At 44.8% G+C, this 68,341-nt stretch overlaps 9 protein-coding genes, 1 long non-coding RNA gene, 1 other non-coding gene and 2 pseudogenes across 15 annotated transcripts; 3 read left to right on the forward strand and 10 right to left on the reverse strand.

Moving 5' to 3' along the window:
• Positions 1-830: 830 nt before the first annotated feature.
• On the reverse strand, positions 831-1,920 carry LOC103645858 (Sterile alpha motif (SAM) domain-containing protein). Its single transcript, XM_008670567.4, has one exon. The coding sequence runs from the start codon at positions 1,785-1,787 to the stop codon at positions 1,170-1,172; it is 618 nt and encodes a 205-aa protein (XP_008668789.1). The 5' UTR covers positions 1,788-1,920; the 3' UTR covers positions 831-1,169.
• Positions 1,921-7,533: 5,613 nt separating this feature from the next.
• Positions 7,534-9,813, reverse strand: LOC103648355 (uncharacterized). Of its 2 annotated transcripts, none has more exons than XM_020549250.2 (5): positions 9,465-9,813; positions 9,269-9,315; positions 8,987-9,095; positions 8,045-8,103; positions 7,534-7,847 (listed from the first exon to the last, which is right to left on the reverse strand). In XM_020549250.2, the coding sequence occupies exons 1-5, from the start codon at positions 9,538-9,540 to the stop codon at positions 7,614-7,616; spliced, it is 525 nt and encodes a 174-aa protein (XP_020404839.1). In that variant the 5' UTR covers positions 9,541-9,813; the 3' UTR covers positions 7,534-7,613. The 2 variants fall into 2 exon arrangements, with proteins under 2 accessions (XP_020404839.1, XP_020404838.1); XM_020549249.2 differs by having other exon boundaries at positions 8,987-9,098; positions 9,465-9,806.
• A 6,575-nt stretch (positions 9,814-16,388) lies between these two features.
• Positions 16,389-19,266, reverse strand: LOC100274078 (uncharacterized). The gene has a single exon (NM_001148457.2). It carries the CDS (start codon positions 19,250-19,252, stop codon positions 17,924-17,926), a length of 1,329 nt encoding a protein of 442 aa, NP_001141929.1. The 5' UTR covers positions 19,253-19,266; the 3' UTR covers positions 16,389-17,923.
• A 938-nt stretch (positions 19,267-20,204) lies between these two features.
• On the reverse strand, positions 20,205-22,640 carry LOC100193353 (uncharacterized; annotated as a pseudogene). Its single transcript, NR_156484.1, has 2 exons — positions 22,132-22,640; positions 20,205-20,472 (listed from the first exon to the last, which is right to left on the reverse strand). The product of NR_156484.1 is annotated as an uncharacterized protein (transcript).
• On the forward strand, positions 22,258-34,842 carry LOC103645859 (flavanone 3-dioxygenase 2). Its single transcript, XM_008670568.3, has 4 exons — positions 22,258-22,364; positions 33,271-33,677; positions 33,920-34,247; positions 34,357-34,842. Exons 2-4 carry the CDS (start codon positions 33,313-33,315, stop codon positions 34,615-34,617), a joined length of 954 nt encoding a protein of 317 aa, XP_008668790.1. The 5' UTR covers positions 22,258-22,364; positions 33,271-33,312; the 3' UTR covers positions 34,618-34,842.
• Positions 22,861-32,620, reverse strand: LOC100281197 (uncharacterized). Its single transcript, NM_001154116.2, has 9 exons — positions 32,490-32,620; positions 31,714-31,892; positions 30,972-31,062; positions 29,891-30,455; positions 28,628-28,840; positions 27,577-27,887; positions 24,079-24,190; positions 23,761-23,997; positions 22,861-23,670 (listed from the first exon to the last, which is right to left on the reverse strand). Exons 3-9 carry the CDS (start codon positions 31,028-31,030, stop codon positions 22,996-22,998), a joined length of 2,172 nt encoding a protein of 723 aa, NP_001147588.2. The 5' UTR covers positions 31,031-31,062; positions 31,714-31,892; positions 32,490-32,620; the 3' UTR covers positions 22,861-22,995.
• TRNAE-UUC (transfer RNA glutamic acid (anticodon UUC)) lies at positions 34,843-34,916 on the forward strand. Its single transcript has one exon. It is a non-coding gene; the product is annotated as a tRNA-Glu (tRNA).
• A 704-nt stretch (positions 34,917-35,620) lies between these two features.
• LOC100280714 (uncharacterized) lies at positions 35,621-42,926 on the reverse strand. Its single transcript, NM_001153633.2, has 8 exons — positions 42,561-42,926; positions 41,744-41,892; positions 37,749-37,885; positions 37,055-37,157; positions 36,844-36,962; positions 36,576-36,640; positions 36,271-36,487; positions 35,621-36,201 (listed from the first exon to the last, which is right to left on the reverse strand). The coding sequence occupies exons 1-8, from the start codon at positions 42,752-42,754 to the stop codon at positions 35,980-35,982; spliced, it is 1,206 nt and encodes a 401-aa protein (NP_001147105.1). The 5' UTR covers positions 42,755-42,926; the 3' UTR covers positions 35,621-35,979.
• Positions 42,927-47,398: 4,472 nt separating this feature from the next.
• Positions 47,399-51,919, forward strand: LOC100280064 (Glutamyl-tRNA(Gln) amidotransferase subunit A, chloroplastic/mitochondrial). Its single transcript, NM_001153004.1, has 10 exons — positions 47,399-47,999; positions 48,303-48,614; positions 49,274-49,453; positions 49,559-49,653; positions 49,746-49,821; positions 50,618-50,695; positions 50,932-51,025; positions 51,103-51,152; positions 51,320-51,433; positions 51,558-51,919. Exons 1-10 carry the CDS (start codon positions 47,457-47,459, stop codon positions 51,645-51,647), a joined length of 1,632 nt encoding a protein of 543 aa, NP_001146476.1. The 5' UTR covers positions 47,399-47,456; the 3' UTR covers positions 51,648-51,919.
• A 577-nt stretch (positions 51,920-52,496) lies between these two features.
• LOC100283330 (uncharacterized) lies at positions 52,497-56,923 on the reverse strand. 2 transcript variants are annotated; one of them, XR_561745.2, is made up of 3 exons: positions 55,660-56,923; positions 54,262-54,309; positions 52,497-52,797 (listed from the first exon to the last, which is right to left on the reverse strand). XR_561745.2 is itself a non-coding variant. In NM_001156231.2 (2 exon segments), a coding segment is annotated over 1 exon segment (810 nt). In that variant the 5' UTR covers positions 56,504-56,564; the 3' UTR covers positions 52,545-52,797; positions 55,660-55,693.
• A 2,574-nt stretch (positions 56,924-59,497) lies between these two features.
• Positions 59,498-60,620, reverse strand: LOC103648356 (casein kinase 1-like protein HD16). Its single transcript, XM_020549251.1, has 5 exons — positions 60,534-60,620; positions 60,347-60,437; positions 59,983-60,140; positions 59,654-59,842; positions 59,498-59,530 (listed from the first exon to the last, which is right to left on the reverse strand). The coding sequence occupies exons 1-5, from the start codon at positions 60,594-60,596 to the stop codon at positions 59,498-59,500; spliced, it is 534 nt and encodes a 177-aa protein (XP_020404840.1). The 5' UTR covers positions 60,597-60,620.
• Positions 60,621-61,856: 1,236 nt separating this feature from the next.
• Positions 61,857-63,939, reverse strand: LOC118476221 (rop guanine nucleotide exchange factor 7-like; annotated as a pseudogene).
• Positions 63,940-67,689: 3,750 nt separating this feature from the next.
• On the reverse strand, positions 67,690-68,105 carry LOC118476276 (uncharacterized). 2 transcript variants are annotated; one of them, XR_004856066.1, is made up of 3 exons: positions 67,991-68,105; positions 67,822-67,897; positions 67,690-67,738 (listed from the first exon to the last, which is right to left on the reverse strand). It is a non-coding gene; the product is annotated as an uncharacterized lncRNA (long non-coding RNA). The 2 variants fall into 2 exon arrangements; XR_004856065.1 differs by having other exon boundaries at positions 67,690-67,758.
• Between the last annotated feature and the right edge of the window lie 236 nt (positions 68,106-68,341).

Genomic DNA, 68,341 nt, shown 5'->3' on the forward strand with positions numbered 1-68,341 from the left:
ACGAACTTCCGAAGCACGTGCCGCTGTCTCAACCAAGGCACTCCTGTCCTGAGTTGACTGGGTACATCGGTAAACTGCTGTATCAACACTATATCCGTAAACTGCTGTTACATTGGACTCTGTATCCGTAAACTGCTGTATCAGTGTCAGCTTGCAGTCTGCCTGGGAAATGGAAACAATCAACACTAGTAAACTGAATTGGCGTCCGATGATTTCTTTGTTGGAGGTTCTTCAAGAACCCATTGGTTCAAAGCTGCACAGACAGAGACAGACCAGCAGTAAGTACATCTCGGGGAGACGCTGAGACTTTTAACCACGTTTACATCTATCTCTTTGCTAGCTAGTAGGTGGTGCCACATCTATCTGTTTGTCCATATCGTCTGAAAGACAATCACTGCGACGGTGGTGGCGGTACGGTTGTTTGTTGGGTGCAGTAGTTTCTGGCAGTACAGCACAGTACTTGGAAGTACTGGGTGCTTGCTGGCCTGCAGGGTAACGTTCTGTGGAAGTTATTATATATATACCGTGGACAGCGAAGGCTGTCGTTCGTGATAATGTGCAGCAGATCCCATCACTGAAAACCTTTGCAATGTCGTCGTGCGATCGAACCGAGCGGGTGTATATGGTAGTACTATGTTTCTGCCATATAAACTGGTTGTTCAATCTGCACCGATCACGATCAGGCAAGCAAGGTAGCACGTCGTACTGGCTCGCTGTCGTTGGCGCACGGTACCAGATATGCCCGCACCAAACCCGGCCAACTACGTTACCTACGTACATGGGAAGCTATAGTGACCAACGCCCCAAATTCAGAGATGGAATCATTGTCATGTAGTGAACTCCTGCCATACGAACAGCAGGGTATAAACTCGTTCAAACGAAGAACATACACAATTACACATCCACAACTTGATGAAGCCGCCTCTGCTGATCATACCGGCGGCAAAACCAGACGTCGTCCGGCCGATCGCCAGTTCCAGCCATAGACTCACTCACTAACGTAGACTGCATGTACATGCAAACAACATCGACAGGAAACAAAAGTAAAGCAACGACGACACTCACCACTCATATGAAACATATATAAGCACAAACCGTTACTAAACATAGCACTCCGAACGCTGATGCTTCCTCCGTCGTCCCAGCGTCATGCACTCGATGGCGGCGTGTCAGTTGGGCTTGAGGTCCTGGAACAGGCGGTCCCACCTGACCATCTCGCTGCCGCTCCCGCCCTCCACGTCGTCGCCAACCGCGTGCACGGCCGCGGCGGCCCTCCCACCGACGACGGAGGCTCTGGGCGGGGTGCCCTTGGGCTCCGACCTGGCCCGCCGCAGCGCCTTGTTGCCGCCGCGGCGCTGCTGGCTGTGCTTCGAGACACAGACGCCGCCGACGCCGACGCATGGTGGGCTGCGGCCGTCGCCGGGGCGCTGCTGCTGCTGCTGCGGCTGGGTCGTCGGGGGCACCAGCACGAGCGCCGTGGACGAGCAGTCGCCCTCGCGGCGCACGAGCGAGCGCACGTACCTGGCGACGCGGCCGAGGAGGAGGCGGGCCAGCGCCGCCGCGGGGCGGCCGGCTCCCGCGCGGCCGCGGCTCCGGCGGTCGCGCCAGGCGAGCTTCAGGATCTCCAGGCGGTGCTTGGCGACCGAGATGCCCATGCTGTGCAGGAACTCGTGGTCCAAGAAGGCCACGTCGTCGGCCTCCAGCTCGTTGCGCGCGAACACCAGCGCGTACTCGTACACCAGCGCCGGCTCCAGCCGCGCCCCCGACAGCCACGCGTGCCAGTCCATGCCCGCCCGCCGACCGCTTCGCTTCGCTTGGCTCTGCCTCTGCCTCTGCCGCGCGCGCTCGATCTGCAGTGCGCTGCGCTGCGCTGGCCGTCGTGCTACTAGGAGCTGGAGTTTATACCCAAAGTCTTGGTTTCCTGGGGGTGATGTGGTGTAATAATTAAATTGTACGTTTTGCGTGCCGCGTCTGATTGATGGACATCATGGGGGCAATCCGGACCGTCCGTTTCTCCGACCCGAGGAGGAGTGGCACCGGACGGGCACAGTTGGTGCCTGTGACTTTTGTCTCGTACTCCACTTTGCGTTACCTCCACGGCCACGAGCTAGTGCTGCATCCTACTCCTGTCACGTTATGCATATCGCCAGCGCTCCGATCCACAGTTAGTGCCTGTGAGGCTGTGAGCAGATCCTGCACACACTCTGAAGAATAAAAGAACTCTAAAGGGTTGTTTTAATCCGTTATTGCAGAGAAGTTGGAATCTACTTAATAGATAAAGCTATTTGACTTTGAATTTAGCGTTCCACCACTTTTCTAAACTTCAGATATAAATCTATCCTCAAATTTAAAAGGTGAGAGATGGAATTTGATTTTACGTATTACTAGACTATGTTTATAATTTGTAGCTTATAGCACGTTTTTTTGGCTCGCTATCATTAATATCTCCTCATATAGCGAACTTTAGTATACAAATATACTTCACATGAAACTACACTAGATTAGTTGATTTGTGTCTAAATTATAATTATTAAAATGAAATTCAATTCAATGGGTCTAAACGGGTTCCCCAGTATTCGAGTTCACTCTACTCGAATTTGGCTGGACGATTTATTATTAGTTAACAAAGAAACAAATAGCTCCACTTAGATTGATCTTGTCGTTTACTCTCCCATTTTCAAATTAAAGTTCATTATACGTATATGCTAAGTCAAACTTCTCTTAATTTGATCTAAGTTATTAGAAACAAATATAACAACAATTATCTTACCAAATTAGTTATGGTTTACATGAATTATGTCTTGACGGTGCATTTATTTGAAAATATAAATGTGATATGTTATTTATTAAAACAGAATTAAAACTTAAAAGGTACTTAGAACAGAATTAAAGTGCATTAATAGAGCATCTCCAACGATGTACCTTAAAATAGTGTCTCAAAAAATTTAAATACCATATCATTTAAAGTGTTTAGGACACTAAAAATATATTGAGCTTGGTTAAAAACTAAATCATATATTTTAGGAAACTAAAGTATGTTATTAGGAAAAGAAAAGGTTGAGAATGACGTAGAAAAAGGATATAGCATTAATATGAAGTGTAGTATATTTGAGTCACTTCATGACTTGCTTTATATTTTTTTAATAAAAAGTTATAAAATAGATTATTATTGGATCTATTTTTATGAGTTGAATTCTATATTTTTTAAAATATAGCGTTTAACACATTGTTAAACATGCCCTTGTAGTATGGAATATATATGATACTCACTTTGTCTCAACTTATAGTTCTTTTGATTTTTTTTACCTACTCATTTTATTCAAAAAAAAATGGAAAAAACAAAATTTTAAAGTCATAATTAAAGTATATTATATACTGAACAACATCATGGTTATAAATAATAATAATAATAATGATTTTTTAGTAAAACAAGCTAATCAAATTTGGAGTAAAAAAGTTAAATATATTATAAATTGGAATTGGAACGGGGGAGTATATAATTGGGGACTTTGGTACATGGTACTCCCCCGTCTCAAAATATAAGTCATTCCACGGACTGCATGCAGAGGAAGCGCGCGGGGGTGATGAGTGAGAAAGAAAGAAGACGAGTACGAGACGAACGAGCACGCAGGGGATGTGTTGTGATGTGCCGTAAAGCCCAGTAGTGCTCGTCGCTAATGTTCCAGCCGCCGCTGTACGCGGTGAGGTTGGCAAAGGGGTCGCTCCGGTGAGTCCTCGCCGCAGCCAGCACGAGGGAGTTGTTCGTCGGAGGCGCAGCGTCGGCGAGCAACCTCCTCCATCGCGCCACTATCCCCCTCCCTTGGCCATCTGCCCAATTTCATGGCGCAAAGTTATACAACAAATATCGTGGGAACAATTTTACACGAGTCGATCGAGAGGGGAACCAAGGGGAAAGCATGAGCACGTGGAGCACATGGTGGCGCGCCTAGCCTGGAAACGGAGACGGAGCATGGTCATGACCTGCTGCCGCGCCTGGCGCCTCCAATCCAAAACAACCATGCCAAAAGTAGCAACAGGAAACACGATTCAGCGATCGGGGATTCGGGAATCGGGGGTGCACGTGCACGGTGCACCTCCAAAAATAGCACCGGCCTATTCGGTTGCGCATTTGCATTTGCATTTGCATCTCGAGGCTTGCTCGGCCCAGTCCTTCGAACCATTGGGCCCAATCTAGAGTCACAGGGAAAACGGCCCTTGTTTGTCTCAGCTACCGGCCCTTGTTTGCAGGTGCCTTTGGTTTGGCATGAAATGGAAATATGCATGGGTCTCCCATCTAAAGTCTAAACTGCTCCCTCCGTTCTCGTTTTTCTTTATAAAAAAAAAGCTAAAATACTTTGAAGTATAAATAACTAAATATATAAAAATAGAACACCTATTATATCGAATAAATCCATAGTAAACTTGTTTAAAAGCACAAAATATCTATAAGTCTGGCTTCGTTAAATATAGATTTATTAATTTGAGACGATGGAGTATTTAGTATTTACTGAAAAAAACGAAACATAGAACAGACTCAGTCAACTGATCTGGTCTGTTTTTTTGCCCATCCGGCTCTGAGGCTCTCTGTGCTGTGCCTCCCCCGTTGCAGTCAGGCAAGGCAACATATAATAATGTCACGTATTCAGTGAGACAGTTTGATTTTCCAGTTTGTCCCGAGTATTTTAAACCTTGAAAAAAAAAAGCAACAGCAGGTTCTCAAGCCTTCTCTGCTCGAGAAGGATATGTGTGTGTACTCGAGCAGCATATATGCAGGATGGGCGCGCGCTGAAGGAAACCCTTTCCATCCTTCTTGTTCCGCGATGCCCGGGCCGCCGCTGCCACTGCCAGCCTGCGACTTGTTTTTATATAATACATTGCTCGCTTCCGATCCGTCAGAACGGCGCAGTCAGGGGCAGCTAGCTGGGCAATCAAATCATCAACATCGTCAGGTGGTTGTCAGCGTTGAGCCATACAAAAAACGCGAGCACGGACTAGTGGACTACAGTAAAGCACTAAACAAAGCCCCCTCGTGACTGGCCCTGGTCTGGTGACTGTACTACTGTAGATACGCGTCCCAAAGCAACGCATCATGCATGATGCATACATGACGAGTCAAGATCGACTCAAGACCCGGTCGAAAAGCTGTAGCGGTACGTCACGTCAGTAACAATCTCTTTCCGTTACAGTGGCAGTGGAAACGCAGCTGCATGCATCCCATTCCACCGGCATCTCACCGTCGTCATGCACTCATGCTCCCGTATGGGTATGGCGCAGTATTTTTCTACGGGGCCGCCGGCCTTGCGCGGTGGCGTAGCGTACGCGCGGATGGCGGTCGACAGGCAGGTCAGCAGACGGCACGGTACGCCCGCCCGCCCGGACTGCCGCCCCCCGCGCGGACCGCGTCGCCATCGCCGGGGTGGCGCGCGCGTACCTCCTGCCCGTGCGCTGTGCCCCCCTCCCGTCCACCAGCTGGCCTTGCCCTAAAGATGGCCATTTATGACATGGCACGGACGTCCGTCCGTCCGTCCGTGGTAGGGTAGACACGATTTGAGGGTGGTCGATAGGTCTGGTATGATCTGTGGAGGAAACATACATCTATCAACGACCCAGGCACGGTCCTAAAGATTCCCGTGCTAGCTAGACCTAAGGCTCAACACTCCTTAGGCTCAAAACATGTTCGATTTTAGTTTTTAAGAATATATTACAACACATCACACTTGTTTATTACATCAGAGCCCAATACATTCGCACATCCATATTTCAGTCTCACGATATCACAAGGTGATCAGTGGCGGCTGACGAGAGAAGCTTATTTGTGATGGTCGAAGGTGGGTGGCGGTGTCAGTTGGCATCGCTCTCCCTGAGGATCGCCGGCCGAACGGCCGCGCCTCACCAACCCGTCCGCTGATCTGATTGGAACTTTAGCTACTGAGAAATGATTAGTACGTAGTGTGCATGTGCACATTACAAAGTCGATGGATGAAGACGAGTAAGTAACTAGATCGAGCGGGGGCGGATCGGAGTTATCACGAATAAAGAAATAATAATCATAATAAAGGCATCATGCATGCATGCATGCATGCAGTGAGAGGCAGTCGTCGGCCCCCGTCGTCCGCGGGGGACTCGAGATGAGAAACGCCAAGGAAGGCTTTTGTAATAGTATCTCGTCGTCACAAAAGGCGCAGCATTTCCTGCGATGCTGTCCAGTATCGATGGGTCACTAGACTGTACGCGCGGCTATTCTATGTATTCAGGATCAGCTTGACTGACCGGACCGGGTCGAGAGCTGAGCTCGAGCACTCGCTAGCTAGCTATACTACGGCTAGCAACCACTAGTACAGAGAAGTTCTATAGTGGCGGTTGTAAACCTATTTATAGTGGCGTTTTTCGTAACCGCCAGTGCTAGGGGCCAGTAGAAATCATCATTTTCACAGGCGGGTAACTGAGGACCGCCAGTGAAAATCGATTTTCACTGGCGGTCGGCGTAACAAAACCGCCAGTGAAAATCGATTTTCACTGGCGGTCGACGTAATAAAACCGCCAGTGCAAATCGTTTCCAGGAAACATAAAACATATTTTAAAAATAGTTAAAAAAAATTTAGTTTTATTAGGCCCACCCCACCCCACTCGCCCGTCTCCGTCGAAGTCGCAAGTCGCGGCATTTTTCGCGCGCTACGCGGTTGTTAGTATTCGAACCGTCGACCTCACCCTCGCGCGTACCCTCCCCTACCACTCCGTCTATGACATGTCTTGTGTCTAGTTTGTAGTTGTTTTCTCCACATATTACAACCATTTGAGTGTAAATTGCTTATTTGAGACCCTAAACGAATTCAAATAAAACAGTTGTCAACTACAAAGATAAATAACTTTTGAAGTTCTACAACTTTTATTTTGACACTTTTTTCATCCGAGGTACTTTGCAAAATTTGAATTTTAAATTTGACATACTTAGATTCAATTTTTGAGAACCGAAATGAGTTCAAACAAAAAAGTTGTCAACTACAAAGTTTCATAACTTTTAGAGATCTACAACTTTTATTTTGGTGGTTTTGTCATACGAGGCCGTTTGAAAAACTCGAAAAATTAAGGATAAAAATGATTTCTAGTGGCGGTTCCTTAAGAAAACCGCCACTAGAAATCGTATTTCTAGTGGCGGTTCCTTAAGAAAACCGCCACTACAAATCATGGATTTCTACTGGCGGTTTTCTTAAGGAACCGCCAGTAGAAATACGATTTCTAGTGGCGGTTTTCTTAAGGAACCGCCACTAGAAATAACACAGTCGGTGGATAACCGAAACCGCCTGTAAAAATATATCGTCCCCGCAGGCTTTGAGCCTTTTTGTACTAGTGAACTACCACTAATCTAACAAACAAACGGACAGAGCTAACAGGCCGGCCAGTCGAAAGCACCACCAGGCATGTGCGTAGAGCTAGAGGTAGCTATATATATATATATATATATATATATATATATATATATATATATATATATATATATATATATATATATATATATATATATATATACTTGAGCTGCGCGCACCAACTCACGTGCTGCGCTGGTGGTGGTCTTCCATTCGTATAGCCAAGCCCACCACCAACAACGACACCATTCAGTTGTGGATGGGAGGCTTTCGCGTGGCGGGCGAGTAGTCCATCCCGGCGATGTCCATGATGTCCGGGTAGTACGCCACGCCCGGGGCCGGGGAAGAAGAAGAAGAAGAAGCCGCGGACGTCGTCGCCGCCTCCGCCGCCTCGTTTTGGTGGCGCCCATGCTGCGCCTGCGCCGCGGCGGCCTCGCCGTCCACCGTTGTGCTGCTCTGGACGTTACCCGTCGAGACATTGCTCTGTACACATAATAATAAGTAGATCGATATCCAAGAACGTGAGAGTTGTTGCTAGCATGGAACGAGAAAACAGAACATCTGTGCATGGATGCATGCATGTCGACACCGTGCGAATGTTCAGAAGGTGGCGGCTGAAAGTTAGCTATATAGCCTGAAAACGAACGAACGCATGCATGCATGCATGCATGCACACTGACCTGCTGCTGCTTGGCTCCCGCTGCTGCATCAGCGTGCGCCGCTGCCTTTTTCACCTTTCCTGCATCATCGTCAAAGAGAGGTTACAAACAAACCACCTGCTGTTAGTTTAAAAAGTTGCAGGTGCGGAAGGTAAAATTAAAGCTAGCTATACTAGGTGCCAAATTAACTGCCAAAAGCTTTCGCTAGCGCATATGTATTCTATTATATCTTCCAACTTTATCGATGCTGTTGACTAGCTAGCAGCGCACGGGACCAAGGCTTGTGCAAAGAATGTTACTGTACTAATGCCTCTAGCTAGGCGCGTAGCCGCCGACTGACATATACTGGATTTGCTGCCAAATGCATGAGTATTTCTTTCAGTGCCGGTACCCGTTAATTTTACATAATGCATGCTAATAATGTGCAGAGAGTGGAACCTTGGGTTGACCTTGCACGTGAATAAATGCATATGCGTGTCCAGATAGAGAGAGAGAATATGAAGAAAAAGAAATTGGAGCAGGAAAAATACAAGCTTATTATTGTGTGCAGAGCTAAAATGTGCTTTAATCAACTAGATTACAGGTACTCATACATAACAGAGATATTATATATATTGTGGCCTCGTGCGGAACATAATATGAATAACAGTGCTACAAACTAGCTAACTAGCTTAGCTTCTCCCTTTACATTATTCTCCAAGCCAAGAGATGACGAAGAAGAAGCATGAAGAGAAGAAGAAAAACTACGGGCCGGGTAGTCAGCTAGTAGTACGCTAGGGGATGAAGAAAAATGTGCAAATGGGTTTGCTCGCGGACAGCTTGGTCAGTGGTGATTCGGCTCATGGCCACTTGGCCCATAGTAATCCTCATGGAACCTCGGCGCCGCATGCGCGCTGATGATCATCGCCACTTCGCTATACCTGCTGCCAACAACAGTAGTAGGGGTCATCTGCTTCGTTGTACCTGAGCAACGCCGCCGCCCATCGGGAGCGCAGTGCTTCCTCACCGAGTCGCCGGCGGCAGCAATGGATGCTGCTTCCCCACCGCCGCCGCTCTTGGGATCGGCCATCATCTTCTGGTTATTGGCACGGGATCGAGACAAAGACAGCAAAATAAGCCAAGCACAGCAAATCTGGTCTGATTAATTTCTTTTCATACGGTAGGAACTGATCGAACAAGTGCTTCGATCACGCACGTACGGTAGCTCGTTTATATATACTCGTATATATATATATATGTACTGACCTTTTTGCTGTTGATTGCTTCGTGTAACTGCCTGTCCATCCTGATTCCTGCTTGGAGAGAAATAGAGAGAGAGGGATTATATTACGCATGGCCAGATCAGTATGTAGTCCGGGGCGGATACACACACACCTCACAGGCCAGCACTAATGAAGGGAGACACGGCCATGCATACATATATGAGTTGAAGCAAGCATACCATGTGCTCTTGTCGTAATCTGAAGCAGCAGCAGCAGAAGAGCAGCGAAGGCCACAGCAGGAGTCCTCATCTTCATCTCGTCCTGTGTGGCTCTGTGCTGATCCAACAAACAACTCGGTCGTCGGTCGAAGAACCAGATGCGGTGGTCTGTCCTGCTAGTGCTAGCTGCTGAATGCGAAGTACAGTAGTAGTAGCTGGATCGAGCGGTGGGATGGAATGGAATGGGAGCAATCGGCAAGAGGCTTGAGAGGCGAAGTGTGACCTCGGTCGTCGCCTACTCGCCTGTATATATATACTCACTCACTCACACACCGTCAGTGCCTCAGTGGTCTCCCCCGGCCTTGGCCACTGCAGTGTGATCGATGGAGCAGTACTAGCTGACATGTCTCACGCACACTCTCCCTAACTAAGGGCAGCAGCTTAAGAATCGAAACAATTAGGAGCGCGCTGGGTCGAAGCCAATTCTTTAATCCAGCCATGTACCGTGGCTGTATCTGGAGTTTTGGTTGGGCGACCGGCCGCTTTTTAAGGAAGGATGAAGATGTTCCCTCCAAAACTCGGCGCATGCTTGTTTTTTTTTCCATAATGATTTAATCTATATAAACTACTTTGCTTGCCGTACGTGACGCAGTTATAAAACTACTATAGTCCAAACAACTCCCCTGGGTTTTTCTGGTCTCTGAATCTTAGCAGACGACGATCGAGGAGGGCTGGATTCAGATTTGTCAATTATCGTGACTGATCAGGTGACCGCAACTCTTTGTTTTTTTTTTAATAAACCGGCCGGAGGAGTAACATTACATAGGCCAAAAAGTAAGCCAAGTTTAGGGTCGGAACGTGACTGTTAGGTAGTGTTTGGTTGAAGTGCAAGTAGAACGGAGTTGTTCTGTTCCAGTTTTGTTGCTGTTTGGTTACAAAGGACCTAGAACGGAATGACTTTAATTAGGGAATATTCTCCTCAGATCCGGAACCATTCCGCTCCAAAAAATCAATCGGACGGAGCCGCTCCGTTCCCATCCCGCTCTCACAGTCACGCTCCGTTCGGTTCACTCTGCAACCAAACAAAAAACAAAGCCGCTCTATTCCAGATTACCAAACACAGAACAGAGCGGCTCCGTTCATAGAATCAGAGATGGAACGACTCCGTTCTACTTGGCTCTTCGACCAAACACTACCGTAATTATAAGTAAAAAATTTTCTCGATCACTGAAAACGAACGGAAGGAGTACCATACGTACCCTCTCTCTCTTCGTCGTCTTCTTTTTTGATGTATAGCACATTAGCACCACATTGTTGTTGCGGTGGTATACTGGTATGGTATCCGCACGATGGGGCTAGAGCAAAAAGAGAAAGTGGAGGGAGCGTACGTGAGTTTGAACAAATTCCGTTCCCAAGGCAAAGGTCCCGGCCGAGCAGCGAGCTCCAACCGAGTCAATGTCAATGCATGCCGCTCATACAGCAAGCAAGCATGCCATGTCGTACCACATGATATCGCGGCTCTCCTTCATACCGGCCGGCACATCGCCCTGTCTCTTGGACATGCATGGACAGTTCGAGATTATATTAGTACTCCTACTAGGTTTGTAGTACACACTAAACCCATTATTATATCAGGTTTGTAGTACGATGAGCTAGGGGTTGAGGACTACTCGCTCCATAGAGTAGCGTAGACAAAGCATGCATGTTGTGGTAAAAAAAAAAAGATGTTGGAAGGGGGAGTGGAGTGTGGATCGGAGGCCCAGCCCAGGTCATTGGGAGGAGTACGTATTACAGTGCCACCTTGGCCTGCCGTGTGGGAGTTTGGGCACGTTGGGACTTGGACACCGTACAGTAACAGGTGTTAGGCGTACCGTAGGCTCATCAATTCGAAGCTGAAAGCTCTTGGGCAGAGGCCCCTTCCTCCTCCTGTGTCTGTGTGGATCAGGAGGGTCTAGCCGTTCAGGAGGTGCGTGGTGTAGTCACTGCTCTCAGTCGTCGTCTGAGTGAGTGAGCCTATGACTGACTGATGCGTCCAAGTGGGAGATCCGATCCATTATCAACCGTCATCCATCCCGATCGACGGCGCCTTTGACCAGATGCGCGCTGTTCAAAGCCCGGCCACGGGGCACGCACGCCGCGCGTTGCATATGCATGCATGCACGGGCCTGCGCTGCGCATGCACAGGCACGGCTGCGTGCATAGTAGCCGTACGTGTACGTACGCCCTTGTTTGGGGGCATTGCCGGTTGGCATTCACGCAACACTAACAACTAGCAACGGGGGTGTGTCAATTTCCATCTAGTACTGCTACCACTGATCGGCTCTGAAGCATGAAGAATCTGGCGGTCAGGTCAAAAAGAGGCCCCCTGTACGTCCTGCCGTCTGGAGCACGACGGAGAGAACGCGGCGCCGGCGCACAAAAGCAAAACGGAAAGCCTCCCCCGGCGGCCCCTTTTCTCCTGTCATCATTCCCATGTGCGAGCGACCGAGGGCGCGCTTAGCACTGTGCCACTTGGTGGCTCTAGGCGAGACCGGCCCCGGCACGTACGACGCGGCCGGCGATCGTGCCAGTCGTCCTCGCCCCCCGGTCTCTGATGCGCGCCGGAACGATTGGACGTCTGACACGGATACATGATCGGCTCGTGGGGCAGACCTACAAGCTGCAGCAGGTATAAAGCTAGCCAAAATACATCTAAATCCCGGCCAATCCACCTAAGCCACGTGGAATGAGAATAACCGAACAAGTCCTTAGTCGGATGGATGGATACATGAAATGTTTGATCCAATAATCAGGTTGTTTTCTTTGTACCGGGCCTGGAAGAGGAGTACATTCATAGCTTGAATTTGCACTCGATGCTTTGAGGAGTACATTCGAAGTTGCTGAGTTTGAAGCAGGTATAGTATAAAGGAGTTGCCTTGCAAGAAGTTTGGTATCAAGGTCTATGAAGGAGTTGTACCGTTTGAGTTAGGATTTGGTTACTACTGCGACTGCGACTATTCTTATGGAGATCTTTGACAAAGGAGACCCATGAACGTGTACTGTACTTTGCAGAGTTACGCTGACAAATCCAAAAGCTCAGTGAACGAGCGTCACCACTTTGCAATGAACCGTGCATGCATGGGCAAAACTTGCCACGAGATGGTACTCCAACAATGCAACAAGCAGAAGCAGAGCCGGCCGCCGTGGGGTCAATACAGCGGTTAGCCCGTCGATTCGGGGAACGCAGCTGATGCTGTATCCAGCCGGTACGCACGTACAATACGTCGTCGTGTACGTCTTCATCAACCGCCATGTCCATCAGATCAACCAAAGCTGCTCACCGCCGATGGATAGATCCGTGACCGGCCGGACCTTATTGCCCGCTGCCACTGCCGTGTCGCAGGCGTAGGGAGCCACAAGCTGCTGCTGTCACGAACACGATGTGACGCAAACTAGCTAGGAAGCCACCGCGGCGATCGACGCCCGGATGATCTCGATGGATCGATAGACGATAGATAGGTGCGAGGTCATGGAGATCAGAGATCACCGTCGGCGTCGTCTATGTCGACGGCGCGCGGCCAGGAAAGCAATCGGCCATATGGGTCCTGCTGGCGGTTACCTACCTACTAGCCGTACGGCGCGGCACGATACTTACGCAGCTGTCGATCGCGGCGCCCTGGCGGCTTGCTCTGTCGACGCACGGCACGGTCAATTTAAAGCAACCTGTCCGGCGTGGGCCGTGTCCCGGACGAGCATCGTGCGCGCCGCGCCGTGTCGGGGACGACGACGTCGCACGCATATATGCGCGCACCTTGGCCATGCGTCGGAGGATCCGATTCGAGCATGGCATGGCATGAGATCCGACGGTCCAACACGCGTGCAATCAGTCACCGTAAGTGTAACCACACCACGGAGATTGATCGATCGAGCGGATTGCTCCACAGTCTATTCATCGTCGATCCTTTCATGTCGTGCATCTTGGCGGCCGGGGGAGAGCTAGGCACTCTCAGTCTTAGGTGGCGAGCCGGCCGGTCGACGACGACCTTTCCGTGCGTGGCCGCACGCAACAGTGACACCAGCATGCGCGTTCGTTGTCCACGGCGCCGCGCGCTGACGCCGACTCGCTGGTACCGCCCCCTACCGACGGGTCGCTGCGCTGGCCATGGCCCGTCGCCCATTGGGGCATGGGCGTGGGCGTGGCCGTGGCGCTGTCGCCCCGCGAGCACGCCGCCCTGTAAGGGGACAACGTCGTTAGCGCACGTCCGCGCGAGCGCCATCCAGCGGATCGGAGGAGGCGCCCGTCGCGGCCCCGCGGGGCATGGCGTGTCGTCGAGATGTCCCAGGCCGTCGGCACGGCGCCATTACTGCGTTGCTCTCCCGATCCAGGCATGCTCCGGCGGTCCCGGCCGATACGGACGGCTCCAGCCACGCCGCCCGGCCCCGCGCGGCCGACGGCCAGCGGATCCGACGCGCTGGCTGCAGCTAGGTCGATCACGTACGCGCGTGCGTACACGGTACAATAAGATGTACGTGCAGGACCTGTCTGGCCGTCTCGATCTCAGGCAAGTCGTCGTTGGGCCAGGGAGGAAGACAGTGCGGCAGCTGCCGGTACGCGCGCCTGCAGACATGGGGCTGGGGGGGGGGGGGGGGGGGGGCATGATATGAACGCCCCGTAGCGTACAGGGAGCAGGTCGTGCCTACGTGCCCGTCGCCGAACAAGGCAGCAGGAACAGCACGCTGCCGTTCTGGTGAGGCTGTCGACAGTTTGGTGCATACGTTGATACAAGCATTGAGCGGCGCAGCGGAATGCATGGACCAACAAATGTACGACTGGAGAGTGGAGACACATGGTCGATCGTCTGGTTGCCATCAAGATTATGCATGTCACTGTCACATACAGATTCATTACGCTCCTACTATCTGAACGATTTGACAACGATTTCATACATGATTGCCTATGATCAGCTATTCGTATGTCAGAGTACAGTACAATACTACATAGAGATAAAAAAAAGAACATGTACTGAACCTAGAAAACAAAGAAACAGATTTAGGGCGTCGCCTGACTCATTCTGTCGAACACGTTGCGCACGCTATGCATGGCACTAGCTTGATCTAATACCAAGGCAGTTTGGAGAAAGCTATTTGTCGGTATAATATCAGGTGCTAGGAGAAAGATGTTGCATTTTTTCTACACTCCAAAAGATGATTGCATTCATTGTGTATTGATGCACTCTGGAGTACTCTGTATCCTTCCTCGGATTCTCATAAAGCAACGACACAATGACTTCCTAGCATCAAACTCATTCAAGGCAAGGCATCTAACATTTTACATATTTCCAATTTAAATCTTCCTCCTAAGTGCACAGAAACTCCAAATCATTCGCACTGCCGGGCTGATCTCGTCCAAAATCGGCCAAAGGATCGAACCGGACTTCTTGCACCTTAATTGGGTTACAATAACCATATTAGTTGCAACTCCCTTCACACCGTGCTATAAAAAAAATAAGGGAAGCCAGCATATAAACCAACGTTAGTCATACCTTATCATCTTAATAACTACATGCATTCGATCTGCATTAATGCAGTTTGTGAGGGGAAGGCTGCCACAATTATTTCACCGATGCTACACCGAATGTTGGAGCTTCCTCGACACAGCTGTGATTGCATCTATGGTGACTTCCTCTTCGAATCTCAAAGGTATTCTCGGTTCATAAATATATGACACCATTATATTTAAAAAAAAACTTTGATCACTCGTCTTATTCAAAATAATAATAAGTTATCATTTATTTTGTTTTGATTTATTTTATCATTTAAGATAGTTTATGCTTGCTTAAACTTTTACATTTTTTGAATAAATATTTTAAATAAGACGAGTGATCAAAATTTTCTATTAGTGGATAAGGCTATAGACTAAGGTCCTATATAAGCTAATAGTGGCAACAGAGCCGAGATTTCACACATAAATCGTAACCCTAGAACCCAAACCTTTTAGATTTTGGGACCTACCCAAGACAAATCCCAAATAAGCACATATCTAGTCAAGATTTGCCCAATACAACGAGTAGAAGAAGAGGAAATTGAAGAGAGCCACCAAAAAAACTTAGCAGATAAATTAAAGGGGTTCATCTACCTCTTGGACACATTCAAATAGTGCATATGTTGTAACTGATTTTGCTTGAAAGCCTTAGAAAGCTGTAATCAACTAGTTCTTGAGTTGTTCCCATATGATGATCGATGTTAGATGAAGGGACGAGGACCAAGTTTAATCTACCTCTTGCCGCCATAAAGAATGATTTGGTCAATACCATTGTGCTTTCGCCGAATGATGCAACAATTGCCTTCTGACTCATGAGAAATTACTTCAGGTCAGACTGCCCATCGTACGAAGAAAAGCATAGAAAACTTGTAAATAACATGTCAAGGGACTGCTTTCAAATTCCTTGAGAGTGGAGATGCACCAGTCGCAAATAAAACTGACATAGCCTTACTCTTTTTGGATGAAGGTGTTCATGTTGAGATATCTGTTATACTCTTGCCTTTGTTCTAGATATTCTTCTCTTATCATGCGCTAAAGCTCTTCTGAGGCTTCATCTATTTATCTTTGAAGATGAGTAGCCTGAAGCAACTTTTGTTTTTCTATCTCCGTATGTATTTGGATGGTTTCTATCCCCTCAATCTCCGCATCGATATCATCTTGCTCAATCACTCTTAGTTTTTCTCTCTTAGTATCTTTGATTATTAGCTTGGATCTAGTTGACATCTTTAGTGTAGCCTTGCTCTTCAGCATTGTTAACGCAATATGTTAGGCTATCAATCATTTTCCTTCGGGAAGGCATATTTGTGATCATTGATGAGTTCACAAATTTGGGCACCAAATATTAAGGACCCATCAAAATTCTAAAAAACAACAACGGGTCAACACAGTTAAATTCTCGAAGAGACCGTCTCTACAAGATTTTCCATACGTATTGTATTTTAACTTCATTTATGATTCAGAAGCTTATGATTGTATCATGCAGTTTCTTTGATAGGGCATGTACAACCCACAAAAATTGATAAATATAGAGTATCCAGAGCTGTATCTACAAGATTTTCCGACGACGCTAAAGCTTTGGCTTCCGTACCTTCGGCTTCATTCATCTTTAGCTTGGTTCATATGTTTCGAGGCTTTTCAAAAAGGGGCCTTCCTTGATTGGCATTATTAACCTGAAAATCATTTGAACGTTCATTTCATCAATTTAGGCTTTCTGTCAGAAAGCCTCTCCCCCAAGACTAAGCGAAGCCATAGATTCAGACTTCCTACGAGAAGTCCTGTTGCGCTTTTGACAACACAGTATGTGGCATGCCAATTGTCAATGTCCTCCAAGCTGCTCAGTACGTGGCATTCAAACATATCTATTCTGAATTTTCTCCTCATGGGCCTGCATGGTACTTCCATCAACGTGCTTGTGTCACCAGTTTCTCATATTTTGTGAAGCATCTTGATTTGATTCCTACTGGGTTTGGACTCAAGAGAATCTATGCCTGACCAAGTTGCCACTGCATGCCAAATCTGTTACGAACAGAAGCCAGTTGATAATCAAAGGAGAACCCAGTTCATGCTGCTCACAGGAGAGCTAACAAGTTGAGTTTGAATGCCATGATTGCCATCTATCCCCTGCCAAGTAGTTTGTCTGATGTGATGGCTTCACTTAAGGAGCAACCACATGAAGATCAGAAGATCTGCATTCCATCTAAAAGTTTTGCATTTCGACTTTCATCCCAATTTAATTCAGTAATAAATGAGCCAAAAAATGAGTCTGATATGACATGATAAGTACTTGAAGTATTCATGCTCCAAGTCTCGCCATGAAACTGTTTAGCAAGCTGAAGCTGACTTACCAGTATTCCTGCTCCAGGTCTCGTCATGAGCTGTTTAGCAAGTTGAAGCTGACTTACTAGGGACCTTACAAACTACATGGCCTTTGCTTCATTGCTGATTCGTCTTGGTTCTTTCATCCACTTCTTATGTCAACTGGGGTGGACGCCCATGAGCGTATAAAAAAGGGCGGATCTAGTGCCGGAGGCTCACACAGGAGCGAGGTCTGGGGAAGGAATAAACCGAGGCAAGTCTTCCCCGCAAATACGAAGAGGCTGCTTCGAATGTGCGACCTGGTGACTCAGTGAGAGTTCTCACCGCTGCACCAGACCCATGAGCATATGATAATTCTTTTTCCTACACATGTGACCATGTCCACCTATGATTCCAGGAACACATAATGCTCTGGAGGCCCACCTCTTCCACAGATTTATCAGATAATAACCTAATGATAACTGATGGCAATGCAATATGATTGTCTGCTTTGAATTCCATATAAAATCCATGAAATCATATTAGATCTCCTTGAATGAAAACAGCCTATATTTGGGAACATGAGCATATTCAAACAATTGTTTCGATGATAACAATGGGTAGTAGAACATGATAATGTACATCCCTGTCTAGCTCACAGAAATCAAAGCACACCATCTAATGTGTTATCACTATCAGATTCTGCTTCTGGCAACTTAGTCCCCAGCTCTTTCCTGGGCTTAGGTGAGAGTCCCTTCGCAAGCATTTTCTCATCATACTTCCTAGCCAAATCCACCATACCCTTTTGCAGTAATGCATCAATAAGTGCATTGTATGCAAATGCATCCGGGCTAAGACCCTGCTCTTCCATTGCCTTCCACACAATGAACACCGGCCGAAGGAACCCCCAGCGTCCAAACCTCTTAATAAGCATGACATATGTGTCCATCCTTGGCTGGCAACCCCTCTCAAGCATTTTCTCAAACAGTCCGAGGACCTCTTGTGGACGGCTCAAATACTGGAAAAAGCAATGGTATGTGAGCACGTCGGGCTTGCAGCCAGTCTTGCGCATCTGCTGAACAAACGCATACCCTTCCTTGAACCTACCCTCCTTGCAGAATAACTTGATAATCGCATTGTAAGTGGCAATATTTGGTTTGCAACCGGCATCAACCATCTGTCTGTACAACCTTACAGCAGAGTCGACGCCCTGTGCCATCCCAACAGCATGGATCGCAGTGTTGTAAGCAACAGTATCGATTCGAATGCCTCTCTGCTTCATCTCCTTGAAAACTTTGAAAGCCTTCCACGGCTTGCCTGACTTAGCAAGGGCATCCATGTATATCGAGTAGGAATGGAGGTCCTTGGCAACGCCGCGGCGGTCCATGTCGAACCACAGCTGGCGGAGACGCGCCCAGGCGTGGGCCTTAGCCCACCCACGGAGGAGCAGGTTGTGGGTCTTCGTGCCCGGTGGGAACGGCGGCGGGTCCTTGCCGAAGCATAGGTGGTCGGCCTCGTCGACGCGGCGGTGGTCGCAGAGCGCGTCGACGAGGATGTGGAAGGAGACCTCATCGCAGAGTCCGATGGAGGCAGCGGTGGATTCGAACGCGTGGAGGGCGTCGTCGATGAGGTTGGCGGCGGCGAGGCGGTTGAGGAGGGCGCGGAGCGCGGGGCGGAGGAAGGTGGGGTCCCCAGGATCGTGGTGGGAAAGGAGGAGGGAGGTGGCGAGCGGGAACTCGAAGTGTTTGCCGAGTATGTCGACCGCTCGGGCGAGGGTGGCGGCGGTCGGGGGCAAGTTGGCGCCGGCGGGGGAGGCGGACCAGTGGAAGAAGTCGAGCGCCCGGCGCCAATCGTTGGCGTAGAGGGACAGCGTCTTGAGCACCGCCGAGGCGTCGAGAGAGGAGGGCAGTGTGGGAGCGGGCGCGGGCGCGGGTGCGTGCAGACTGGAGAAGGGGAGAGCGAGGCGGCGGTGCCGCCGGACGAGGAAGAGCATCTCACAAAGCAGAGCAGCCGGAGGTAGCCGATTCCTACAGTGCCGCGTGTTAGAGATGGCAACGGCGCTTGCGACTCGGCCTGCCTCTGGCCGGCCCAAGCCCAAACCGGCTGCTGGTGATAATTGGGGAAAAAAACTTTTTTGACTTCATAAACTGAAGTACTAAACTATCGTAATCTAGGTTTCAAAATCTTTTTGAAAGTCTAATTTTTTCCTCTAGCTCTAAAACCGAACAGACTGCCTCCTTCAACACCCAACCATTTAAATTATCTCAATGTCCTTGTTAGAAGTGATTATCAAAGTGGTTTTTATCAATTTTATTAAAATTTGTGTGTAAAGAATTAATAAGGTTTTAGAAATCACGGGAAAAACCTATACCCAAACAGTAAAAACTTATGAAAAGATTTAGAAGCTTTAGATTTGGCAAAAGAAAAATGGAAAAAAAGTATCCAAGAAGCTGTGAAAATTCCGAAAAAAATATTCTAATAAATGTCAACCCACGTTTTTAAAACTTCTCACAATACAAAAAAAATAGATGCAACCAACATAAATACATTTAGCCTTCATGCACGTTACACTCATGCTGGCCTCTCATATTTTTATTGTGAACTTCTAAAATATGTATAGACATTCAACATAATGTTTTGAAAATTTTCCAGTTTTTACTAGATACTTTTTTATTTTTCAAAAGATAAATCTAATTTCTAGAAGCTTATAAATGTCCTCGTGAATTATAAATATTTTATTTATGTTTCTTATGTTCCAATCTATCTTTAGGATTTTTATTTTTCAAATTTTTATAGTTCTATAATTTAGGTTTCCCATGTCCCAATCTGTATCTAAGGTTTAGCGGAAGGAAACAAAAGACCACTGAACACAACACACAAGATACGGGCTCCCGCTGTAAAACTTGGGCTCGTATAATCAGGCAAAAATTTAATACACTAGAATAGAAAGCGCCCTATCGGGCGCTCAACCATTCAAATATATATCAAGATCGATAAAATCATATTATACAACGAACATGTCAAACTCTCTAATACAACGAATATGTCAAATACTCTACATGTCAGATGAGAGGGGAGTAATTACAAATAGGTAAATAGAGCATTCTGAAGAAAAGGCAATGACCATTATTTGGATGAAGTGACTTTCCCCTATTGCTTGCAATCTATGAATGACGATCAGCTGTCGCCTTCAGTGAATACCCCTAAAGAAACCTGGAGATAGTTTAAACAACTTCAAAAAAATAATATCACCACATAAAATGAATAAATCTTTATGAGCTTATGTTTCAGTACATATGAACTCCTGCACATTCTTAGCACTATAATCTTCCTTGAAGAACACATAATATATAGTAAACAATCCCCAACTACTAATGAACAGCCAGAAGAATATTGAACAATGCAAGGAATCAATCTATTAGTTCCAAACACAAGCTTATGGTTTCCCAATCTATGATAATCATAGGAGGCAGCTGAAGCTTATGGTTTAGGGTTTAGGAATCAATCTATAGTAAACAATCCCCAATCTATTAGGAATCAACCTAAAGGCAATTATGGTACTATGGTAAAAACTAATGGTTTGATTTGAAATCAACACCGAAAATAGGCCTTTGAATTCTTGTCTTACATTCTTTTAAAGACCTGATGCTCCTCAATTAGTTATGCAAATTGAGAATCATAGGAGGCAGCTGAAGCAGTCAGTAACAAAATACAAAACCAAAAAAAATCCAGAACACAATGATTCATCCAAGACATCATAATCATCGTTCTCACATGCATAAGTATAATTGTATGATCAATGCCTTCAACGGTCTCGAGAAGAGGGTCACTTTTTTGTTGCTGGATGGCCAGGTTCAACACATGCCCATTTTCGGGGTTCTGGGACGGGGATGGAGGCGGCGGCTAGGTTTTTGGGACGAGTGGGATCCTAGGAGGAGACAGGAGCAGTGGCGGAGGACAGGCCAAAATTTAGCTGTTGATAACGCAACAATGAAAAAAATTTACAACACAGTCTAAACATAGCTACAAAACAAGTGAAGGAAATTAAAAAAAATCTTATTCATAATAGCGAATAAAATCTAAGAAAGAGAAAATGAGTTAATAATCACAAAATAAAGTAAAAAGTTTGTTAAACAAGTGAAATAAAAAAGAGTCTAGTGAAATAAAGACTTGCTCAAAATCCAGACACACACGCATCAATTAGATTTTTATTCAGCTTTTCCCTCCCCCTCTCTATCTCTGTGTATGTGTGTGTCTCAGACAATTTTTTGCTTGGCTTTTGTATATTACAGAAGCAGCACTCACGCTCATCTCTCTCGGGTATGACTCAGCAGTAAGCACCACATCCCTTAATGCGATGTGAAGCCGCATCCCCTATCTCTCTCTCCTCCGTCGGACACAGAGCCATAACCTCCAATTCACCATACGAGTTAGCCATTGCCTCATCTGTTTCGGTACTCGGTAGGGGCGGAACGTGGCAGGGCTTGGGCGCTCGACCTAGGCAGGGGACAGGGCACATCTCAGCGTGGCAGAGCCGGCCGCTCGGCAGACCTCGGGACGTGGCGTCGGGGAGGAGCTCAATGGTGTTGTGCGGCGCGAAAGCAGAACAGACGGAGCTCAGCTAACTTGGGCAGCGCTGGTGACTCGGGAGGCTAGAGATGGATGTGACGACACCACAACGGTGCTGAGTCTTGGCGTCTCAACGGAGGCATTTTAACAATTAAACATGATAGAAAAAACTTGTTCTAGCTCACAATCACGGCACCACATAGAGACCATCATCACCAAATGTAACTCATGAATTCACTCCCCACTAACAGACAAATGGGAAGAGGAGGTGTGCGAAAAGGGATCAGCAGGAGGAGGCCTTACCACGTGGCAGTTGGTCTCAAACTTGTCGAGGAGATCTGACGCCTGCGCGGGAGAGACAACACAAGGCCAGTCCCGTCCGCGAGCAGGAAGGCAGATCGAGATCAAAAGGGAGGCGAAGAGGGGAGGATTGGGGGAACTGATTTCCTGGTAGAAGAGGTGGCGGTGGAAGTTGAGCGCCGTGTGGTAAAGCAGGTGCACCCACTTCTTCTGCGCCGCCCGCCGAGCCAGGCCAGGTACGCTGCCATCGATGCCATAGACCTCGTCGCCACTGCTCCTTTCTCTCTCTCCTCTCGCTACAGCGGTCGAGCTGGAGAATAGGAATCAGATTCGGACGGGATCCCTCCACCAAGTTGGTCTACGCGGCGGTGGCGTGGCAGATCTGCTCCAAGCCGTGAAAACCGGCGGAGCTGCGTGCTGCGGCGACGGGAGGAGGGAGGGGGAGGCAGAGGGAGCTGGCGAGGTAGTTTGGGCTGGTGTCTGGTGGTGGAGGAGGCGAGCGAAGCAATCACAAAGAAGAAAGCGCAGTGCAGCACGGGACGGAGGGAGAGGGCACCAGACACGACATCTCCCACAACTCCAGTGGATAAATTTTTTAGATCCGATCCCGCCACTCGTCCGCAGGTGACACTGATGCCGTACGCCCGTACCCCGGAAGCGCGGAGGTGGCTCCAAAACACTTCAGGTTTTAAGGAAGTAGATTTGCATTTCCATAGACGTCAAGCAGGATATACCTCCGTTATGGTCTGTCTGTGCGTGGTTACAAACCTTTACAGACACTATCTTCTTCAGCTGTCGTTGAATCTTGTACAGAATCTACAGATGAGGTAAAGTACAATTACAAGCGAGTACAGTGTGATTGTCTCGTTAGTCAGCATCATCGACACCAAAATCTGGTTCTGGGGGTTTCGGTAGCCTGACAATGGTAGGGACAGCCTTGCTTCTTAGCCTGTGAACCCCTCGCATGGCGTTGGCAGCGAAACGAGATGCATAGATAGTCGCCCCAAGGCTAGGGTGGCTACTACTTGGCCGGCTTGCCGCCTCTTCTTCTTTGCGCCGCTGCTCTGCCATCTTCCTCTTGTAGTAGCGGCGCCATGCTGCTTGGATGAAGCAGGCTGCCCAAGTCCTCCACTGCTGGGAATAGAATCGGAATGTGTGTTGCACTTGCCTGCTGTGCAGCCTCCTGAACTGACTGGCCACGAATTTCAGCTCTTCTGCACATAGGGCAAACGCCTCAACCTCGGTGAGTGCCTGGACAGTCCTGCTCGAAACTGGAAAATTAGCAGCTGACTTGGGATCCAATGCCCAAGTGAGCAACTCATCGCCACAGAACGACCCTTCCTTTAGCTGAACCTTGTTAAAGAACCCACTCCGTCCACCATCAGTGGTTACACTCTCCAAACAACCATGAAGAATAAAGTGCATCTCATCCACCGGGTCACCTTCCCTCAAAATGAACTCATTTTCTGTGTAGAGTGCAGGTCTTAACCGCTCACATATTGCATCCAACAATCGTTCATCCATATTTTCAAACAAAGGCACCTATCAGTAGCAAAAACAAAATGAGGATATTAAATAACTGGAAATCACTAAACAAAGCACAAAACAATAGTTTGAGCAACCAGAACGTACCCTTTTCACTAAGCCCAAACAAAGATGCCGCTTGATATCCCTCCTAAGATCTTTTGGAAGAGTTTGAACCAAAGTTTCTTCGTCTACTCCCCTGGTTTCCAACCACCGATAACGTTCATACTTCCTCACCCTATGTCTGATGTCCAGTGGCAGTGAACGGTGATGCATCCACTGCTCAGCATCGCGTTTCTTAACTCTCATCTCTTCAAGGCGTATAGCAACAGATTGTAGGTAGCTCTATATAAATCCAACTTGGAATCAAGCAAAGAAAGAGGAAAAGGCTTAAAAGAACAAAAGGGAAACAATATATCACTCTACCTGCATGTTACCAATGAGGAGAGCAAAAAGAATTAGTCCAAGGACACATATTGCTATAGAGAACAGGACTTCTCCAGGGTATGTGCTTGTCAAAAGCCCTTGACCAAGTGTACTGTCGAATGGAAATGGAAATTAAGATGGCAGGCATAACACGCTCTGAAGTAGAACATATAATGATGACAGCCAATCTTGTGAACCTACAACAGCTAGAATGCATATTTCAACAGCCAAGTGCAGGAACCCAATTCACAGAACAACCTAAATGTGAAGTCCTGAACCTAAGAAGTGGAGCTGCAAACCCATCAGTTTCTGGTTCTAACCCAGATTGACCACTCATCTGTGGTTCACTCTTGTGTCAGCATTGATGATACCATTCTGTTAGACATAAACAACATATAACCACCACTTTCCAGCTGTTACTATAGCTCCACCACTAGTTTGGAAAACATGGAACCCTGTAGACTTGTAGAGGGTTTAGGGCTAAAGATTTAGTTTTCGTGAACCCTGCAAAGGGTTAGCCTATTAAAAGAAAGGGCAGCCTCATGATGTAAGTTACCACATCGATGTAGTATTTTGCAGCTTTATTATTAATTTTAACTCAAAAAAGATAATGCTGAAAAAATAGATATATGGTTATATACATTGAACATATTTTAACTATAAAAACATATTTTACTCGCAGTTACCAATCCTACAGCACGTGTTCTTCAGTATATCTACAGATATCATCAGCAATTTGGCTGCAACCCATGTGGTTCTCGATATCTTCCTAAATAGAACCACATGACCTTTTTATGCACCTTGAAGATACAAAATTGATCTATATTGGAATGTTGGTTTTATATGTGCAACTTCATCTACTACAATGCACGTGAAATACAATGTATTGTGAACACCATAACCTCCTTCATAGGGCCTTAAGATTCCCAATTACTTCCACATATTTACTACAGTTGTATCTCAATTGACCATTGTGGTGAAAGGGCCTCTAGCTGACTTGGTTAGGTGGTCTGAGTAGCACTCCTTGTTAGACTGTGTGTGTGAGTGTGTGGGTCGGCACCACTGTTGGGTTGCCGGCCCATTAGGGTTAGGTTGAGTCTATATATTGTACCCATTCTCTATGCAATACAGCACTTCAATTATTCTACATGGTATCAAAGGATTAGGTTTAGGGTTTTTTCTCCCACCTCCCACTGCAGCCGCCGTCGGCTTCCTCCCACCCCACAGCCGCCACCTGCCATCGCTGCCCCCGGGAGGCCCTGCCTTCCCTCCCGGGGGCGGCCTCCCACCTCCATCCAGCCACCGTACACCATCTCTCCCATGGCACCTCCCCTGCGAGCAGCTCCTCCAGGGAGCACGGTCTCCCTCCAGCCGCTCCTCTCCTCCCCTCGACGCAGCAGGCAGAGCAGCTCCTCCGTTCGTCCCAGCCATGGTCGTCGGTCTCCCTCAAGCTCCCTTGGCCGACTACCTGGAGGCCCCGGCCCCGGCGGCGGCGCAGGACGAGGCGTCGCGGAGGCCGTTCGTGGGGGTGATGACGGAGGAGAAGGCTCGGGAGCTGCGGGCGTGGCTGCCCAGCCTCGGCGCGGCAGCCCCCGGCTCCGACGGCGCGCGGCGCGGGTGCGCGTGTCCCTTGCGCGGGCGTGCCCACCCCGGCCCCGACGCGGGCAACAGCCCGGCGGAAGCTCCGCGCGTTGCCCGGTGCTGCGGCTTCTTCCTGCGGCGGGAGGAGGCCAGGAAGCCCGGCGTGCGGTCGTGCCCGCCGAAGACCGCCACGCTCTCCTCCACCCGTCCGGCTCCCTTGCGGCCAGCCCTCTTCCCCCCTCTCCGGCGTCCGCGCCCCCTGCGCAGCCCCTCCCCAGCGGTTGCGGCCTCTCCCGGCGGCGCGGTTCCCCATGGCGCGCCGGAGCAGCCCCTCTGCTCGCGCGCTCTCTCCTACTCTCCCTCGCTCGGCGCCCGAGCTCCTCCACTCCAGCTCCTGCTCGTCCGGCTCCCCCTGCTGCGCGGCCCCTGCCGGCGACCCTCCCTGGCGCGGCGCCCCCAAGCCGCCGCAGTCGGTCCGCTGCCCTCCCCTTTTCCCTCATGTCGGCCAGCCCCTCCCCTTCCCTGGTTGCACGCATGCCGCCTCACTGGCCGTGGGCGCGGCCCTCCCCTTCCCGGCCTCCCAAGCCGTCGCCACCGGATCCGCGCGCCCTTGTGTCTGCGTCGCTAGATTCGCGAGCCTAGTGTCGATCACCTCGACCAGCAGCACCCAGTAGCACCACCCTTCGAACTTCTCCCGTCGCCGGTGCTGCCAACACCCCTTGCCAGGTCCGGCGCAGGCCCCTGCTCGGCTGGACCCGCCCCGTCGCCCTCCCCCTTCATCGTCGTCATCGTTGGTTCTGTCGCTGCCGCGGCCTCCCCGGCCGGATCCACGTTGCTGCGGCCTTCTCGGCTAGATCCGCCATCCCTTTGGCCGGATCGCCGTCTTCATGGCTGGATTCGTCGCTGCCGTGGCCTTCCCGGCCGGATCCACCGATACCCCTTCTACTCTGCAGCGGGCGCGGACACCCTGACCGGCGCAGACGCGTGCGCTGCCGTCGGCCTCCCTGGCGAGTCTCCTTGACGCCTGGACGATCGAAGAAGCAGGAAGGTCGGCCTGCTGGTGCCCTTTTGTTGTGTCGCCCTGCCGATCGTTGACGCTCGAACGTCGACCCCTCCCGAAGATCAGGCTTTTGCTGCGCGTCTTCCGACCGCGACCACCTCGACTTCGGCTACCTCGACATCTAGGGGCTATCCAGCTGCAACGGTCTCTACTCTAGCCGCAACATTCGCACCATCACGACGCTGCGACTGCGGGGGGATTTCAACCCGTCGGCTCCTACCTTCGGCCTCTACTCCAGTCTCATCGTGTGTGGTGCCCCCGTTGCGACTGCGGGGGGATGTTAGACTGTGTGTGTGAGTGTGTGGGTCGGCACCACTGTTGGGTTGCCGGCCCATTATGGTTAGGGCCCATTAGGGTTAGGTTGAGTCTATATATTGTACCCATTCTCTATGCAATACAGCACTTCAATTATTCTACACTCCTCAAGTCCTAGGTTCACTTCCCGTGGAAGCGAATTTCAGGTTATGGTTAAAAAAATCCTCTCGTCTGTTCGCGGTCGTTCACATGGGCTACGATGTAGCTGTGCATGGGTGGGGCAAGGGTTCGAAGGTTTTCACGACTGAGAAAGTCTTCTTCTTATAATAATGCTCGGGGGTTGTCTTACCCCCACAGGTCGAGATATTTTTTTTCCAATTGACCATTGTGTACACAACAATAGCTGCATTAGCTACACAGAATATTTTTTTCTTAGAAAGGTGACAGATTGAATTTAATATCGTATTAAAACAGGATGAAAAGCAAGCTTGTATTCCTAGCAAGCCATGCTCATTTTATGGACATCGTTCAGCTTCAGGATTATCCAAACACATTAAAATTCTGTGTTATGAAAAATATCATAAACAACAGCAATAAAGTACCTTAGATTTTGCAATCCCCACCAGAAGCAATAACATAATTTTGAGATGAAATTTCCTGGACTAAGTATTTTAGAGACCAGTGCTTGCTCATAAATGCCAAAGTTGAAAGGATTGTCTTGACCGCCATTGCACATGTTGAATACTTGGGCACTATTATTCGTAAGCCAACTATCATAGCTGCCATGATGATGATTATTGCAATACAAGTAGCTGCTATTACATCCCAAGCCAAAGTTGGGATCGTCACAGTATAGATGCCAGCAATCATCTTCACGTTCTATGGTTAAAAAGTACCATAAAGTACCAACATTCTGCAGCAAATAATACATATAGAAACCACAGCATAAGTCATGGGTGATATGAAAACACTAAATGAAAATTACAAGAGGCTGTTTCAATGAACAAATGGAAACTAATGAATTTTCCTGTGCCATAGATATCATGTATAAAAGGTACAGCATAAGCCATGTGAAACATAATTTCTGATATAAACTTATGGAAAACAACCATGATGTATAGTGCTGAAAGCGAGTATTTCTTTTGCATAAGTCAACAAAGGAAAATCTTTGAAGATCAATTAAACAAAGATGATGCTGTTTAAAATATATACAAAACATCTCATTTTACATCTAAGAACTAACTTAATGGCTGAAGGATTCAAAGTTTCAAACAGTTTCAACTGGACTATGTATCACATTTTTTAACAAAGAGTTTAAAGTCATCAGTAATTTAGAATATCAGAGAACCTCAGGTACATATCACTGATATTGACATATTGTAGTCAAAAGATCGACCTCGTTACTGCTGCCTGCTTCTGATGAGTAAAGAAAAGGACAGACCCAGTGCTAGCGGCTCCCACATGAGTGGGGTCTAGAAAAAGAATAGCCGAGGCAAGTCTTACCCCCTGCGTTTTGCAAAGAGGCTGTGCCGACCTAGGACCTTTGTGGCTCAGTGGAAAGGCTTCTCACCACTGTGCCAGGCCTGTCCTTCACTAATGAGTAAAGAATGTGGAAAATATAATTGATAGTACATAGCTTATGGAAGCACTTACATGCCCAGCCAGCATAAACCATAGAAGATAATAAGCAGCACCAGCCCAAGCAGTTTCAATAAAAACACCAGCTGTCCTTTTCAAATCTGTGATCACAGGGAATATTCGAAGCAACCTTGGAATGTATTGGATCAAAACAACCCAAACCAGTGCAGTTTTCGTAGTCAGTACATCTGGGCCATCTGGAATATGGAGGTATCTCCATACAACAATCTGTCAACCACCAACAGATAGTTTAAGGTAAGCTGGGAAATTATTAGAACCAAGAAAGCTTCTGAATGTGAACAAGAATATAATAAGTTCAGCTAGCAATTGGGATAGTCTTATGCATACATATAACAGTGTCAAGGCTTAATCAAGTAACACTGCACAAGGACGCAAGGTAGTGAAGCAATAATTTACCTTTCAGATATGAACTAAATGCATATTGCATAGAAATGTAAATATTCTTTGTTGATGAAGAGGAAGGAGATTAAAGGTGACTGTAACTTAATGTAGTAATACCTCCATTCTAAATTGTAATATGTTTTGGCTTTTCTAGGTACATAGATTTTATTATGCATTTAGATATACACTATGTCTAAATACATAGTAAAAGCAATGTATCTAGAAAACTCAAAACATCTGACACTTTGGAACGGAGGTACTCCCTCCGTTTCGTTTTAGTTGTCGCTGGATAGTGCAAAATTGAACTATCCAGCGACAACTAAAAAGAAACGGAGGGAGTAGTAAATTACAGTGAGGTATACATTCAGTGCGCACATGAACAATTAGATTGTGGGAATTCAAAATTTGGAGAACAAAGGAATGTGTTGACTACAATGAAATTCTTTATGCATATTACAACTTATTGTTGTCCTGGGCTTCTGGCTATCATATGGAGAACAAAACTTATTTTAACAGAACTTGAACCTCGAAAGCATCATCAGAAAACCTCCTAACTAGAGGAACAGAACTTATTTTAACAGAACTTGAACTTCAAAAGCATTGTCAGAAAACCTCCTTAAGAAAAATGCAAGTAGGGAAGTTTATAAAGCACAGCTTTTTCTCTGCGAATGAAACTAACTTCTACTGATTCTGGAAAACAGGATAGAGCTTTGGTTGCTGAACATCTGCCATTACTGCCAACATCCACTTCTAAGTACTAAGGTAACCAAATGAAGTAGATATTAGAAATGCTGGCAAGTGGCATACTAAAAAAATGTCAAACGAACTGGTGCAGCAGTTAATGCATTATCTGACACCAAGAGAAAGGGGATGTACCTGTGGAAGTGGTAGCAATGCAACAAAGTCCATTGCAAAGTAACTTTTAATGTATCGCTTTGCAATTAGCATCGGATCAATCACAAGCTCACCAGTCCCAAACACGCGTGAAGATGGAGCAACATAAGCAGTGCGGAATTGAAGACACACGCGTATAAGGTAGACAAAATCAATAACCGTACGTATTATTGTTGATGTCACTGCCAACTTTTTATCAATACCAATGCAGTTTGAATCGTTGATGATGGGTAGGAAGAAGAATAGTGGGTCCACTGCAACAGCAAAAAGACAAGACGAGAAGAAAACCCAGTTCATTCGGAAAAGAAGTTTGTCCTGGGGATCAAATATAGTTCTCTTATATGATTTAAGATCTTCCGCAAAAGCTGTCTTAGGAGCACCAGAAGTAAGTGACTGTCTAAGTGACTTCAGTCTTCCAGAGCCCCCAGACAAGAAAGACCTTAGTGCATTAAATGGACCATAACCAAACCCAGGCATGCTGGACCTCAATGTACTCCTGCCTCCCACTTCAGAAGGTACAGATGACCTAGGACTTGACTCATCCAGCCTACAGAAAATATGGTGATCGGTGATACAACTTAAAAACTCTAAGGGTTCAACACAAAAAACATGGAAATTCTATGCAGTGCAAGAAGTTTCAGGTCTATAAGACATTTGATAAAAGCATTTATTACTTTAACACTCCTGAACGCTCAACATGGAAAAGACTCTCATAGGTCTGACAAAAATTATTAGCTTGTAAAGCAGCAAAGACCAATTCGAACAATGAAAGAGTACTAGGATAAAAATCAGATTTCTAGGGTACCACAAAACAAAAATAGTAAACAATTTTGAACTTGTTAAAGCTGAAGAGGACAAATTATAAACTATAGGAAGAACAATTTAGGGATACTGTTGCAGCCGTGGATTGTACAAAAAATATTATCTTCCAGAAATAGGATTTCCAATATACACAGAGAAATGGGCAATACTACATAAAACATGTCATACTCCCAGAGCGAATAAGAATAGATGTAAAAACATTGTAGAAGACTAGAAGTGCCTTTAAGATAAATAAACCAACCTAATAAACCTCTCTCTGTGCCCATCCATGTATTGAGCTTTTTGAGTACTGTCAAACATCCTCAGGGAAGTTGAAAATACAATAAAAAATCCTGGAAATTCAGCCAGATATGACAATGAAATAGTTAGTTGCCAGAATTACACAGAAAGGATAACAGACACAGACGGTACATAAGTACATATCATAGGAATGGAAATAGTAGTAAATCAGTAACTTTGACACACTAAGTGAGTGAAGTAGAAATAATAATGCTGGAAGTTACTAATATATAAATATTTTATATAACCTTACAGATATGAAACCTTTTGATAGTTTGGTTATACAATTTCAAATATTAATATAATTTTTCAGGCTTCGAACAGCTAATATGTCAAACAAGGACATTTTCTTCAGCCAGAGCAATGACATTTTCTTCTAATTAGTTTTTCATTCAAGTAAAGCTGAAGATTCAGGAATATAAGATAAGCGTCCTATGGAAACATCCAGAATCATATAAGGGCAGACTGCATCATAAAAATCATGACATCGAACTGACATTTCCATCGCATGCATAAAACATTTCTTTTTTCTTGTACACAAGGCTCACCAGATTGAAGAAAGCTAGAAGAAAATGGGGCATTTGAAATAGGGATACAGACCCGAAGTGAAGCATTCAAGAACCACATTTTACAGATACTGAAGAAATTTTGAAACTAAAGCCATGATGAAATCGATGTCAAAGAAAACCAGCACAGCAGCATACCTCTGGCTCAGTGGAACCGTGGACCTGATGACAAAGGGCATTTGAAATCCCCTGCAGCTTCAAAGTTGTGCCAAACTGCTAATGAACCCGCTATTCCAGGAACCTATTTTCGTATCAACACCCGTTACATGTTCTCAGAAGCCAAGCGCCCACCCCTGCACACCAGAAAGACCCTGGTTCTGATACAATTTACCAACAAGCACAATCAATACCCGCAAAAAAAACAATAATACACTGACCAACAACAAGCACAATCAACATCGACCAAAAAAAGTAATACACCACCTCACGGACAAAGCATGGGCATACAGAAATGGCAAGTACTGTAGGTGCCATACAGGAAAACTAGCCAGTTCAGGAAACACTGACATTTGCATGACAGTAACATCCTAAATATAGAGTTCCACAACAGCCAGCAATAAGCAAATACTCTAAATTTGCAGAGCTTAGCCGTAGCTGTAGCGAGTAAAGCTACAGCTAAGCTCTGCAGGAGCGGCGCTGGGTAATCGTCGTCACTGTTTGACTTCCACGATTAGGAGTGCCGCGGGAGAAGAAGACGCAGGGCTACGCCTCCGTTTCCCCGCGCGACTAATAACAGCGGTAGCGCCCGAACTAGTGGAGTTGTCGTCCTCTCGCAGGCTAATCCAGATCTACTCGTCAAGGAAGAGGGCGCGAATCATAGCTCCCAGAATCGAACGGACGGTTTCCTGACGAACTCCACGCGGTGGAAGGGGTCCGAGGAGTACTTAGAGGAACCAAGAGGGTAAGACGGTTACCTAGGCGCCGTGGGCGTGGGGCGGCGGCGGCGGCGGCGGCGGCGTGCAGATTCGAGCTTGCTGGCGCGAGAGCGCCGCCGGGAGTCGGAGTCCGGGACGGAGGTCCGCGAGCGAGCAAAGGGGAAAGCACGGGAGCGGAGCGGACGGGGAGGCGAGCGAGACGGTCAACGACTAAGGGCCTGTTCGGTTGTACCAGAATGAGCTAGGATTCATTTTAGCTCATCAAAATCTATATAAATTAGAGAAGTAATCCGGCTAGGAATTAATCCGGGGGTCCAATCTGGAACAACCGAACAGGGCCTAACGAGGTCTTTGCCGTCTGCCTTCCTTCGGTTACTCCGGAGTCCGGACCGTGAACCGCTCAACGCGGGGACGGGGACGACTGGACAAGAGGCGCAGCCGCAAATTGACCGCGGCTGGCGGCGCACGTCGAGGCCCGTGACGGCGCATGGGGGCTAAGTGGGCCGTCAGGGAGCTGTGGGCTGGACCTGGTGGGATGCCAAGGGAGCTTCGTTCTCTTTTTCTCATTGAACTGGACGGCCCCGTCGTACCAGGCGCATTTTCTCTTTATAGGATGTGGTAATATGTGTCTGGCGTGTGTTGTGTACTGGAGCGTGAGGCAATCAGAAAAAGTTCTAAGGTTCATATTCTTGTCAAAACGAAAGGGCGAAACAATCAACGTTGATGGACCGCATTTTTTTCCGACTCAAGCCATTGATGCCCCGATGCGCAACGACGAGGCTCTTACGGCATTGGCTAATTGGCTTTACTACTATCGAAGTCTGCCATTTCAACCGGGGAACAGAAGCGAAAGCCGACAGACATGGCGGCTAGCGGCGAGCTCCCCGTGGTGGACCTGGCGCCTTTCTTCACCGAAGACGGCAAGGGCTGCATCGCCGGCGCCAGCGAGGCCGTGCTCCAGGCATGCCAGACGCACGGCTTCTTCAGCGTCGTCAACCACCGCGTGCCGGTTGAGCTCATGGCGCGCGCGCTGGAGCTGTCGGCCGCGTTCTTCGCGCTGCCGAACGAGGAGAAGGCCAAGGTCCGGGCGGCCGAAGGGTCCAAGGTGCCTCTCCCAGGCGGTTACGGACGGCAGCCGGCGCACGTGGCCGACAAGAACGAGTACCTGGTGGTATTTGACCCGAAGCTCGGGCTCAACGCGTACCCCGCTGGTCCTGCTGGATTCAGGTCAGTTCGGGTTCGGGGGCAAAATCCCGTCCCCGCTGACCTTATGAGTTCTTGAATCTTTGATTGAATAACATCGGGTAAAATTCTTAGGGGGGAGGGGGCTCCAAACTCCAAATAGCGGCTTTGATCTAGTAAGAAATTTCAAAAGATTCGAGGGCTAAATGTTTCGTCATACAACTAACGAAACACCTGATACTGTGATCTAGCAAGAAACAACTGACGCAACCATCTTTCATCTTCAGAGAGACAGTGGAGGAGTGCTACAGCAAGTTCACCGAACTGGGATTGCTCATCCAAGAGATCCTGAACGGGTGCATGGGCCTCCCACCGGGCTTCCTCAAGAACTACAACGATGACCGCAGCTTCGACCTCATGACGGTGAGGCGCTACTTCCCGGCGGCGGCGGAGGAGAGCACGAGCATCGGCTTCAGCGAGCACGAGGATGCCAGCTGCATCACTCTCATCTTGCAGGACGATGTCGGGGGCCTCGAGGTCCTCAAGGACGGCCACTGGGTCCCGGCGGAGCCCCTCGACGGCAGCATCATCGTCAACATCGGCGACGCCATACAGGCAGCACACGACAACTGAGAATCGACGAGTTGTTGATGCAACCAACATGAACCCTTAGACGACGTCACGACGACGTAGTAAAAATCTCCCTTGTTCGAAATTAATGTAGGTGCTGAGCAACAACAGTCTGAAGAGCGCGACGCACCGGGTGGTGAGGAAGCCCGCGCACAGGCACTCCTTCTCCTTCTTCTTCAACCCGCACGGAGATAGGTGGGTCGAACCGCTGCCGGAGTTCACGGCCAATATCGGCGAGGCGCCGCTGTACAGGGGGTTCCTGTACAAGGAGTACCAGCAGCTGCGCGTGAGGAACAAGACACATCCGCCGACCAGGCCCGAGGACGTCGTCGACATCGCCCACTATGCGATCTAGTTCAGCAACAAATCTGGATCTCTACAGGGCAGAAATGCAGAAGCAAGGCCCGTGTATGTACAAAAACCTGGAGGTGTATCTCCTCTACTCTACACACTACCCACTTCTTGTTCTGTATGAAATAAAGACCAGGCAAAGCAAGAGCAACCACCAAAAAATAGTCGCTTTTGAAGGTGCTTCAGTATAATAAGGTAATAAAATTTTGAAACATCATTTTGCAGCAAGTCCATTGTCGTCCAGTCCGGTTAGGATACCTGGCTTTCACCCAGGCGACCCGGGTTCAAATCCCGGCAATGGAAAATTTTTTAGGGCTAGTTTGGGAACACTAATTTCCCATGGGATTTTCATTTTCCCAAGGGTTCACTTCATTTTTCCTTTCCATTTTTTCCGCCATCAGCGTTCTAGTATAGTAGTTCGGTCTCAGGGAGAAACTAATCAATGTTTTTTTATAACTTTTTAAAATATATATATATATATATTTGGTAAAATAACTTTTCATAGAAAATAGCTAAGAGACCACTCGCTGTGTATGTGGCTAGAGAAAACATAGTACCGGGAGAACTGTGTATGTTACTTCACCTGGAGAACTGTTTCATAAAGGCATTCTTGTTATAAACCTAATTTGTTAGCAGACGCTATCAAAACAACCTCACAAAGCTGAAAAAAAATCCCTACCAAACAAACCCACCAAACAACGTTGCAATTTAAGGTGGACCTATGAACAAATACATCACCAATCAAATTTGCCACTTCCAGTACGAAAAATATATGCTATCGCCAGGTTGAACGCTCAACGAGCCTATTCAGCAGAAAGAAAAACATGGTTACTTTTTGTTAACTACATTCTTGCAATACCATTTTTCATGTGCCAACCTGATCGATCAGATAGCTAAAATACAAAACATCTAACAGCGCGCAAACCAAGGTTACTTTTTTTCACGGTAGGTGCATAATAGAACAAAATATACTAACAATAGGTGTATAATAAAAGCAGAACAAAATTACTAAGAATTGTCCTACAGCATATGTCCACGGCCCACCTCTCCTTGTACATGCTTATTCAGTAAAATTCCCTGACAAAAAGGCTCATTAACTTTACAGTGTAATCTCATCTTTAGTACCACCACAATCATCCTCGATGCAAAATTCAACCATTTTCATCCACCAATCTACTCTCAGTTGTGTAATGAGCCAAAGGAATACGGTAAAATGGCACTAGATTTTCATGTGCAAGGAAGACCGACACATGCGATAGAAAAATGTTGCACAGAAAATGGGTGGAAGGGGGGAGAGACCAAATAGATGTAGGTCCCCAAGGCCTATGAAGATCTCATTGATGTTGTTATGGCTCACGTAGAATAATTAGCCCCATTTGACAATAGCTGAACCCCAGGTAAGTCCAGCGCCAAAACCTGATGCGGCAATAATATCACCAGTCTTCACCTTGCCACTGCGAACAGCCTCATCCAATGCTAATGGGATGGATGCCGCACTGGTATTGCCGTAATTAGCAAGATTTGAAATAACCTTGTCGGATGGGATATCTAATCTACTGGCAGCAGCATCAATAATACGCTGATTAGCCTGTAACACAGAAGATCATTTAGAACACCGATGATTCAGGTCAGGTATATTTTCAGTTAGGACACCCACTTGATGTAACAACAACCAGTCGATACTGGAGGCAGGCAAACCAGCTTCTTGGAGTGCCTTCTCAATGGACTGTGGCACGCATCGGACAGCAAAGCGAAAAACTTCCTTTCCGTTCATTTGAATGCATGAGTAGGTTGCCTTCTTTGGCGGAAATCCTGGAACACCATTGGTATTGGACAAGATAGACTCGTCATTAGCCGCTATGGCACTTAGGTGCCTACATGTAAATAAAGAGAAACTATGTAAGCCAACATATATTTAGAATGGATTCTCAGTATCTCAACATTCTAGAAAGGAAGTCGCACTTTTGTCCATTGCCATCACTTTGAACACAAAAACCAAGCATGCCATCTTCATCAGCACTGCATGCCTGCAAAATTCTAAATTAAGAAGTTGGACAAGAGAGTTTGGATAAAGATCTAGTAATTAACAGTGTCACATCACCCAGCATGGCTTATCATGTTTCTTACTGAACAATGCTCCATCCATATTTCAATCAGATTTAGCCATGGAACATTAACTAACTTACTGGGATGGGGAGAAATATAAATATTTACACAGGGAAAGCTATACCTGTACCAACACAGCACCAGCAGCATCACCAAAAAGAATGCATGTACCTCTGTCTGTCCAATCCACGTATTTTGAAAGAGCATCTGCACCAATTACTAAGACATTCTGAAAACCTCCGCCTACAAAAGTATGCATATATTATTCAAGTGACATATTAATTTTGAGAGTATGATTCACCAACAACCACATAAATATTTAATAACTGAATTACCTTTGATAAAGCGAGTAGCTGTGATTAAGCCGACTAAAAACCCACTACAAGCAGCTGTAATATCAAATCCAAAAGCTTTTGTGCACCCCACTTCGGACAGCACCTGTTAGTTAAGGATAGCTCAGAACATTGAATACAACACCAAAACACCATGCTCATAGTAATCAACAGAAAACAAGACTATAAATAGCAGTTATATTAATATCAATTTCATCAAAAGTGCAACAAGAAAATCGTTGTCACGACCTGGCAGGGGAAGCACAGAACTTGCTCTTGTTGCAGTGCCCATAGGTGCAACCCCACATAACAATTATACCCTTTCAAACCAGGCCCAGCTTATATAGTGCATAAAATAAAAGTGTAAAGTAGACAATGAATCTCAGGCAAACAATGGTGCCTGGCTGAAAGTATAAATGGGCGCCTTTCAAAATGCTAGCAAGAAATATATAATAAGACCACAGGACCATTGCCCATGTTTAATAATGTGCATAGATTGACATTATCACTTTACATTTCAGGATACCAACTTTAAATTTCAAAAATCAAGTAAAGCCTTTTCCATTTTTCCAGAGGCAGGTTTCAATGCACTAAGAAAAAACCATGAGGGTTCTCACATATTGAAACAAAATTCTAACTTTCAAAGGCTAACATATCAATGACAAATGTCATAACGCTTAAATATATGTTATGATACCTGAGCAGCACCTCCAAACAGATCATCTGGAGTAGATGTACAAAGAAGAACGAGGTCGACATCTTCAGCTTTTACTCCGGCCATCTCAAGTGCCCTTTGAGCTGCTTGTATCGAGAGTCCCCGCAATGTTTCATCTCCTGTCACATTTAAAGGAAAAATGAGGAAAAGAAGCAAAACAAAGAACCTGTCGCAACTGAAACGGGTGGTCTTTCCCCTACCGGCCGAGCTTTTTTTTTTTTTGTTCCAACTGAAACTGTGTGACTGTAAATGTCTTTTCCAGCTGATATGCAGACACCAGCTTTAAATGTCATTACCCACATATATACTAAATTAGTAATAGCAATAAGCTTCCAGCAACAACCAACGGTTTTCTTTTGAGATCATCCAATAGAGGTAGACAGAAATCCATTATTAGGTTAATATTTTTCATAGCCCTTGAGGAAAATACCAAGAGGTGCCATAATTTAGTACCTAAGTACCAAGTTAAGTACCCCCATGTTATGATCAGTGCCTTAGACCATCTCCAGTAGTTCCCTAAACTCAGATTTAGCATGTTGTTAAATACATATTGGGAACAAAATCAGCCTTAGACTTCAACAGTTTCCAATTCTTAGGTTGTTAAATATTTTTAAATTATGCTAACTCGACTATTTTAGTTATTACTTGCAACTTCGAATTTGGTTTTATTTGTACGATAAAGTTCAATAATCATCTTTCTTCTCTTTATTAATATTTTCATTGTGTATGAATCACAGTTGGTTGTTTTCCTCTAATTTTTTGGGAGGGTCATCTTCAGACTTGTCAAACGAGAGTGTTGAATTCATCCTTTCCGCAGCTCCAATCATTCAAAGTGCATCACTTGTACACGGGTGCGGACTTGATGGCGGGCAAATGATTTTACGGTGCGATTGACACGCGAAATAGGCTATAGGTAGTGCAGAAGAGGTCCCCAAGTCTGGGGACTAAATAACAATATTTCGAAAGTTGGTATATTTTGGGACCTCATTTAAGGAACTGTTAGAGGATGATTTTTGGTTAATAACACCCTAAACTAATTTTAGGGATTTCTTTTGGGAACTAGTGGAGATGCTCTTAGTGGTACCGCTCCAAATGTGGTAAAAGAATTCTTCTAGCTCTTGAACTAAGTCTGCTACAAAAAAGATGCAACATTTATTTGCAACTCAGTAGTCAACCTAATTGGTAATGCAACTCAGTAGTCAAACTACAAAAAAGATGCAACATTTATTTGCAAAATTTTAGAATGGCAAGTCTGCTACAGTGGCGAGAGCTGTCTCACCGAGTCACCAGATCACGGGTTCAAAGCAGCCTTTCCGCATTGCCGAAGGGAAAGCTTGCCCGGGTTATCCCTTCCACAAACCCGCTAATGTGGGAGACTCCGACATTAAGTTTGTCCGTTTTTTATTTATTCGTAAGATTTTAAGATAAGAAGGCAGTATAACAAGGCATAGACACTTAATATCATTGTGCTTTTACTTCATAATCTCATTGTTCTTTTGTTCATAATAGTATTTACATTATTTTATCATATATTAGGATTTTCTTATCATATTGTTTTGTCAGAAAAATCAATAATATTCATGTCAAAAAATAGTAAAATATAAACCGATGTGGCAAACGGTTTGTGCACAACTCCTACGGTTACCATTGTAGCCTTCTACTCGCCGGCGTGCCTTGCTGAAGACAAAGAAGATATTTCCAGGATCACTCAAACGCTCACAAAACTCAACACAAACACTAGAAGGACACACTAAGGTTTTGGCATTGCCAAACTACACCGCTGTGATAGGTGCATTCTATTGATATGTTTATATACACAATTAGAAGGCTCAAAAAACTAATCAATTAGCTAAGAAAGGAAAAACTAGTCAATCACTAAGAAAGGAAACGAATCAATCAACTATCAATTAGCCAAGAAAGGAAAATAATCAATCAACTAAGGATGAAACACATAAGCCTAGCTAGATTATACAACACCGAGTGCTACATCGGCCATCGATCTGAACGGTGAGTCCATCTCAACTCTTAGCATTGTGATATCCACCGACGATGATGGATTTGGGAAACACGGCTACATCGGTGCCCCCTTGCTCGCCTCTTCTTCAGTTTAGGCCATAATGGAGGCAAGGCCCATCATCAATGGCCCTTCAGTGGTCTCCTCCCTAGCGTAGGTAGCATGGAACTCCTCGCTCTCTTCTTCTTACAACATTCGTGAGCCCAATGGTCTGTTTTGCCAAAATACTTACATTCGTTGGCAGCAAACCAGCAATCCAGTTCTGCTTTTTGTTGTCGTCGGTGTTCCATGGTGGCCTCAAGTTACTACCGTCTCTGTTGCGCTCGCAACCATGCCCACAGCTCATGCACAACGACGTATGATTGCCGCCCGAGCTTCTACTACCGAGAGTTGGATCCACGACATAACACGTGCCATCAACTCATCCTTGGTTAGGTTCAGTTGAGCTAAGGCTCTGTCACCGCTGCCGCCACTGACGTACCGCTCTTTCATCGCCTTGAGCCGTCTGATCAACTCCTCCACAGATAGTGTATCGTGATCGAGAAGGGTTTCGATTGCCATTACGATCTGTGTGTGTCTTGGTGGAGTGGCATGTAGGAATTTGCGCACAATCTCTGGCTCCTAGTACCCGACGTCGAGGACCTCTAGTTAGTTGACCAGATTGGTAATGTACATGCCAAAGTCATCAAGGGATTCATCGTCCTTGAACCCGAGCGAGTCAAACTCGCGTCAGAGCGTGTTTGCCTAAGCTGCGCACTCGGTCCACACCAAGGTGTGTTTTGTTGAGTGCGTCTCAAACGATCTTGGCGATCGCCTTGCTCACGATTGTCCCTTGTATGTTCAAAGGTACCCCGTAGGTGATGGCCTCTAGAGCATTACAGTCATCGATGTAGTCGGTGGTGTCGACGTTCAAAACCATCCACAGGCCTCTTGCTGCAGCTTGAAATTCATGAGCATCACCAATGAGTAGTTGGTCTTGGTCAACAACAAGCACTGCCTGCTGCCACCACTCTCCCCCACAACTCGGTTGATCAGGGCACGGTTGCCACCAATGAGTAGTTGGTCTTGGTCAACAACAAGCACTGTCTGCTGCCACCACTCTCCCCCACGACTCGGTTGATCAGGGCACAGTCGCCATTGCCAGAGCCACTCCCCATCTCCTAACGACAACGCGGTGGCAAGGTAGTTTGTCCGCACTGCATGACTGCAAGCATGACTCCGACAGCGATAGCGACTCCGATACTAGTTGTAGTCTTCTGCTCGTCGATGTGCCTTGACGACGACGAAGAAGATGATCCCTAGATCACTCAAACGCTCACAAAAAACAACACAAACACTAGAAGGACACACTGAGTTTTTGGCGCTGCCAAACTACACCGTTGTGATAGGTGTATTATATTGATTTGTTTATATACACAATTACAAAGGCTCAAAAGAAAATAATCAATCAAATATCAATTAACTAAGAAAGAGAAACTAAACAATCAATTATCAATTACATAAGAAAGGAAACTAATCAATCAATTATCAATTAGCTAAGGAAACTAATCAATCCACTAAGGAGGAAACAAATAAACCAAGTTAGATTATGCAACAACCACTCAACCAAAAAGTGAATAACAAACAAAAGCAAGATAAATTTAAACTAGGTGACACAGGTGTCTTATTGCAAGCCACTTTATAATTTGATTGTTTTTTTCATAATAGTAATTATTACATGATTTTATCATAAATTAGAATTTCCTTACTATTTTGTTTTGACAGAAAAACCAATATTATTCATGTTAGAAGATTAGTAAAAATATAAACCGATGTGCAAATGGTTTGTGTACAGCTCCTACAGTTACCACTCAACCAAAAAGTGAATAACAAACAGAAACAGTATAAATTTAATCTAGGGGGCAAGTGTCCCTCATTTGGTCACTTAATTGAAAGAGTTAAAAAAAAAAAGAAACATCATTACCTGAAAGAACTCGCCTGTTACGAATCCCAGTTCGAGCCGCAATCCATTCATCTGATGTTTCAACTATCTTCGAAAGGTCATCATTTGAAACGCTAAGTGTTGGGATGGCTGATCCACATCCAACGAGCTTTGAACCCATACCAACCACCCTGTAATATCATCCAGCATAGGTCATACCACTGGTGGATATTGTAGGCTCCATGATTAAAAAAACCCAGATAAATGAATTCATCCAAGCAATACAGCTGGGCCAGCACAAACATTGCCATACGATGGTGGCTACAAAAATGGAAACATTCACCATCACATTTAATAGCAAGCCAAGCACATGCATATGCCAGACAATTAATCAGATAAACCACGACCTACCGTAACTTTTACTCTATACACTGGGGTGTCTTATTCCAGTGAGTAGCGAGACATAGTAACACTATCAACTTGAGGCGACTACACTACAGCACACACAAGATGGACCATAAGGAACAGTTAAGAGATCCTGTAGACCTACTGGATTTCGATCATAAGAAGCACATACAACCCACAGGACAGAAAAGCAAGTCCCGGAGCTACCTTATGCGGTTAGACCAAACCTTAGCAAAACAAACTGGCAAAACCAGAATAGGTGTGTCGTGAATATCACGCATTCTAACAAAAAAAAACGAAAGCAAATCCCTCTTTTCGCGCAATAACGGCTGCATTGCAAACGGCAGAGCAGACTAGTAACATCCAATCCGACCTTACACAGAAACAATCACATCTCAGCCGCACAATGATTGCGCGAACGAGGTTCCCAGGAGAGAAGAGACACCGGCGTTACCTGGGGAGGCGGGGCTTGGAAGCCGCAGCGGACACCACGCCATCGTCGACGGTGGACGCGCAGCACCGGAGCTGGGGCGGTGGCAGCGTCACGGGCTGCGCGACTCGGAGGAAGGCGGGGCGGAGGCCACCACGCGTGCGCACCGGGCATGGTGCGGACACCCGCGGCAGCGCGAGGCCGGAGGCGGCGACCATGGCGCGGGCAGCCGGAGATCTCGCGGCGGAGATAGTGAGATAGAAATTTGGGCGACGGAAGTAGGGAGTCAGTGAGTCACCGTCACCTAGGGGCGGGAGGAGGTAGCGGCGGCGAGCGGGGCATGCGAGGGGGGATGGGGGAGAAATAGAGGCCGCGGCGGTGATGGTTGCGAGGGGGAGTGTGCGAGCTTCGAAAGCTCCGCCTCCAGGCGAGAGGTTTTTTAAGAAGGGACCCTTCTAAGTCTCCTTTGAATGCAAGAATTTGAGAGAAACCATATAAAATTTCATAGAAATCAGTTGGTTTTTTTTTAAAAAAAATCCCGTATTCAAAGAGACCTAGAGAATGAGAGCGTGGCTGGTGGGTTGCCTACCGCTGCAGTCGATGAGTATATCCAAATCAGCTAAACTAGAGACTGTCTCATCTGTCTCTGCTGTGCAGTCATCTTAATATTTCTAACAGCAATGATGTAGCTTGCACACTTCGTGTCAACGCAGAAAGGAGTTTCCCGGACATGCCTAGCTCAATAAATTGTATGCATTAGGAATGGTGTAGCTGTCCTAATGCCTGGAGGGGTCAATTTTATGGCTAAACTCATGTCCAACCATGATATTAAAAGTTGTGGCATCGTACGATCTCTATATTTGGCATGCTTCTTTGGAATGCTAGGAAGTAACAACGACTCAACGTGTTGCATAAGTCTCCCATTTTCGATCCTTTACGCAATGGCACCATGTCCCCCGACCCCCGTACACTACATTGTCAATGGTACAACATTCAATTTCAGATATTATTTAGCCGATGGTATATATTCGGATTAGCCCACATTTGTGAAAGTTATCTGATGCCCTTTCGAAGAAAAGAAGAATCACTTTACCATGATGCAGGACAATTCTCGTAAATATATCGAGAGAGCTTTTGGTGTTTTGCAGTCGCATTGGACATTACTCTGTATTCCAACTTATGGTTGGGATCGCAGTCGCTTGGCGGATATGATGATTGCATGCATTATCATGCATAACATGATTATCAAGGATGAAGGCGAAGGAGTAGAAAATGTTGATTTTGTTGGTGTGGCCTCATCTCCTGATCTATCAAATACAGTTTCAGAAGTACAGAACGAGTGGTTGAACACAACTGCATGGTCTGAAATGCCAAACGAAGGAGTTCTTGATATCACCTACAAAAACATGTATCTATCTCTGCAGTACAACCTTATCGAACATTTGTGGACAAGGCCTGGTTCCATGGGTTGAAGTATGATTAGTTCAAAAATTGTCCAAGTGTCATGTGTGGGTGTCTATTTTAGTCAAGTTATGTCACATTAGTTGCTTCGAGTCAATGTAAGCCTCTAGTACTTGTCAAGGCTATTGCTTGTATGTGAGTGTCTTGGATGTAACTATCTATTGTTTCATCCATAATTGAATAAAGATAGTTTATGCGTGCTATCGTATGTATGCGCAATAAGGAAAACAAGGATACTTATCTCAACCATAACATAAAAGGAATAAGTTCTAATTGTAACTTCATAGCCATTAGTGAAAACGATAAGTTCACAGCCATAACATCAACTCGAGTTTCTCTGCAACTTAAATAAGGACACTTAGCAATCTAAAGTAACATGTCAAAAATGTGACTATTACAACACGCAATACTTAACTGAAACTCAGCTAAGGAAAAATGGAGTTTGACGATTCATGCAAAACAAAAACTCAGACTGGTTTGTTGATAAACCAGTCCACAAGTGCTTTCCTTTTTGCTATCAAAGTTGCCCTCAAATCTTCAGCTATGTCATCCAAGCCCACAATCATTGCTTCATTCAACTCATTGTTCATCTATTTGTGTTGTTGAACCTTCAGTTTAGTTTTCTTCACTTCAATTTGTTCTTGTTGAACATCCAACTTAAATTCCATATCCTTAAAAAACTCATAGTGTGCTTCTTTCTTCTACAATTTATCTTCTCTATGATTCAACCGACCATTTGAATGTCGTGAATTCTGGTCAAATATTACGTGGACTGAGACGACGACAATGCCTTCTTCCTTGATGCCTTTGTGGAGTCTCGGCCTAATGGCCTTTTCTCGGTTATTCCTAGAGAATCGCTATCCACATCATTTACAGTTCCAGATGGTGTGGCACTGTCGACCATCTCCATGATGGGGTACATTGAAGTTTTGGTTGTTTTCAGCCATTGTAGGAATGGAAACCAGATAAAACATCAATTGAAATCTGACAAAAGACATATATCATCCAGACTAAAAAAAGTACCATGCAATGCATCACAAGTTCTTACAAATTCAACCATTACATACAACACACGCTTCAAATTGTACTAAACACAGTTACTGCATATGTCACTTGACACACGATCGTTTCTTTGTTTAGCACATAGCCTTGACCCACTAACAAATGACAAGAAACCTTACAGGTTCCAAATGCTATACCTAGTAGATCTATCAGAGTCTACGAAGTTAGCATCACTGGACGAATATAATTCAGGGGTAGAAGGTGTGCTAAAATGTATAGGATCGTGGATGGGCTGCATTTATTTGAGTTTATCATCAAGCCTCTCCATCAGTGGGTCAGAGCGAGCTTTAGACTAAATCGCGTCCTGCTCCAACAACTCGGTCTCTTACTTGGTAGCCATGAGATAATTGATGAGATAATGCTCATCACCTAGGTGCAAGAAGGCCTCTTCTACCAGATCTCTAATTTTAGAACCAACTTTACCAACAGAGGACAAGATTGAGAAGGATGGTTTGCAACACTTTGGCATCTTGGCCATCCATCTGCATTAAATGTTTAGGATGTAACTATTATGTTGGGCACAAATTATACCCCAAAGTAGAACTATTATACAAGGACCCATGTTTGAACTTGAGTATTGTGACAACAAAATACAGCAAGCATGGTAGCAACTCGCTACTTGTAGGTTATGTTAATGGACTTTAGCTGTAACAAAGAACTCACAAAAATAATTAGTCCATCCAAAGTTAACAAGGGTTATTTATGACAAGTGAAGGGTTGTGCTTACACTAAATGAGAATCATAAGTATAACAATGAAACATCCAACTAAAAGAGAAAGAAAAGGAGGTAGAACCTCATTGAATAGGAGTCCACGTGTACTAATTAACTTAAGACTTATAACTACATAAATAAAGTTTCTTGTTAGTTTAATGAAAGGAATTCTCTCCTAACTGAACCAAATGTTATAGTAAAGCAAGAACTGGGGGCAAACAACATTGTACTAGCACATAGATCTCTTCTTCGGTTTAGGGGACCTAAACCGATTCAAGGACAATGGTGTTGCAATTGTGTCGGCCTATTTGGGTTTGCAAGGTGTAAAGTATACCAACTATACGGATGTAGAAACGTAGGGTAATACTTGAAATAATGAAAGACCCTAGATCGATGAATACTCTAAGAATTTATGCCTTGCAAATAACACTAGTACTACACTGCGAACCCTAGGTGACAAATCCGAAATGAATTCAACACATTCATGTACATGCAAACCAAATCCCTAGCAAATTCGACGGTATAATCGATGTTCTCGAATTCTCAAATTTGGTGGGATGACTCTATTCTGCATGTTAACTAAATATGAGGAACGAGGTGTTGATAAATCAACTCATTCTATTCTACAACCAAACAAAAAAATGAGTAATAAAAAGATGATAGACTAGATTATTCACCAAACAAACACCATACAGAGGAAACTTATAGAGTAAGACTCACTCCAACAGGTGCCAGCCAAATCTGGCAGCTATTTTGCTCTTTGGCTGGCCCCTCCCGAATGCCTGCCCAGCTATCCGCGACGTGCATCCAACAGCAGAGGAAAAAAGAAAGAATGAAGTAAGGCAAATGATTGAGGGGACAACTTGTCAGAGACAGGGGAAGAGAATGCCTGGCGCTCGAAGAGCAGGCAGAATGCCGTTTTCTCTCTCCTCCTGGTATTTTGGCTGGCGTGTATAGCTGTTCTGTTGGAAGGCTCAATTTTGAGCTACAATGCTCAGCGGCCAGTCATTTTACCTTTGCCTGCCTGGATAGCTGCTCCGTTGGAGTAAGCCTAATGTAGTTGCAAAAAAATATATATAGAGAAAATAATCTTACTGAGTTGACTAGAATATTTTTTTAAGTTCAGATGTAGAGTAGCATCAATAAGGAGTTAAGGACGGAACAGAGTATACTTTGCTTACATACAGACATACAGTGGAATACAGACCTTGGCCCTGTTTGGCACAGCTTATTTTCAGCTTCTTCACAAATTTAAGCTGAAGTCCTGCCAAACAGGCAGCTTCTGCAGCAGCTTATCAGTTCAGCTGCTTCTCAAAATGAACTAAAAGCAGCCAACAAGCAGAAGCTGCTTTTTACCAGCTTATCAGATAAGCTGCTTTTTCAACAAGCAGCAGCTGTCCCAAACAGGGCCCTTGTCACGACCAGACGATTCGAGTCGATCTTTCCAAAAAAAAAAAGACGTCTACAAACAATTCAGTAGATCGAGACTCCTGGTATGATCCAACGACGTCCCAGCATTTTTAGTTCCACGTGTCTCCAATCCACCTGTCTCTTACTCTCCCACCCCAATCCTCCCAAATCCTCACCTTCCCCTTCCCACTCGGCCACTCCTCATCAGCCATCCCCAAAAGGCCAAAACCCGCGCACACCGGCGACGGCAGGAGAACCTCCCGCCGGCCGCCGCCATGCCGCCGCCTCTACAGGCCCACCGCCTACTCATCTCCCACCGCCGCCTACCCACTCCAGCTCGCCGCCGGTTCACCGCCGCCTCTTCCGTCCAATCCGCTCCCGCCACAACCTTGGCCCCGGGCCCCGCCACATCCTCCATCCTCTCCATCCGCGAGTCGCTCCTCTCAGGCGAGAGGACCGCGGCGGACATCACCTCCGAGTACCTCTCCCGCCTCCGCCGTACCGAGCCGACCTTGCGCAGCTTCATCCACGTCGCGGACGCCGCCGCCGAGCGGGAGGCGGAGGAACTCGACCGGAGGATTGCCTCCGGGGAGAAGGATGCGGTGGGTCCGCTCGCTGGAGTGCTGGTGGGAGTGAAGGACAATCTTTGCACAGCCAACATGCCCTCCACGGGCGGGTCGCGGATACTGGACGGGTACCGGCCGGCGTACGACGCCACTGCCGTGCGGCGGCTGCGGGAGGCCGGCGCTATTGTGTTGGGGAAGACGAACCTCGACGAATTCGGAATGGGGAGCACCACCGAGGGCTCCGCGTTTCAGGTTGGCGGACCAGAACCAGATCCTCATGTCGTTTAAACAGAGTTTGCTGAAGTTTGAGCGTTGCCGATTGTGTTGACTCATGTTGAAATATGACGTTAATGTTAGCCCGATAAGACTCTGATCATGATCAGACCAGGGACAGTTCCAGAATCGTTAATGAGTACCATCTTAATATAGGCGGCTAGTTGCATGTCAGTATTGATGTTGAAATGTGGGGACTTCCCTCGGAGATGAACTGCGCTGCTAAAAATGTAGACACATGGTGATGTGTGATTATGACACATATTGTTTGGTGATATGCAGGTGACAACGAACCCGTGGGATGATTCACGTGTGCCTGGGGGATCCTCTGGTGGTTCTGCTGCTGCAGTATCTGCTAGGCAATGCGTAGTGTCACTAGGTAGTGACACAGGTGGAAGTGTGAGACAACCAGCGTCGTTTTGCGGTGTAGTGGGATTGAAGCCAACTTATGGCCGGGTTTCTCGTTTTGGTCTCATGGCCTACGCTTCATCGCTGGATGTTGTGGGATGCTTTGGTTCGTCGGTTTTTGACACTGCAACCATCTTATCTGTTGTTGCTGGCCATGACAAGATGGACGCAACCAGCAGTTCACAGGTAAAGAAACAGAGGCTAGAGGCTTAGCCTTAAAAGTACATTTGTATGATGTTTCCCATTTCAATCAGTAATATGTTTATTATCTGGTTGGGTTATAACATTATCTGGTACAGTTGCAAGTTGAACCACATGTTTATTTCTATTGTTGGCAAACATGTCTATGACCTCACATGTATTATTTGTTTTGTTGGGCTTCACAGGTTAGTTGTACGCTTGGACATCAGATTTCATTTCCATGTGATCGTGCCATGTTTTGATTTGGTTGTTAGTAATTGTATTAATATGGTTTGATTGGGATGACTTTTGCACTTTATTCTATCTATTTTTTTTATCAGTAATAAAGGCAGCACATGGGTTGTCTTCTTATGGTTGGAAAACAAATCACAGCATAACATTCACAAATGACTAAGAACAGATGTCAGGAGGATTATACTAGTCTGCCCCATACTCCCATTCTTATATATAGCGTTGATTTAATACATTTATATCATTAAAACTATGCAGCTGTCCTGTATGTTTGTTAACAACCCTTAACTTGTTTTTGTCCTTCTATTCTACTCTGCAACTGGATCATGATCCATTAGTGATTTGAGCATACAGGAAGGCATAACATTGATGTTTGGTTCATTGCTACTTGATCTCTTCTGTCACCTTTCCAGGTTGTTCCAGAGTACGCATCGGAGTTGGTCTCCCTAGATTTACTAGAATCGAAACCATTAAATGGTGTGAGAATTGGGATTATACAAGAAACTCTTGGAGAAGGTGTTGCCAGTGGAGTCGTATCATCAATCAAGGGTGCTGCTTCACACCTGGAGCAGTTGGGATCTGTGGTGGAAGAGGCTTGTTACTTTCCACTATCCTAAATATATATTAAAAAACACGTCCTTTTAACGGGATTCATGAAAGAAATTTTAACTGAACTTTTGTCTTCTATTGTATTTCAGGTTTCACTGCCTTCATTTTCTCTTGGCTTACCAGCATATTACATACTAGCCTCATCTGAAGCTTCTTCTAATCTATCACGCTATGATGGTATCAGGTGATCTTGCATTCTTGCGGTAGCTAATCCTTATCCTTACCCCTGTATATTCAAAGTATCATAGGATTTATACTGTGGAGTACTGTTTTCAGGTATGGAGGACAGGTCTCGGCGGATGACTTGAATGAGCTTTATGGAGAGTCCCGGGCTAATGGTTTTGGTCATGAGGTACAATATTCTCAGTTACTAATATATCATATATAAGTCCATACTCCACTAGTATACTCATAAGTTGTCTTTTCAATATTTATTCATGATCCCGTTAGATGTAGTCATGTAGCTTAGCACATTGACCAATCTGATTAGGAGCTGTCACATTGTGTAGAACTATGCACGTGTCCCATGTCATCACAGCTCAGGGATTAGTCATGCTGTACATAGATTTTGACTGACTTCTTTTGCTTTTTAATATTTTTATTATGATACTGTATATGCACAAAATCCTGGCTATTATTACAATGAAAAAACAACAATTATATGCTCCAGTGCTCCACTCCATTTGCAAAGAATATAAATTTATAATTTAGAAAACATATCCAGTTTCTCACTAAAAGGGCAGGCTTGGTGCAGTGGCGAGAGTTGTTTCATTGAGTCACTAGGTCGCTGGTTCGAAGCAACCTGGGCCTGTCCCTTTTTTTATCTTGTTCCTTGTTAAAGAAAGCTTTTAAAATTAAAGACAGCTTTGACCGGTGTGGATTGAGGCCAGGCCAGGCCAGGCTTGCAAACTTGCGTTGTGGAAATGGCAATACTAAGTTACTAACCCATGTTGATCTGCCAGCTGTGGGCAACTGGGCATGTCTTGTTACTTGTTAGTAACATTGCACTAATTGAAGTGTGGCTCGTATTATATACGCGCACAGTATGCTATTTGATTTGCAGTGTTGGATAGTGTTTGAATCTTTTGCATTTGAAATGCTTATTTCCATCGAGTAACATGGTGAAAAAAATGGTTCTTTCTTTCCAGGTCAAAATGAGAATTTTGATGGGAACCTATGCTCTTTCTGCTGGGTACTATGATGCATACTACAAACGAGCACAACAGGTAATTGCAGAGCAGTGGCATCCAATTCAACATTTGTATTTAATTATCTTATGGCACAGTTCAATGCCACCAAAAGTAGTAAAATACATGCATTGTAGTATGTGAGGACATTGGAAGCTTCAAAGACGTTTTTGAAGACGTGGCATTCAATGTTTGTTTTTAATTATCTTACTACTAGTCTACTACACAATTTGATGCCACTGAAAGTAGGTACTAAAGTACATGCACTGTAGTAGGTCAGGACACTGGTTAAGCAAAGCTTCAAAGATGCTTTGGAAAGATACGACATTCTAATCTCACCAGCTGCGCCATCAGCAGCCTACAAGATAGGTATGTTACAATCTGCTTGTAAGTATGACCCCCTTCCCTGATCTATTTAGGGTTGATAGTTCAATTCTTTTTGGCAGGTGAAAAGATAAATGACCCGTTAGCCATGTATGCAGGAGATATCATGACGGTATTTGATACTTTGCTGTCTTTTGTTGATTTCACTTCTCTCTTCTTTGCACTCTGTACCAAAGTGCCTGCTGACATGGAATTCTCTGCGATATGGTGCTCATTTTGTGAAGTTTTATCTCATGATAGAAATGTATGAAAGGGTTGCAAATTTTCTGACTTATGTAGGTGAATGTTAATTTGGCCGGGCTTCCTGCATTGGTTGTGCCTTGTGGATTTGTTGAAGGTGGAGCTGCAGGGCTCCCAGTGGGACTCCAGATGATGGGATCTCCATTCTGTGAGGTAAAAGTTATGGTGCTGATTACATTTAGAACTGGAGATTGCTCCACGTTTCTGCAGGGCTCCTCATTGAATTCAGGGGTAGCGAGTAGATAATCCACTGAATAACTTCTGCCATTTTAACCAGGGGAATTTGCTGAGAGTAGGCCACATCTTTGAGCAGACTCTCCAGAATCTCAGCTTTGTTCCACCGTTGTTGGCAGAGGGCCAGTTGTAACAGATAATCCACTCGCTGCTCAACAAGCAATTACCTGAGTTACGGGTTTTGGGGTGGCTTTCTGTCATTCGCATGCGGAGGAAATTGGTAGCACGCATGACGCATTTAGAAAATAGAATGTTTTGCTCGTGGGGTCGCTGATAATTGTGAGAGAGCAACGACACCCATGTGATGTACACCAGCAACCAGCACATTGCATACCACACAGCATTTTACATGCCTTCAGAATGATTGATGATTTTGTATCAATGCTGGTTTTCTCAAGTGTCAAATTTTGCATAGAAAATATTAGTGTCCCTGGCAGAGGTGAGTATTCCAGCACCTATAAGCAGTTGTGGCCTTGTGGGGATCCGATGAGAAACAGAACAGAAAGCAGAGAAACAAAACAGAAAGGACCCATTTGGACGTAGATATTGGATGTTAGAATTGAATGGATCCAATACAAAATCTGCATAGTATTGAAAATGTGTTGCAATATAAATCTGTTGTTTGGATGCAATTAATACAAAGGGAATAGGCTCTGAATTGTGAGAGACAAATTCTAGTTGTAGTTCAATACTGAGAAATTCAACTTTAATTCCAACTCTGAATTGAATTCATTAGATAACCAAATATCAGAATTTAGGATTCCTAGTTTCAATTCCTAATTTCAGACTTCGATAATTACATCCATGCGGGGTGAAAGTACAGTTCGTGTAACACGCAATCAACCAAGCGTGAACGAATCGCATTTTCAGCCTTACACGAAATCAAGCAAGCGTAGACGAATCGCATTTTCAGCTCGCAACATCATGGCACCTACTATGCATTCCCAAGATCATACACGAAATATTCGAAACAGCAATCGGGTTATAAAATGCAAAAGCAAATACGTCCCAGACTGCAACTTCTGAGTGCAGGTCCAATTGAATAATAAATATATAATATAATACGGTACTGGAAGGTACACGACAGGAAATACGGTTCAATTGAATTTTCTACACGAGCTGCACATAACGCTCCGTAAAAGTTACTTGGCACTGTTTGGTTTCCAGGTACAGATTATTGAGGATCTCGGATGGCTAGACTCCAGATTACTGAATCAAAATCTCCATCATTCTATAAACAGATACAATTCTGGAGCTCCAGCATCAACTTATTGTTTCTGCCACTGCAAGGAGAAGGAATCAATTAAAAACCTGGTAATTAAAGACTAATTGTCTAATTCCATGTCTGATGTGGAGCATTTGAAATGCAAACGAGGCACAGTAAACAGCAATGCCTTTGGAAGACAAATGGGGAGTGCCTATCTGCCCAAAAGATATGGCTCCAGCAAGTAAAGTACTCCCTCCATTCCAAAATATAGTGAATGTTGACATACATACAAACTACATTCATAAATTAATTAATGGATGCATGTTTAGTCTATAACGAATTATATTTGGGATGAAGGGAGTATACAAGGTCTTACTAACCATAACAAAAACTCCGCTAGCAGGGAAGTTATATTGTTTGAAAGAAGAAACCAGTCTTCAACAGACCGATAAACAGCACTGAACCCTGACAGTGGACCCTATAGCGCCACACCATAACCTAGGCCAGTGACCACAAACCCACCACGACCTGGTTTGGGCACCCTGGCACAACCCCTAGGTAGGACCAGCTCTCACACAGGCTGACTACCATAGACCAGCGCCCTGCCACTATTTTATGGGTTGCTAGCGAGGGAGTTTTCTTAACCATCCCTGAAACTCGCTCCCACAGGGAGTCAACTAGGCACTGGAGGTGCTACTCTAGAGTGTAGCTATGAGCCATTTCGCTTATTAAGCATAAGTGCATAACCACTTTGTATCCATTAGAAACTTCTGGATAAAGCAATGAAAACAAAAACTCGACAGCACCTATGACAAAAACTGATGTATACAGCTATGACAAAAGTAATTGGTCTTGTACTCAAATTCATTTGTTTCTTTGGGAAATGGTCAATTATTAGGTCAAGAGTCAAAAGTAAATTAAACTATTTTTATAACTAGATTTTGGATCAGGCCAAGGTGCGGATTGCATGCCCAATGCCCACTGGATCTGTGATGCAGAGAGTATAAGTGGCTTCTTATGACGAAATAGACTCATGCCCACTAAATTTTTGGTACAATCAAACTAAGACATAAGCCAAAGATAAAAATGAACTGCTGCTGAAAGCTCAAGAAGCAACTTACAGTATTAACATAGTACACAGGTGCTCATAACCCTCACTTAAACTATATCCTGAGTCACACATGCATCAATCAATTGGGATTTATTATGCGTGTACAATTTATACGTGAACACGGGTGCTAACTTCCTTTCCAGCACACTTACAGCAATTTATAGGCGAACAAAGGTGCATCTAGTATATAGCAATATAATATGGCTCCTCAAACTTACCCTCTAGATGTTACTTGCAGCAATTCGATAAACTTAAAAGTTCAGTGTAAACATAACATTCTTCAACAAAAAACTAATGCATATATAGGTATTGCATTTTTTTTAACTTTTTCCAATGAACACTAGATGCTGGAACTGTGCTGCTGCACGACGCTGTAAGTATTGCAGTTAATATAAATCACTAATTTGTTGGAAGTACCCTATCACTTACATTAAATTCCAATGGCCAGTCTTCAGCATTTTAAGATAAAATGATAATCTGTTTAGACCAACTCCAAGAGATTAGCTAAAAATAGATAACAAAATTCATGATTTAGCCATTCTTTAACATCAAAACTACACAAGAAAACTAGACTACCCCCAACAGCTTTTCTAAAATTTTCACTCTATATTCAAAATTGCCCTGACATCCCCCCCCAAAGGGCATCCAAATAGATGAATCGATCTCTGAATAAAAAGCAAGCCACGTAGGCCCAAAACAAAGGGTAGACCTAGAGTGCCGGATGCTCCCACATGAGGGGTCTAGGTGAGGCAAGCCTTCCCCCGCAACCTACGACCTGGTGACTCAGTGAGACAGCTCTCACCACTGCATCAAGCCTATCCTTCAGTTGTGTGGGACCCACACTCCACTCATCTGTTCCCTTTCCTCTAGCAGCTGCTTCTTTGCACGAAAGCATGGTACTACACAGATGCAGCAACCATCTCTAGGCCGAAGAAGCATGCCTTGAGCAACGTCGCTAATGGTTTGCTCGGCCGCGTTGGTGGGACTGTGATACGTCATCGCCTCCTGGCTGTCGAGGAACTCCATGCCATCAGCGTCCTCAAGGCTGGGGAAGCACGCCCCCTCCCTGCCGAGTGCCGACTTCCTTGGGCGCAGCCACGCAAGTGTAGTACCTCATCAAGCATATCCCTGCCCGCGCTTTGTCAAGCAGGCCGCTCCCTCAGCAAATCTTAATTGTCCATGGGTAATCACAGTACATTAGACACACTATCAGGTGAAGGTCTGTTTGTTAACAGCTAAATAGTTAGTCCACTCTCCTGATAAATGAAATGCATTGGCAATATCATAGGCATGACTGAATCAATCATGAGTTTGTGATATCCATGCCTTATTTACATGAACACACAGATACTACAGAGTTAAAAAAAATAGCTCAAGCAGGACAGTTGCAAGTGTATTGTGCTGTTTTCAAATTTTCTATAAAGTATAAACATGATATAAAGTGAAAAAGGCTGAAAAAAATCAGCAATGTGATTGTGATTAGCATATCTTGTTAAAATCAGTCAACAGGTACTTTCTAGTTAGATCTCTTATCACAAGCAAGAATACTTTTGGACCTTATGTACACATTTAGGGAAGGTACATGTTAACATGTACATTGGATCCATCTAATAAGAAGGTAAAAAGTATTAATCGTAACGCCCAGAATGATACTGGTACAAGTACAATGAAACCCTACAGCGTCATTATTCACGGAGCGAATCAAAAGGAACTACAGGGGCATTGTATGGAACGAAAGAAACCGTCGCACCAGACACATATCGTGCAAGTTTTCTGATCCCAGATCCAGAATAAGAGGACAATGTGTTGATGAATGATGCTACGCACCGATTGAATGACTGGATGGCCATGGAAGGAGTGGTCAGAAGATGATGTCGTCGTCCTTCTCCCCACCAGCAACCAGCAGGTTTGCCGCAGCCCCCACGGAGATACCCCTCTTAAGCGCGAGATCCTCGGCAAGCTGTTCCTCCGCAAATAGCCTGGCGGCGGCCATCTGGCGCTCGATCTCCCTCTTCTTGTAGCCCTGGATCTTCTTGAGCCTGAAGAAGTCCTCGCGCTCGAGCTCGTCGAGCTCCCCCTTGATGTAGCTGATGGTGTTCTCGATCCTGGGCTTGACGACGTTCTCGAGCGCGTTGACGCGGCGGTTGGTGGTCTTGATGGCCTCGTCGAGAGTGAGGAAGGAGGTTTGCAGAGATGCGAGCTCGACGAGCACCTCGATGGCCTTGACGTGCGCGGAGCGGCAGGCGGCGACCTGCTGCCCGCCGCGGGCCAGGCCCGTGAGGCTCGGGGACGCGTTGGAGGGGCCCCCGGAGGCCGCGGCGGGGTCGACGAAGTGGGTGAACTTGGGGAGCTTGACCCCGGCCACGTTCTCCTGGTGGGAGCGGACGCGGACGGATGCCGCGCGGACGGACTGGAGGATGACGTGGCGGACGCCGTCGCCAGCGACGTACTTGGCCTCGGCGAGGGAGAAGGAGGAGGCGCGCATCGTCTCGCCCATCGACTCCTTGGCGGCGACGATCTTCTTGAGGATGGCGCGGAACTGGACCGTCAGCGCGTCGGACTTCTTCTTCAGCAGCGCGTGGCCGCGGGTCGCGCCGACGAGCCGAGCCTTCATGACGCCGAGCATCGTCACCGTCGGCACGACGTTGAGCCGCTGGTTCTGCCCAGCCATCGCGCCCGCCCCGATTAGATCCGCTGGCCGACGGCGAGTATATGGGAGGGAAAGGCCGAAAGGGGGCTGACCGCTGGTCGTATCTCTCGTGTATGCCGGCTGCTAATTTCGGGACTAACCCCGATCTCATCCAACCAATACAACTCAAATTCTTGATCCGCAATAATTTACAGATATGAGTTACGATTTTTGACCTAAAACCTAACCTAATCTAAAAAAATCTACTCAAATAAAAAAAATCCGACCGAACCGAAAAAATCCGAGCCAACACGTCAACCAGAGAGCACAAGCTGACCTGACCCAACATTAGACACATGTTAGATACGAGCACGACCCATAACCCGAAATCGACCTAACGTTTGTACAGATCTATTTGGGACTCGGGTGTTTATTGGGTCTGACCGTCTAGATTGAGTTGAGTTGGCTAATGACTCCTTTAGTATGTTCCTCCGAAAGCTCCTCACTCCTCTACATACCCTTTCAAAAAATCTACTAAAGGAAGGTTTTTTTACGGGAACCCTATTTCATTAAAAAACAGAAAATATAATTCGACAAAACAAGTTTTTGAGCCCGACCATAGCCAAACTTCTACCACTATCCAGACTAAAATCTGAATACAATACAGGCCTGCACGCAGTCTTTCACAAAACAAAAGTACTAGGCTCAGGAGTAGTGCTGGAAATATGGGTCGATCTTTTTAGACCAGTACGAGCACGACTCGAAAATAAAAGTCCAAAATATGACATAATATAAAATAATATGGGACGAGCTAGCACGATCCAAGGCGAGCCTAGATCGGGCCTCAAATTTCGGCCCGTCGAGCCCCCGGCACGGCCAATTAAGCCCAATATGTTTAATTTATTTAATTTAGTAAGATATTTACTTTATATTGTTGTTATATTGGGAGTTTATATGGTTAAATGATGCTAGAATTGTTTAATATCTTTAATTTAGTAAGTTATGGACTTTATATTGTTGTAATATTTTGATTTTATGTGGTCAAATATACGGGTGGGCTTGGGCCGGCACGGCCCAACGAAGGCACGACGTGGTTTATGATCGAGTTGGGCCACTGTTTTTATACTTCGGACTGGCACGACACGACCCAAAAGTTTTTTGGATTTTCCTGATCCGAACCCGTTTGACACGAGCCCAATTCCCAGCAGTACCGAGGAGGACATCCGAGAACTTTTTGCTATTATGATATTCATTTTATTAGGCTTTTCTCTTTTAGTACTTATAATTTTAACTTCTCCGTAATAGTATTCGTAAGTGAACATATCCTTTAAAATAGTACTCCACCATCTTTTTAATCATTTTTATTTTCTTTTATTATTCATCACCACTTCGATTAACCTGACTCACTACTTTTCATCTCTCCCTTCGCACCTCTGTTCATCACGAATGCATAACTTCAGCTAGCTATCGCAGGTGTAGTCCCCAGATGCATCAACAAGTGTATGTATGTAAATACATGTTTATTGCTAGCAAACTGACGGGTTATATATATATATATATATATATATATATATATATATATATATATATATATATATATATATATATATATATATATATATATATATATATATATAGGTATATGTCCGTGCGTTGCTACGGAATCAATGTGATAAAATACATTAATATATAAAAATCCTAATTGTTATTCTACACTTTTATTGGCATCACTAAAATATATGTTTGCACAAGCAATGATTGTGCATTGCAACGACATAATGACAGATACGACGCTTTCTGAATGTTCTGCAGACGCAACGATCGTTCCCGAATCACACGGTCGTGACAAAAATATCTCACAATTTACTGTCGAGCATAGGCTTTCAAGACCACAGTCATCTTTTGTGAAATGTGCCAACATCCGATCAATGAAACCAAAAGGGACATGCTTGCCTTCAACATTCTGATGTCCCACACAAATAGTTATTTATAAAATGCTAAAGAAACTACCCTTTAAGACCGTAGTGACCCATAGCCTTCAAATTATTCCTTTCAGACAAGCTATTCCGAGCACTGCTCCTAGCAACATCACGAGCTTTGATAAGAATATGAACAAGAAGAGATTGTATTGAGGTTAAAACAACTCAACCTAAAAAATGAATAATGCTCTGAATTACATAAACAAAAGCTATATATATATACATAATAATGGAAGCAAAACATAAGCAATCAGTACCTGAGGTTCACTCTATTTTGAAACAATTCTATGCATCATGTCGTGTCTCCATCATGTAGCGACCTAGCTCAGCTTCCAAATGCTTATCATGTGCCTTTTTAATAAGTTCCTTCACAGTATTCTTAGCTCCGAAAATACCGCGGGGGCGGGCGGGCTGCGGGGCAGAACCGATAACTGTGGACGCCTACAATAAGAACTTATAGAGTAGTAGAACTTATAGAGTAGTAGAGATTAACTTAAACGAATTATATTTTGGAACGGCTGGAGTATTAGATACGCTGCTACTGACATAGCCCGGGAATTGTATCTCAAAAAGAGAAGCTAATCGGGCCTTGACATAGCCCGAGAATTGTATCTAAAAAAGAGAAGCTAATCGGGCCTTGACTGACTGAGCTCTAAATATTCAACCAATTCAATTTATCTACGTCTCTCAAAATAAAATGCCATTGAGGCTCACGACACAGGCAGCCCAGCGATACATCGGGTGAAACACATTGCATGGGCCCCAAAACGGGAAGAGTGCACGCACAAATTTCTACCGACAACACGGGAGAAACTCCTGTCAAAATATGGCGACAGCAACGAATTTCTGCCCAAACGCGTTAGGAAAGGTCGTTCGGCCGGCATTATTTCTTTACCAATACGGTAGGGTAACCCATACCGTATCTTCAGAGATACACTAATCCTATCATTAGAACTGGTTTTGACTTGACGCCCCATCTCGCATCTCTTGATGCGAGGCGCTTCGACTTCCATTTCCCACGTGCGCGCCATCAGGACACGGTCCGCCCGTAGCAGATCTAAGCGATGTAGAGGTTCTTGGCCCATTTCTCCTACGAAGTTTTTGCAAGGTCAGCTTAGAACGGTGACAGGAGATGCAAATGGCAGCGAGATCTGAAGCATTGGCAAGATAGATGTTTCTTAAGACACATGGTTTGCAGCTGCAAGGGACATACCTTGACGTGTGAGCTGGGGAAGGCGGAGGTCCGGAGCGTTTCCTGGGTCTCGTCCATCGGCTTCCGCTTTGGCATGCTCAGGATGAAAGCGGCTTGGTTGTTGGTGGCCGCCGTGGAAGTTATCCTGTAGCCGCTCTCCCAGCGTCGGTGGATGCCTTCGTTGGGGTACAGGAAATCCAACTCTACAACCTGACAGTAGTTGGGAAAGGGGGGCTAAATGCCTTGTTAAATGTTCAGGCATCAGTTGACACAATTCAGAGGAGTGTGAGCGCTGGCAAGGCGAGCCCACAACACAGATACTGCTGCGCGGTCAAAGCAATCATCCTAACCTGAGTAGAGAACCCTGAATTCCTTGACATGACTACGCCCCAGCGATTCCCAGCGGTGGCCATGGATGTCACATGGAACCCTTCTTTCCACTTCTTATTGATCCACTTGTAAGGAAACGACTCACTAACCTTGTATGATTGCTGGGTGTAAGGAGTTCCTGCAGCAGTGGAAATATATTACCCCAAATTACTACCATCGTAGGCCCTGATAGTTAATGCGCGATGCAACGAGGCTTAAAATAGAGATTGCATTATGACATACAAGAGAAACAATAGGATTTTGCACTGCTAACGGGAAAGTAGTGAGGAAATGGAAGATCAATATGCAAGCCTGAGCAATGACAAGAAAAGGTCAAATCAAGACCTTTGGACATGACAACCAATGAGCTCCCGTTGGATGATCCAGTAATTGCCGTTATGTAGTAGCTTTTCTCCCACTGCTCCATTATCCAGTCCTGTGTATAATCAGAAACAGAGTTACGCTTCCTGGCTAAATCAATTAATTATTAGGTATGGTCGTCAGGCTTCACTCAGATAGTATAATACTGTACCTTGTGGAGGAAAACTGGTGAGAGCTCATAAACCTGAGAACAGAAACCAGTTCCTGCGTCCATGATGAGTGCCCAAAGGTTTGTAAAGCCCATCATCGTTGCCCTTTTCTATATGTTGGCTTAGCCTTGAGTCAGCCACATTGTAATGGTACCTAAGAAACAAGCAACGGATGTTGATAACAAAGCTTAGCAACAATAGTTCATCACATCTCAATGATTATGTTTACAAAGCTTTGTATTGCTACAGAAATGCAGTGCGTATAACATAACTATCATGCATTGTAGCATCTGATATAATTAAATGATTGTAATTACCTCTGCTTCATGGGCCACCTAGCATTATAAACTGAAATCCATTGAGCCGCTGGGCTCCCTAATCTAACCTTCTTTTTAGGTTGTTCAACTTCTTCTAGATCTGCAACCAATCTTCCACATTTCTGTCCAACCTATAGTACAGAAACAAATAAATATAAGAACAGAGAAATCTAACTATATATGAAGAGAGGGAATAGTTAGTACAGACCTTGAGAGCCCCATCAATTCTGATTTGTCTCGAAGCAGGTGCTTCAATCAAACCATCAAAAAGAGAGATAAGCTTGGCATAATTTGGCTCTTCGTCAAATTTCATATTTGTGACAATCTCAAGAAACTGTTTGAATGGAGCTGGACAATAACAACAAAGTATCCTGTGGAGGCTGGCGGCGCCCTTATTCTTATTATCTTGAAGCCAATGAAATTTGTGATCAGTAATTTTCTCTTGAAGCCAATGAAATTTGAGTCCCAGGCTACAACTTTGCTTGAAAACATAGCCCAGACATCTGATTGGAATGTTAGATAAACGTTTATCAAGAGGGGTTGCAATAAAAAGTGGCCATGTTTGGCGCCAAAGACCATTGTTAGGTACTAATTCTAACTTCTGAGAGCTGGAGAGACAGTTGGTTTTCACATCAAACATCCTCAGTATTTGTTGATTTCAACCGTAGAAATTCTACAGATTCAGACCAGACTGAAACTCCTCGTAGAGAGTATGTAACAACTACATCAAATGCCCTCGGTCTTTGTTGATTTGAATCACAGAAATTCAACAAATTCAGACCAGACTGAAACTCCTCGTAGAGAGTACGTAACAACACCCATCTATGTAACAACACCTCGTAAAGACTGAAACTCCTCGTAGAGAGCATCAGGCCAGTAAAAGCCTAGACACAGAAATCAGAAATGCAACATGCCAGTAAAAAAACTGGACGCTCACACAAAGACGGACAGACAGACACATATACATAACGACTACCCTTGGCGATCTGATGAGCTATCATCTTATGCTTACAGCTCCGTAGTTGTAGAGACATTGATCATCATACCGTTGCTGATCATCATCCCCTTGATTTTTGTACCCACACGATCCATCAAGCCTTTCTTTGTGCCAGCACCCCTACTGTGCTGAGAACGTCTGCCTGGAGTCAGCGACGTCTTCTCTTTCTTCAATGGGCTTGCCAATTGCGCCGGCGAGAAGCTCGGCGTGGTATATGCCGTCATGAATGGCGTGCTAGAGGCTGGCACTGGGAAGGATGGAACAGCAGCAGTCTGGCTGACTGCAATCTTGCAGTCAACGTCACCTATTGCTGCGAAATGTTCAGCGTGTTCGTTCAGCTCGTCAATGTTCAGCAGATCGTCGATGCGGGTGACGATGTTTGAAGCCAAACTGTCTAACACCCTCGAATAGCTCTCGAGGATTGATTAGCCCACATCCTGAAAATTGCTCACCAGCAAGAGCCGCGTCAGTTATGGACCTGTAATTTGGTTATGGATGGAATACTAGGAGAACCAGATAAGAGATAAAAAAACCTTGTTGTACTAAATTTTGCTCATGTCCAGGCTTGTCTGTGTCAATCTAGGAAACCTTTGCTTCAAGCATATTAGCAGGCCCTCTGCTTGTTCAGCTAGCAGCAGCTCTCTCTTCTTCGAGTCTACCATCATGTCCTTTACCATGCCCCACGATGATCTAGCACTGTTGCTTCGGCCCAATCCATTTACTGGTTTGGCAGCAACCCTCCGGCGCCACACATACACTGACGCCTCAACACGGTTTGCGACTTCCAGGGCCTGGTACTCCGTGGACAGATCCAGGCAATCAAGAAGGCACTCAGGGGAGAACTGATCAGAGGTTATGTAGCGGTATATGATATCACCTAAGGTTGACCGTCCATTCTGAAATCAAGTTCAATGCAACATGTTGAGAACTGACACTAAGAAATTCTGTGGACACTGCACATTCATGAGTTCTGATTGCAGAAGAATGCATGGTATACCTTTGGTAGGGAGTCAAGATAAGGTTCAGGGACCTCCATCTCTGCTAAAGTATTGCTGTTGATGGCCATGGCAGCCTTCAGGATTTGGTTTGCACAATCACGCTTGTGTTGGAGCTGCTTCCTTGTTTTGTTGTGAAGGCCACCGGGAGGCACACGAGGCACCGAGAGCCACCACTTCTCATCACGGCGGTGGAAAGCCACCCTGAAGGAGGCAGAGCCGTCGCAGTCTGGTGCAGCGATACCTTGCTCAACATACCAGAATTCCGGGTCTCTCAAGCTTTCCAGGATTTCCTGTCAGAACATGATGCTGTGAGAGAACCGAAGTTTTCGATCAACTGCACTGAAATTCTAAGTTTGGATGGATTGTCACTTCTGCTGAAACCTGCTAGTCAACCTGATGATTCTAGAATGAACTCTTCTTCTCTTCAATCTGATGCATCTCAATCTGTTCCTGTACCAACAACAACAAATAAGAAGCCTGGCAGACCAAAGTGCCTGAAAAGGTAACATTATTTGTTCGTCTTAATTGCAATATTTGTTTGCAGGCCTTTTCTAAGTTTTTTGTGTGAATATTCTAATTCCATCCAAAGGAGAAAAAAATTCTAGAGTATTCTTCTTTCCATTGTGGTCCAATAATTAAAAGGAGAAAACCTGTCAAGTTTCTGGTGATAATTGTTATGAATAGCACTCATATCCAATATGAGGGCACTTGCTGCTCTCATGCATATTTGAGAAAAATATTTCCTTATCATCTTTTGGTAAGTTAGCATATGCACTTGCTATCCACCGTTTCAGAACATTTGTAGAGTTTGCAAGGAGCTTTAAATTGCAGTTTCATTTTAGTGCATGCATCTAATACTATTCTTATTGTTGAATCAACCCCACCACCATAGGGTATGTCTCGTGATAATTTTGTTTGCTTGAACTCACATGTGTGCTCTACTGCTCTAGCTACTTTGTTTCAGAACATATTGTATAAAACAGAAGGTCATAGGTTGACAAAAGAGAATATACATAATATCGATTTGTTGAATAAGTTCGAGATATCTCATGAGCATCTGGACTTACAATATCTGCCTTGGTGTAATTACACCCATGAGAGAGTGCAGCAATGTTCTCTTAGATCTGTTAGAAGAAAATATATTAAGACGAGGGAACAATAACAGCCCAATGATAATGTAGAACAAAATTGTTAGGTAAGCAGTAATACCTGATTAAATGTCAGTCCTAGCTCTTGTGCCAGACCCTCTTTTGTTGCATGGCAAGGATATGGATCTTTTTCAAAATGTTCCTTCAGCTTCTGCAAAAAAAATGCAGTGTCAATACTGTAATCTATATCAGACTACAATTAATTGGACTGATTTGTTAGCACAAAGTGATTCCAAGAAAAATTGGACAATAGTTATATCTATATATATACCTGAGTAACTATAGGGCCAAAATGGCATTTTGAGGCATCGCCACTGCTGACATTGGAGCGAAGAACTTCAGTTTGCTGTTTACTTACAGAACCATGAAGTTGCTCTCTAGCTTGCTGCTCACTTGCAGAACCATGAAGCTGCTCACTCTGAGTATGTTCATTATTATGCTCCCTAGCTGGCGCTCTTCTAGAACACCGCTTTGCAGAACGTACTGATTCAGTAAGTGATACTTTTTCGTTGCCTTGTAATTTTGTTTTTCGTGGTGTGCTAAGTGTGGACCACTCTTCATCACTGCTGTCAGATGATTCTTGTTCGTAAGACTCCTTTAGATTGCACATGAAAAAAATGGAAAGGAGATTAGTAAAGCTAAGGCATGGATTCAAAAGTTCATTTTCTATTTTCACATTTTGAAGTGAATACACTCACTATCACAACCTACCATCTCAATTTTTGTTCCAGAAAGCGGGATATCTTCGTTATTACATTGGTTAAGATTGCTCTGCACCACCTATTTCTCAGGAACAATGTCATTTAGCAGATCCAACAGATGAAATATACAATGCAACATATATGTCATCAGCTTACGTTTTGTAAAACGATGGATGAAAAGACTGGGATCTACAAGTTACTGAACAACTGGATGTTCTGCAAGTTGGAAAACTTGGCAGAGCTGAAGAAAAACAGCACCTAGGACGTAGCTGAAAGAAAATCCAAATGAGTCCCTTCATTAAGTCATATATTAGATAGAGGGTCAAAGAGTTGGTATACTCACACACTTATTTGGAGATGGTCAGAGAAATCGATAAGAAGATAAGCCTTCTTACAACCAAAGAAAAAAAACAAGCAGAAAGTCATGACTAACATTAATAGCATACATTTATAATTTACCGCATCACAATTTAGAGATTACCAGCATATACTCCGCCATTGCCACCGGGAGCCTTTGCTACCTGGTTTTCAGCATAATGTTAGAAAAGAAATATGGCATTACTACATAGATCCACAATCTGGTAAACGTGCAAAGTAGAACTATGTTACCTTGTAGGCTTGTAACAGAGAAGGAGCAGGCAAGGCACTCCCTGCTTAGCTTTAGCTATTCAACGGTGCCACACAAATTTTCATTCAGAATTACAAATAATCCTATGCAAACAAAAAAGACTTTGTAAGTTGGGTGGCCCTCTTTTCCTATTCGTTAGGATTTAGGAAATTACAAGAATAAGATTATGTGTTCTTATAGTAAATTGGGAAATAATATTTGGTGATAGTATTGGTGCTTTGTCGGCAACACTATCTAGTTGTTCCTAACATCATAAATCATAATAAGAGAATGGAAACAGTAGGATACCTGTTCTTTTTTTTTCTTTTCTTTGAAAAATATAGCTATTTGTTTCTCTGACCTCTGCATAATCCCAAAGAGAGCGGCGACCATTGCACATCGGTGTCTTGTAGCGTTATCAGACTATTGCTCGTGTCAGTAAGTCGAGCCCAAGTTACCTGCAAGAAAAGGTGAATGCTCTATGACAAGGAGACTGACAGAATGGTTCTTTGAGTGTATTTCTTCCACTTTGGTGGCACCAGTCTGTGGTTTCACCAGTCGCCAGTTGCCTGCTACCTCGAGTAAGCTAGAAAGATCGCTTTGTGCTCACTACAACCAAGCACCGTTCAGCTTAGCACAAAATAAGAACAAAAGCATAGAAAGGAAATAATTATAAAATCATTTGACTCACGAAGCTAGAAGGTGCGATGAGCCCTATCCCTCCATACCTGTAAGTCACTGTACAATACAATAGTATGGTACTTCGTTTTCAATAAAAAGATGGAAACCCATAGGAGTCTTTTAAGCACAATACTACAGTAGGATAAGCTGAAGCTTCTAAAACACCAATGCATCTTTGAAAGTACAGAAATATGAACTGCCTTCATATTTGCAACATATAACTAAAATATATGTTGGCAAATGTTCCTAACGATACTACGAACCTAAAAGGCAATAAAATTAATTAGGATAATAAGTTGAGTATCATTACAAATAAAATCATATCTATCTGATGTGCCTAATAATTTCTTGTATTTCTTCTGGAATATTGTCTTTGGATTCATTGTCCTTGTACTTCAATAATTCTACTAAGAATTTGGTCCTCAGGTCATTCCCATTCTGCACATTCATTATTACATATCATAGAACACGATTAATAATCAATTATAGAAGAACAATATTGACAAAGTATTAGAACAAATAGGGTACTCACAGTGCAAATGCAGGGTAACCTTATACCATTCCAATCATGCATAAAGTTGATAACAAGAAAGCCAGATAAATCCCTACAAATTAAAATAATACGTTGTTACATATATGTAGACAAAATTAATAAGTTGTTCGGGTTAAAAAAATTACCAGTTTAATGTTCTTGGAACCCATGTTGGTACTATACGACGCCACATATAAATATCGTCTTTCCATGTAGGATTGGCCAATTCCATGGCAGCATTCATATTATTGGCAATATAATGTATATTATGAATATAATGCATGCTAGGATGATCACCCTTAAACCATGATGGTATAGGCATGGAGTCCATTATATAGATGCTTCTAGTGTCCATGTTAAGTACATATAAGGTGAAGTGACCCATGAAAGAAAAGGGCAATAGAATCTGCAAGTTAAAAAAACAGTTCAAGTAAGAGAAAAAACAAGATTACAAAAATGATGAAGAGTATAGCTTACTTGTTTGCAATCTGAAACATCGTACTCCATGTCAGGCCAACATTCTAATAATTTTGCCAACATGTTGATATCTGGCTTTGCACGAAGGCGAGGGTCTCGACCAAATTTAGTTATGGACTACTTTTTGTTAGAAAAATAATTATATAATGAACACACTTATATGAATAAAGACTAATTACTTGAACTTACACAGAACTGTAGATCCATGTAGTGGTATTTGTCTTCCAACAAAAACAAGGCATCATTGCATGCGATCATCCGAACAGCCATGTTAAAACAATCTGTATCCATCGGCTTATTTACATCCAATATATCTTTAAGTTTTTGAAGACTTAAAGAAATTGGATAAGGTTTAGTGCTCTGAATCCAATGTTTCCTATTAAATGAACAATTGTTTTTATAGTTAAAGCAAGAACATATGTGTTGAATATTTACCATGCATATACTATATTAAATGAGAATTAACTTACTTTAAATATTTGGCGTTGTCTATCCCCATGATATATGTGCATAATACAAACATCAGTTCTTGCGTGTTTGTTGATGTTACTTTAGCAGGCAGAACATATGGAGATATATATGGTTCAATCTGATGTGATGTATTTGACGATTTAGATAACTCACATGGAGTATCGATTATTTGAACATCACTTGAACTCTGTCCATCTTCATCCACATTGTGGTCAAGATTTTGATGTCATTTCTTTGTGTTTAATCTCGAGTCCCATAATATTGCAGGTAGCTTAAACCTAAACATTGTTATATCATCCTGCAAGTATATAAATTAGAACAAAAGAAACATTGTTCCTATAAATAAATATACGTCCTCTACCTGAGTTACGTTATCAGATAGGGAGGATCCTGTCCAGTATTCCATATAGTTTATCATCCATAGCCCGCAAGATACCCTAATATGAAATTTAACAGATCAGGTGAGTTTCTATGTATATATGAAAATAAATACAACCAATTTTGTAGAGTTGTGGTCACATGAATTTTACCCATCGGTTTGCATTTGTGTTGTGATCTTCTCTATAACTGGCCATGATGCAACATCAAGGTTCGACCACTTGCCTTGGTAAAGCTCTTTATGTTCTGCTGCAAGTTTAATCTGTCTTTCTAGACCTTTTAACTATGTGCATATATAAAACATATCAAGATTTATAGATAACAAATAATGTAATGATGAAATAATCATAATATAAAAGAAATGATTACTCACTGTAGTATAAAGGTCTCGGCGATCCGTTATTTGTTGTCCCATAGAATCGAGTACATGTACCTCACTTTTTTTTGCATTCAGAACTGCCAGGTACCAGTGAAAATTTTCTATATTCATTGGAATGAACACC

The sequence above is a fragment of the Zea mays genome, chromosome 2 (assembly GCF_902167145.1).
Source record: "Zea mays cultivar B73 chromosome 2, Zm-B73-REFERENCE-NAM-5.0, whole genome shotgun sequence".
Lineage (NCBI taxonomy): Eukaryota > Viridiplantae > Streptophyta > Magnoliopsida > Poales > Poaceae > Zea > Zea mays.

Bases quoted from the DNA above. Each gene is read 5' to 3' on its own strand.
- LOC103645858 (XM_008670567.4), bottom strand. From the start codon at position 1,787: ATGGACTGGCACGCGTGGCTGTCGGGGGCGCGGCTGGAGCCGGCGCTG.
- LOC103648355 (XM_020549249.2), bottom strand. From the start codon at position 9,540: ATGAAGATGAGGACTCCTGCTGTGGCCTTCGCTGCTCTTCTGCTGCTG. The intron at 9,099-9,268 runs GTCAGTACATAT...GCCAATAACCAG, and splicing joins AAGCAATCAACAGCAAAAAG to AAGATGATGGCCGATCCCAA. The intron at 7,848-8,044 runs GTCAGTGTGCAT...TTATGTGTACAG, and splicing joins CGGGAGCCAAGCAGCAGCAG to AGCAATGTCTCGACGGGTAA.
- LOC100274078 (NM_001148457.2), bottom strand. From the start codon at position 19,252: ATGCTCTTCCTCGTCCGGCGGCACCGCCGCCTCGCTCTCCCCTTCTCC.
- LOC100281197 (NM_001154116.2), bottom strand. From the start codon at position 31,030: ATGTTTGACAGTACTCAAAAAGCTCAATACATGGATGGGCACAGAGAG. The intron at 30,456-30,971 runs GTTGGTTTATTT...TATTTTCTGTAG, and splicing joins CACAGAGAGAGGTTTATTAG to GCTGGATGAGTCAAGTCCTA. The intron at 28,841-29,890 runs GTACATCCCCTT...GGTGGTTGACAG, and splicing joins CATTGCTACCACTTCCACAG to ATTGTTGTATGGAGATACCT.
- LOC103645859 (XM_008670568.3), top strand. From the start codon at position 33,313: ATGGCGGCTAGCGGCGAGCTCCCCGTGGTGGACCTGGCGCCTTTCTTC. The intron at 33,678-33,919 runs GTCAGTTCGGGT...TTTCATCTTCAG, and splicing joins GCTGGTCCTGCTGGATTCAG to AGAGACAGTGGAGGAGTGCT. The intron at 34,248-34,356 runs GCAGCACACGAC...AAATTAATGTAG, and splicing joins ACATCGGCGACGCCATACAG to GTGCTGAGCAACAACAGTCT.
- LOC100280714 (NM_001153633.2), bottom strand. From the start codon at position 42,754: ATGGTCGCCGCCTCCGGCCTCGCGCTGCCGCGGGTGTCCGCACCATGC. The intron at 37,886-41,743 runs GTAATGATGTTT...TAAATGTGACAG, and splicing joins TAACAGGCGAGTTCTTTCAG to GAGATGAAACATTGCGGGGA. The intron at 36,641-36,843 runs GTATAGCTTTCC...AGAATTTTGCAG, and splicing joins CTGGTGCTGTGTTGGTACAG to GCATGCAGTGCTGATGAAGA.
- LOC100280064 (NM_001153004.1), top strand. From the start codon at position 47,457: ATGCCGCCGCCTCTACAGGCCCACCGCCTACTCATCTCCCACCGCCGC. The intron at 51,153-51,319 runs GTATTTGATACT...TGACTTATGTAG, and splicing joins ATGCAGGAGATATCATGACG to GTGAATGTTAATTTGGCCGG. The intron at 51,434-51,557 runs GTAAAAGTTATG...CATTTTAACCAG, and splicing joins TGGGATCTCCATTCTGTGAG to GGGAATTTGCTGAGAGTAGG.
- LOC103648356 (XM_020549251.1), bottom strand. From the start codon at position 60,596: ATGGACGCAGGAACTGGTTTCTGTTCTCAGGTTTATGAGCTCTCACCA. The intron at 60,438-60,533 runs GTACAGTATTAT...GATTATACACAG, and splicing joins CACCAGTTTTCCTCCACAAG to GACTGGATAATGGAGCAGTG. The intron at 59,843-59,982 runs GTTAGGATGATT...AACTACTGTCAG, and splicing joins ATTCAGGGTTCTCTACTCAG to GTTGTAGAGTTGGATTTCCT.